The sequence below is a fragment of the Triticum aestivum genome, chromosome 5A, assembly GCF_018294505.1.
Source record: "Triticum aestivum cultivar Chinese Spring chromosome 5A, IWGSC CS RefSeq v2.1, whole genome shotgun sequence".
Taxonomy (NCBI): domain Eukaryota; kingdom Viridiplantae; phylum Streptophyta; class Magnoliopsida; order Poales; family Poaceae; genus Triticum; species Triticum aestivum.
This window is the reverse complement of record NC_057806.1, coordinates 7,849,486-7,921,574: the sequence shown is the minus strand read 5'-3', so window position 1 is coordinate 7,921,574 and position 72,089 is coordinate 7,849,486. Positions and strand designations below refer to the sequence as shown.

The 72,089-nt window shown below is 45.5% G+C and overlaps 2 protein-coding genes across 3 annotated transcripts; both read left to right on the top strand.

The window, feature by feature from the left end:
• Positions 1–26,808: 26,808 nt before the first annotated feature.
• On the top strand, positions 26,809–29,645 carry LOC123101979 (uncharacterized). Its single transcript, XM_044523229.1, has 4 exons — positions 26,809–27,073; positions 28,124–28,170; positions 28,287–28,431; positions 29,178–29,645. Exons 2-4 carry the CDS (start codon positions 28,133–28,135, stop codon positions 29,442–29,444), a joined length of 450 nt encoding a protein of 149 aa, XP_044379164.1. The 5' UTR covers positions 26,809–27,073; positions 28,124–28,132; the 3' UTR covers positions 29,445–29,645.
• Positions 29,646–38,674: 9,029 nt separating this feature from the next.
• On the top strand, positions 38,675–50,721 carry LOC123101978 (probable phosphoinositide phosphatase SAC9). Of its 2 annotated transcripts, none has more exons than XM_044523228.1 (12): positions 38,675–39,036; positions 39,221–41,218; positions 42,283–42,390; positions 42,640–42,810; positions 43,721–43,963; positions 44,075–44,524; positions 44,912–45,685; positions 46,001–46,198; positions 47,344–47,781; positions 47,859–48,092; positions 49,497–49,788; positions 50,298–50,721. In XM_044523228.1, the coding sequence occupies exons 2-11, from the start codon at positions 39,248–39,250 to the stop codon at positions 49,776–49,778; spliced, it is 4,869 nt and encodes a 1,622-aa protein (XP_044379163.1). In that variant the 5' UTR covers positions 38,675–39,036; positions 39,221–39,247; the 3' UTR covers positions 49,779–49,788; positions 50,298–50,721. The 2 variants fall into 2 exon arrangements, with proteins under 2 accessions (XP_044379163.1, XP_044379161.1); XM_044523226.1 differs by having other exon boundaries at positions 39,215–41,218.
• The last annotated feature ends 21,368 nt before the right edge of the window (positions 50,722–72,089 follow it).

Below are 72,089 nucleotides of genomic sequence, written 5' to 3'. Positions count from 1 at the left end.
TATAATGCTTTAACACTTTCACTTAGCCATAGGAGTTTGACAGTGGGGCTACTAGATAGTGTTGGGGAACGTAGCAGAAATTCAAAATTTTCCTACGTGTCACCAAGATCTATCTATGGAGAAACCAGCAACGAGGGGAAGGAGAGTGCATCTACATACCCTTGTAGATCGCTAAGCGGAAGCGTTCAAGTGAACGGGGTTGATGGAGTCGTACTCGTCGTGATCCAAATCACCGATGATCCTAGTGCCGAACGAACGGCACCTCCGTGTTCAACACACGTACAGCCCGGTGACATCTCCTACGCCTTGATCCAGCAAGGGGAGAAGGAGAGATTGGGGAAGACTCCATCCAGCAGCAGCACGACGGCGTGGTGGTGGTGGAGGAGCGCGGGACTCCAGCAGGGCTTCGCTAAGCACTACGAGAGACGAGGAGGGAGAGGGGTAGGACTGCGCCAACTGGGAGAGAATTCGTGTGTTGGGCAGCCCTCATACCTCAAGTATATATAGGGGAAGGGGAGGGGTTGCTCCCCCACCTAGGGTTCCCTCCCTAGGGGTGGCGGCAGCCCCTAGATCCCATCTGGTAGGCGGCCACAAGGGGGAGAGGGGGAGGCGCACCTAGGGTGGGCCTTAGAGCCCATATGCCCTAGGGTTTACCCCCTTCCCCTCTTGGAGGCGCCTTGGGCCTTGGTGGGAGGTGCCCCAGCCCACATAGGGGCTGGTCCCTTCCCACTATTCGCCCATGTAGGCCTCCGGGGCTGGTGGCCCCACCTGGTGGACCCCCGGACCCCTCTGGTGGTCCCGGTACACTATCGGTGATGCCCGGAACACTTCCGGTGGCCAAAACCATACTTCCTATATATCAATCTTTACCTCCGGACCATTCCGGAACTCCTCGTGACGTCCGGGATCTCATCCGGGAATCCGAACAACATTCGGTAACCGCGTACATACTTTCCCTATAACCCTAGCGTCATCGAACCTTAAGTGTGTAGACCCTACGGGTTCGGGAGACATGCAGACATGACCGAGATGACTCTCCGATCAATAACCAACAGCAGGATCTGGATACCCATGTTGTCTCCCACATGTTCCACGATGACCTCATCGGATGAACCACGATGTCAAGGACTTAATCAATCCCGTATACAATTCCCTTTGTCTAGCGGTACGATACTTGCCCGAGATTCGATCGTCGGTATCCCGATACCTTGTTCAAACTCATTACCGGCAAGTCTCTTTACTCGTTCCGTAACACATCATCCCGTGATCAACTCCTTGATCACATTGTGCACATTATGATGATGTCCTACCGAGTGGGCCCAGAGATACCTCTCCGTTTACACGGAGTGACAAATCCTAGTCTCGATTCGTGCCAACCCAACAGACACTTTCGGAGATACCTGTAGTGTACCTTTATAGCCACCCAGTTACGTTATGACGTTTGGCACACCCAAAGCACTCCTACGGTATCCGGGAGTTGCACAATCTCATGGTCTAAGGAAATGATACTTGACATTAGAAAAGCTTTAGCATACGAACTACATGATCTTGTGCTAGGCTTAGGATTGGGTCTTGTCCATCACATCATTCTCCTAATGATGTGATCCCGTTATCAATGACGTCCAATGTCCATGGTCAGGAAACTGTAACCATCTATTGATCAACGAGCTAGTCAACTAGAGGCTTACTAGGGACATGGTTTTGTCTATGTATCCACACATGTATCTGAGTTTCCTATCAATACAATTCTAGCATGGATAATAAACGATTATCATGAACAAGGAAATATAATAATAACCAATTTATTATTGCCTCTAGGGCATATTTCCAACAGTCTCCCACTTGCACTAGAGTCAATAATCCAGTTCACATCGCTATGTGATTAACACTCAAGGTCACATCCCCATGTGACTAACACCCAAAGAGTTCACTAGAGTCAATAATCTAGTTCACATTACCATGTGATTAACACTCGATGAGTTCTGGGTTTGATCATGTTATGCTTGTGAGAGATGTTATAGTCAATGGGTCTAAATCTTTCAGATCCGTGTGTGCTTTACAAATCTCTATGTCATCTCCCAGATGCAGCTACCACGTTCTATTTGGAGCTATTCCAAATAACTGTTCTACTATACGAATCCAGTTTACTACTCAGAATAATCTAGATTAGTGTCAAAGTTTGCATCGGTGTAACCCTTTACGACGAACTCTTTTACCACCTCCATAATCGAGAAAATTCCTTAGTCCACTAGTTACTAAGGATAACTTTGACCGCTGTCCTGTGATCCATTCTTGGATCACTCTTGTACCCCTTGACTGACTCATGGCAAGGCACACTTCAAGTGCGGTACACAACATAGCATACTGTAGAGCCTACGTCTAAAGCATAGGGGACGACCTTCGTCCTTTTTCTCTATTCTGCCGCGGTCAACTTTCGAGTCTTACTCAATGTTCACACCTTATAACACGGCCAAGAACTCCTTCTTTGCCGATCCATTTTGAACTCCTTAAAAATCTTGTCACGGTATGTATTCATTTGAAAGTACCATTAAGCGTTTTGATCTATCCTTATAGATCTTGATGCTCAATGTTCAAGTAGCTTAATCCAGGCTTTCCATTGAAAAACACTTTCCAAATAACCCTATATGCTTTCCAGAAATTCTACGCCATTTCTGGTCAACAACATATACTCATCAGAAATTCTATAGTGCTCCCACTCACTTCTTTGGAAATACTAGTTTCTCGTAAAGTTTGTATACACCAAAAACTTTGATCATCTCATCAAAGCATACATTCCAACTCCGAGATGCTTACCCCAGTCCTTAGAAGGATTGCTGGAGCTTTGCATACTTGTTAGCATCTTTCAGGATTGACAAAACCTTCCGGTTGTATCACATACAACCTTTCCTCAAGAAAATCGTCGAGGAAACAATGTTTTGACATCCTATCTGCAAGATTTCATAAATAATGCAATAATCGCTAATATAATTCCAACAGACTCTTAGCATCGCTATGAGTGAGAAAGTCTCATCGTAGTCAACTCCTTGAACTTGTCGGAAAACATCTTAACGACAAGCCGAGCTTTCTTAATGGTGATACTTACCATCATTGTTTGTCTTCCTTTTAAAATCCATCTGTACTCAACAGCCTTACGACCATCGAGCCGTTCTGCCGAAGTCTACACTTTTTTTTCGTACATGGATCCTCTCTCGGATTTTATGGCCTCGAGCCATTTATCGGAATCCGGGCCCACCATCGCTTCTCCATAGCTCGTAGGTTCATTGTTGTCTAGCAACATGACTTCCAAGACAGGATTACATACCACTCTGAAGTAGTACGCATCCTTGTCATCCCACGAGGTTTGGTAGTGACTTGATCTGAAGTTTCATGATCACTATCACAAGCTTCCACTTCAATTGGTGTAGGTGCCACAGGAACAACTTCATGTGCCCTGCCACACACTAGTTGAAGAGACGGTTCAATAACCTCATCAAGTCTCCACTATCCTCCCACTCAATTCTTTCAAGAGAAACTTTTCCTCGAGAAAGGACCCGATTCTAGAAACAATCCCTTATTGCTTTCGGATCTGAGACAGGAGGTATACCCAACTATTTTGGGTGTCCTATGAAGATGCATTTATCCGCTTTGGGTTTGAGCTTATCAGCCTGAAACTTTTTCACATAAGCGTCGCAGCCCCAAACTTTTAAGAAATGACAGCTTAGGTTTCTCTAAACCATAGTTCATACGGTGTCATCTCATCAGAATTACGTGGTGCCCTATTTAAAGTGAACGTGGTTGTCTCTAATTCCTAACCCATAAACTATCGTGGTAATTCGATAAGAGACATCATGGTATGCATCATATCCAATAGGGTGCAGTTATGATGTTCGCACACACCATCACACTACGGTGTTCCAGGCTGTATTAGTTGTGAAACAATTTCCACAATGTCTTAATTCTGTGCCAAACTCGTAATTCAGATATTCATCTCTATGATCATATCATAGATATTTTATCCTCTTGTCACGACGATCTTTCAACTTCTCCCTGAAATTACTTGAACCTTTCAATAATTTAGACTCGTGATTCATCAAGTAAATGTACTCAACATCTACTCAAATCATCTGTGAAGTAAGAACATAACGATATCCACTACACGCCTCAGCACTCATTGGACTACACACATCAAAATGTATTACTTCCAACAAGTTGCTTTCTAGTTCCATTTTACTGAAAACAAGGCTTTCAGTCATCTTGCCCATGTGGTATGATTTGCATGTCTCAAGTGATTCAAAATCAAGTGAGTCCAAACGGTCCATTTGCATGGAGTTTCTTCATGCATATACACCAATAGACATGGTTCGCATGTCTCAAATTTTTTTTCAAAAACGAGCGAGCCCAAAGATCCATCAACATGGAGCTTCTTCATGCGTTTTATACTGATATGACTTACGTGGCAGTGCCACAAGTAGGTGGTACTATCATTACTATCTTATATCTTTTGGCATGAACATGTGTATCACTACAATCGAGATTCAAAAAAAACATTCATTTTAGGTGCAAGACCATTGAAGGTATTATTCAAATAAACAGAGTAACCATTATTCTCCTTAAATGAATAATCGTATTGCGATAGACATAATCCAATCATGTCTATTCTCAACGCAAACACCAATCTCGATGGTAGAGGGAGCGTGCGATGTTTGATCAACCTTGGAAATACTTCCAACACATATCGTCATCTCACCTTTTAGCTAGTCTCCGTTTATTCCGTAGCCATTTGTTTCAAGTTACTAACACTTAGCAACCGAACCGGTATCTAATACCCTGGTGCTACTGTTGGGTTTCGTAGTAATTTCAAAAAAATTCCTACGCACACGCAAGATCATGGTGATGCATAGCAATGAGAGGGGGAGTATGATCTACATACCTAGTAGATCAACAACGGAAGCGTTTGGTTGATGTAGTCGTACGTCTCCATGATCCGACCGATCAAGCACCGAAACTACGGTACCTCCGAGTTCTAGCACAGGTTCAGCTCGATGACGATCCCCGGACTCCGATCCAGCAAAGTGTCGGGGAAGAGTTCCGTCAGCATGACAGCGTGGTGACGATCTTGACGTACTACTGCTGCAGGGCTTCGCCTAAGCACTGCTACAATATTATCGAGGACTATGGTGGCTGGGGGCGCCACACACGGCTAAGGAATAGATCACGTGGATCAACTTGTGTGTCTCTGGGGTGCCCCTGCCTCTGTATATAAAGGACTAAAGGGGGGAAGGCTGGCCGGCCAAGGAGGGCGCGCCAGGAGAGTCCTACTCCCTCTGGGAGTAGGATTCCCCCCCCCCAATCCTAGTTGGAATAGGATTCGCGGAGGGGGGAAAAGAGAGAGAGGGGCCGGCCCCCTCTCCTTGTCCTATTCGGACCAAGGGAGGGGAGGGGCGCGCGTCCCATGTAGGGCTGCCTCTTCTCTTTTCCACTAAGGCCCATCATGGCCCATTTAGCTCCCGGTGGGTTCCGGTAACCTCTCGGTACTCCAGTAAAATCCCGATTTCACCCGGAACACTTCCGGTATCCAAACATAGGCTTACAATATATCAATATTTATGTCTCAACCATTTCGAGATTCCTCGTCATGTCCGTGATCACATCCGGGACTCCGAACAAACTTCGGTACATCAAAATGTATAAACTCATAATATAACTGTCATCGTAACCTTAAGCGTGCGGACCCTACGGCTTCGAGAACAATGTAGACATGACCAAGACATGTCTCCGGTCAATAACCAATAGCGGGACCTGGATGCCCATATTGGCTCCTACATATTCTACGAAGATCTTTATCGGTCAGACCGCATAACAACATACGTTGTTCCCTTTGTCATCGGTATGTTACTTGCCCGAGATTCGATCATCGGTATTCCAATACCTAGTTCAATATCGTTACCGGCAAGTCTCTTTACTCGTTCTGTAATACATCGTCCCGCAACTAACTCATTAGTTGCAATGCTTGCAAGGCTTAAGTGATGTGCATTACCGAGAGGGCCCAAAGATACCTCTTCGACAATCGGAGTGACAAATCCTAATCTCGAAATACGCCAACCCAACATGTACCTTTGGAGACACCTGTAGAGCTCCTTTATAATCACCCAGTTACGTTGTGACGTTTGGTAGCACACAAAGTGTTCCTCCGGCAAACGGGAGTTGCATAATCTCATAGTCATAGGAACATGTATAAGTCATGAAGAAAGCAATAGCAACATACTAAACGATCGGGTGCTAAGCTAATGGAATGGGTTATGTCAATCAGATCATTCACTTAATGATGTGATCCCGTTAATCAAATTACAACTCATTGTCCATGGTTTAGGAAACATAACCATCTTTGATTAACGAGCTAGTCAAGTAGAGGCATACTAGTGACACTTTGTTTGTCTATGTATTCACACATGTATTATGTTTCCGGTTAATACAATTCTAGCATGAATAATAAACATTTATCATGATATAGGGAAATAAATAATAACTTTATTATTGCCTCTAGGGCATATTTCCTTCAGTCTCCCACTTGCACTAGAGTCAATAATCTAGATTACACAGAAATGATTCTAACACCCATGGAGCCTTGGTGCTGATCATGTTTTGCTCGTGGAAGAGGCTTAGTCAACGGGTCTGCAACATTCAGATTTGTATGTATCTTGCAAATCTCTATGTCTCCCACCTGGACTAGATCCCGGATGGAATTGAAGCGTCTTTTGATGTGCTTGGTTCTCTTGTGAAATCTGGATTCCTTTGCCAAGGCAATTGCACCAGTATTGTCACAAAAGATTTTCATTGGACCCGATGCACTAGGTATGACACCTAGATCGGATATGAACTCCTTCATCCAGACTCCTTCATTTGCTGCTTCCGAAGCAGCTATATACTCTGCTTCACATGTAGATCCCGCTACAACTCTTTGTTTAGAACTGCACCAACTGACAGCTCCACCGTTTAATGTAAACACGTATCCGGTTTGTGATTTAGAATCGTCCGGATCAGTGTCAAAGCTTGCATCAACGTAACCTATTACGATGAGCTCTTTGTCACCTCCATATACGAGAAACATATCCTTAGTCCTTTTCAGGTACTTCAGGATGTTCTTGACCGCTGTCCAGTGATCCACTCCTGGATTACTTTGGTACCTCCCTGCTAGACTTATAGCAAGGCACACATCAGGTCTGGTACACAGCATTGCATACATGATAGAGCCTATGGCTGAAGCATAGGGAACATCTTTCATATTCTCTCTATCTTCTACAGTGGTCGGGCATTGAGTCTTACTCAACTTCACACCTTGTAACATAGGCAAGAACCCTTTCTTTGCTTGATCCATTTTGAACTTCTTCAAAACTTTGTCAAGGTATGTGCTTTGTGAAAGTCCAATTAAGCGTCTTGATCTATCTCTATAGATCTTAATGCCTAATATGTAAGCAGCTTCACCGAGGTCTTTCATTGAAAAACTCTTATTCAAGTATCCCTTTATGCTATCCAGAAATTCTATATCATTCCCAATTAGTAATATGTCATCTACATATAATATCAGAAATGCTATAGAGCTCCCACTCACTTTCTTGTAAATATAGGCTTCTCCAAAAGTCTGTATAAAACCAAATGCTTTGATCACACTATCAAAGCGTTTATTCCAACTCCGAGAGGCTTGCACCAGTCCATAAATGGATCGCTGGAGCTTGCACACTTTGTTAGCTCCCTTTGGATCGATAAAACCTACTGGTTGCATCATATACAACTCTTCTTCCAGAAATCCATTCAGGAATGCAGTTTTGACATCCATCTGCCAAATTTCATAATCATAAAATGCGGCAATTGCTAACATGATTCGGACAGACTTAAGCATCGCTACGGGTGAGAAGGTCTCATCGTAGTCAATCCCTTGAACTTGCCGAAAACCTTTTGCGACAAGTCGAGCTTTGTAGACAGTAATATTACCGTCAGCGTCAGTCTTCTTCTTGAAGATCCATTTATTCTCAATTGCTTGCCGATCATCGGGCAAGTCAACCAAAGTCCATACTTTGTTCTCATACATGGATCCCATCTCAGATTTCATGGCCTCAAGCCATTTTGCGGAATCTGGGCTCACCATCGCTTCTTCATAGTTCGTAGGTTCATCATGATCTAGTAGCATGACTTCCAGAACGGGATTACCGTACCACTCTGGCGCGGATCTTACTCTGGTTGATCTACGAGGTTCAGTAGTATCTTGTTCTGAAGTTTCATGATCATCATCATTAGCTTCCTCACTAACTGGTGTAGGTGTCACAGAAACAGTTTTCTGTGATGTACTACTTTCCGATAAGGGAGCAGGTACAGTTACCTCGTCAAGTTCTACTTTCCTCCCACTCACTTCTTTCGAGAGAAACTCCTTCTCCAGAAAGTTTCCAAATTTAGCAACAAAAGTCTTGCCTTCGGATCTGTGATAGAAGGTGTATCCAATAGTCTCCTTTGGATATCCTATGAAGACACATTTCTCCGATTTGGGTTCGAGCTTATCAGGTTGAAGCTTTTTCACATAAGCATCGCAGCTCCAAACTTTCAGAAACGACAACTTTGGTTTCTTGCCAAACCACAGTTCATAAGGTGTCGTCTCAACGGATTTTGATGGTGCCCTATTTAACGTGAATGCGGTCGTCTCTAGAGCGTATCCCCAAAACGGTAGCGGTAAATCAGTAAGAGACATCATAGAGTACGATTACAACGTTCGGACACACCATTGCGCTGTGGTGTTCCGAGTGGCGTGAGTTGCGAAACTATTCCACAATTTTTCAAATGTACACCAAACTCGTAACTCAAATATTCTCCTCCACGATCAGATCGTAGAAACTTTATTTTCTTGTTACGATGATTTTCAACTTCACTCTGAAATTCTTTAAACTTTTCAAACTTTTCAGACTTATGTTTCATTAAGTAGATATACCCATATCTGCTTAAATCATCTGTGAAGGTGAGAAAATAACGATATCCGCCACGAGCCTCAATATTCATCGGACCACATACATCAGTATGTATGATTTCCAACAAATCTGTTGCTCTCTCCATAGTACCGGAGAACGGCGTTTTAGTCATCTTACCCATGAGGCACGGTTCGCAAGTACCAATTGATTCATAATCAAGTGGTTCCAAAAGTCCATCACTATGGAGTTTCTTCATGCGCTTTACACCGATATGACCTAAACGGCAGTGCCACAAATAAGTTGCACTATCATTATCAACTCTGCATCTTTTGGCTTCAACATTATGAATATGTGTGTTACTACTATCGATATTCAATAAGAATAGACCACTCTTCAAGGGTGCATGACCATAAAAGATATTACTCATATAAATAGAACAACTATTATTCTCTGATTTAAATGAATAACCGTCTTGCATCAAACAAGATCTAGATATGATGTTCATGCTTAACGCTGGCACCAAATAACAATTATTTAGGTCTAATATTAATCTCGAAGGTAGATGTAGAGGTAGCGTGCCAACTGCGATCACATCAACTTTGGAACCGTTTCCCACGCGCATCGTCACCTCGTCCTTAGCCAATCTTCACTTAATCCATAGTCCCTGTTTCGAGTTGCAAATATTAGCAACAGAACCAATATCAAATATCCAGGTGCTACTGTGAGCATTAGTAAGGTACACATCAATAACATGTATATCCCATATACCTTTGTTCACCTTGCCGTCCTTCTTTTCCGCCAAATACTTGGGGCAGTTCCGCTTCCAGTGACCAGTCTGCTTGCAATAGAAGCACTCAGTTTCAGGCTTAGGTCCAGGTTTGGGTTTCTTCTCTTGAGTAGCAACTTGCTTGCCGTTCTTTTTCAAGTTCCCCTTCTTCTTCCCTTTGCCCTTTTTCTTGAAACTAGTGGTCTTGTTGACCATCAACACTTGATGCTCCTTCTTGATTTCTACCTCCGCAGCTTTCAGCATTGCGAAGAGCTCGGGAATAGTCTTATTCATCCCTTGCATATTATAGTTCATCACGAAGCTCTTGTAGCTTGGTGGCAGTGATTGGAGAATTCTGTCAATGACGCAATCATCTGGAAGATTAACTCCTAATTGAATCAAGTGATTATTATACCCAGACATTTTGAGTATATGCTCACTAACAGAACTATTCTCCTCCATCTTGCAGCTATAGAACTTATTGGAGACTTCATATCTCTCAATATGGGCATTTGCTTGAAATATTAACTTCAACTCCTGGAACATCTCATATGCTCCATGACGTTCAAAACGTCGTTGAAGTCCCGATTCTAAGCCATAAAGCATGGCACACTGAACTATTGAGTAGTCATCAGCTTTGCTCTGCCAGACGTTCATAACGTCCGGCGTTGCTCCTGCAGCAGACCTAGCACCCAGCAGTGCTTCCAGGACGTAATTCTTCTGTGCAGCAATGAGGACAATCCTCAAGTTACGGACCTAGTCCGTGTAATTGCTACCATCATCTTTCAACTTTGCTTTCTCAAGGAACGCATTAAAATTCAACGGAACAACAGCATGAGCCATCTATCTACAATCAAACATAAACAAGCAAGATACTAATCAGGTACTAAGTTTCATGATAAATTTAAGTTTAGTTAATTTACTTAAAGAACTCCCACTTAGATAGACATCCCTCTAATCCTCTAAGTGATTACGTGATCCAAATCAACTAAACCATGTCCGATCATCACGTGAGATGGAGTAGTTTCATTGGTGAACATCTTTATGTTGATCATATCTACCATATGATTCACGCTCGACCTTTCGGTCTCCGTGTTCCGAGGCCATATCTGTATATGCTTGGCTCGTCAAGTTTAACCTGAGTATTCCGCGTGTGCAACTGTTTTACACCCGTTGTATTTGAACGTAGAGCCTATCACACCCGATCATCACGTGGTGTCTCAGCACGAAGAACTTTCGCAATGGTGCATACTCAGGGAGAACACTTCTTGATAATTTAGTGAGAGATCATCTTATAATGCTACTGTCAATCAAAGCAAGATAAGATGCATAAAATATAAACATCACATGCAATCAATATAAGTGATATGATATGGCCATCATCATCTTGTGCTTGTGATCTCCATCTCCGAAGCACCGTCGTGATCACCATCGTCACCGGCACGACACCTTGATCTCCATCGTAGCATCGTTGTCGTCTTGCCAAGCTTGTGCTTCCACGACTATCGCTACCGTTTAGTGATAAAGTAAAGCATTACATCGCGATTGCATTGCATACAATAAAACGACAACCATATGGCTCCTGCCAGTTGCCGATAACTCGGTTACAAAACATGATCATCTCATACAATAAAAATCAGCATCATGTCTTGACCATATCACATCACAACATGCCCTGCAAAAACAAGTTAGACGTCCTCTACTTTGTTGTTGCAAGTTTTACGTGGCTGCTACGGGCTTAAGCAAGAACTAATCTTACCTACGCATCAAAACCACAACGATAGTTTGTCAAGTTGGTGATGTTTTAACCTTCGCAAGGACCGGGCGTAGCCACACTCGATTCAACTAAAGTTGGAGAAACTGTCACCCGCAAGCCACCTCTGTGCAAAGCACGTCGGGAGAACCGGTCTCGCGTAAGCGTACGCGTAATGTCGGTCCGGGCCGCTTCATCCAACAATACCGCCGAACCAAAGTATGACATGCTGGTAAGCAGTATGACTTATATCGCCCACAACTCACTTGTGTTCTACTCGTGCATATAACATCAACATATAAAACCTAGGCTCGGATGCCACTGTTGGGTTTCGTAGTAATTTCAAAAAAATTCCTACGCACACGCAAGATCATGGTGATGCATAGCAACGAGAGGGGGAGTATGATCTACATACCTAGTAGATCGACAACGGAAGCGTTTGGTTGATGTAGTCGTACGTCTCCACGATCCGACCGATCAAGCACCGAAACTACGGCACCTCCGAGTTCTAGCACACGTTCAGCTCGATGACGATCCCCGGACTCCGATCCAGCAAAGTGTCGGGGAAGAGTTCCATCAGCACGACGGTGTGGTGACGATCTTGACGAACTACTGCTGCAGGGCTTCGCCTAAGCACCGCTACAATATTATCGAGGACTATGGTGGCTGGGGGCGCCGCACACGGCTAAGGAATAGATCACGTGGATCAACTTGTGTGTCTCTGGGGTGCCCCTGCCTCTGTATATAAAGGACTAAAGGGGGGAAGGCTGGCCGGCCAAGGAGGGCGTGCCAGGAGAGTCCTACTCCCTCTAGGAGTAGGATTCCCCCCCCCCCCCAATCCTAGTTGGAATAGGATTCGCGGAGGGGGGAAAAGAGAGAGAGGGGCCGGCCCCCTCTCCTTGTCCTATTCGGACCAAGGGAGGGGAGGGGCGCGCGGCCCATGTAGGGCTGCCTCTTCTCTTTTCCACTAAGGCCCATCATGGCCCATTTAGCTCCCGGTGGGTTCCGCTAACCTCCCAGTACTCCGGTAAAATCCCGATTTCACCCGGAACACTTCCGGTATCCAAACATAGGCTTCCAATATATAATTCTTTATGTCTCGACCATTTCGAGACTCCTCGTCATGTCCGTGATCACATCCGGGACTCCAAACAAACTTCGGTACATCAAAATGTATAAACTCATAATATAACTGTCATCGTAACCTTAAGCGTGCGGACCCTATGGGTTCGAGAACAATGTAGACATGACCGAGACATGTCTCCGGTCAATAACCAATAGCGGGAACTGGATGCCCATATTGGCTCCTACATATTCTACGAAGATCTTTATCGGTCAGACCGCATAACAACATACGTTGTTCCCTTTGTCATCGGTATGTTACTTGCCCAATATTCGATCGTCGATATTCCAATACCTAGTTCAATCTCGTTACCGGCAAGTCTCTTTACTCGTTCTGTAATACATCGTCCCGCAACTAACTCATTAGTTGCAATGCTTGCAAGGCTTAAGTGATGTGCATTACTGAGAGGGCCCAGAGATACCTCTCCGACAATCAGAGTGACAAATCCTAATCTCGAAATACGCCAACCCAACATGTACCTTTGGAGACACCTGTAGAGCTCCTTTATAATCACCCAGTTACGTTGTGACGTTTGGTAGCACACAAAGTGTTCCTCCGGCAAACGGGAGTTGCATAATCTCATAGTCATAGGAACATGTATAAGTCATGAAGAAAGCAATAGCAACATACTAAACGATCGGGTGCTAAGCTAATGGAATGGGTCATGTCAATCAGATCATTTCACTTAATGATGTGATCCTGTTAATCAAATAACAACTCATTGTTCATGGTTTAGGAAACATAACCATCTTTGATTAACGAGCTAGTCAAGTAGAGGCATACTAGTGACACTTTGTTTGTCTATGTATTCACACATGTATTATGTTTCCGGTTAATACAATTCTAGCATGAATAATAAACATTTATCATGATATAAAGAAATAAATAATAACTTTATTATTGCCTCTAGGGCATATTTCCTTCAGCTACTAGGAGTACTAGTAAAGTACACATTATAATGCATATCCAATATACTTCTGTCGACCTTGCCAGCCTTCTCATCTACCAAGTATCTAGGGTGGTTCTGCTTCAGTGACTGTTCCCCTTATTACAGAAGCACTTAGTCTCGGGCTTGGGTTCAACTTTGGGTTTCTTCACTAGAGCAGCAACTAAATTGCCGTTTCATGAAGTATCCCTTTTTACCCTTGCCCTTCTTGAAACTAGTGGTTTCACCAACCATCAACAATTGATGCTCCTTCTTGATTTCTACTTTTGTGGTGTCAAACATCGCGAATATCTCAAGGATCATCATATATGTCCCTGATATATTATAGTTCATCACGAAGCTCTAGCAGCTTGGTGGTAATGACTTCGGAGAAACATCACTATCTCATCTGGAAGATCAACTCCCACTCGATTCAAATGATTGTTGTACTCAGACAATCTGAGCACAAGCTCAACAATTGAGCTTTTCTCCCTTAGTTTGTGGGCTAAGAAAATCATCGGAGGTCTTATACCTCTTGACGTGGGCACGAGCCTGAAATCCCAATTTCAGCCCTCGAAACATCTCATATGTTTCGCGACGTTTCAAAACGTCTTCGGTGCCTCAACTCTAAACCGTTTTAACTGAACTATCACGTAGTTATCAAAATGTGTATGTCAGATGTTCGCAACATCCACAGACGATGTTCGAGGTTCAGCACACTGAGCGGTGCATTAAGGACATAAGCCTTCTATGAAGCAATGAGGACAATCCTCAGTTCACGGACCTAGTCCGCATAATTGCTACTATCAACTTTCAACTAAATTTTCTCTAGGAACATATCTAAACAGTAGAACTGAAGTGCGAGCTACGACATAATTTGCGAAGACCTTTTGACTATGTTCAGGATAATTAAGTTCATCTTATGAACTCCCACTCAGATAGACATCCCTCTAGTCATCTAAGTGATACATGATCTGAATCAACTAGGCCGTGTCCGATCATCACATGAGACGGACTAGTCATCATCGGTGAACATCTCATGTTGATCGCATCTTCTATACGACTCATGTTCGACCTTTCGGTCCTCCGTGTTCCGAGGCCATGTCTGTACATGCTAGGCTCGTCAAGTTAACCTAAGTGTTTCGCATGTGTTCCGAGGCCATGTCTGTACATGCTAGGCTTGTCAACACCCGTTGTATTCGAACATAAGAATCTATCACACCCGATCATCACGTGGTGCTTCGAAACGACAAACTTTCGCAACGGTGCACAGTTAGGGAGAACACTTCTCTTGAAATTTTAGTGAGGGATCATCTTATTTACTACCGTCGTTCTAAGCAAATAAGATGTATAAACATGATAAACATCACATGCAATCAAATAGTGACATGATATGGCCAATATCATATTGCTCCTTTTGATCTCCATCTTCGGGGCTCCATGATCATCATTGTCACCGGCATGACACCATGATCTCCATCATTGTGTCTTCTTGAAGTTGTCTCGTCATCTATTACTTCTACTACTATGCCTAATGCTTTAGCAATAAAGTAAAGTAATTACATGACGTTTATGTTGACACGCAGGTCATAAATAAATTAAGACAACTCCTATGGCTCCTGCCGGTTGTCATACTCATCGACATGCAAGTCGTGATTCCTATTACAAGAACATGATCATCTCATACATCACATATATCATTCATCACATTCTTCTTGTCCATATCACATCACATAGCATACCCTGCAAAAACAAGTTAGACATCCTCTAATTGTTGTTTGCATGTTTTACGTGGCTGCTATGGGTTTCTAGCAAGAACGTTTCTTACCTACGCAAAAACCACAACGTGATATGCCAATTGCTATTTACCCTTCATAAGGACCCTTTTCATCGAATCCGATCCGACTAAAGTGGGAGAGACAGACACCCGCTAGCCACCTTATGCAACTAGTGCATGTCAGTCGGTGGAACCAGTCTCACGTAAGAGTACGTGTAAGGTCGGTCCGGGCCGCTTCATCCCACAATGCCGCCGAATCAAGATTGGACTAGTAACGGTAAGCATATTGAACAAAATCAACGCCCACAACTACTTTGTGTTCTACTCGTGCATAGAAACTACGCATAGACCTAGCTCATGATGCCACTGTTGGGGAACGTAGCAGAAATTCAAAATTTTTCTACGTGTCACCAAGATCTATCTATGGAGAAACCAGCAACGAGGGGAAGGAGAGTGCATCTACATACCCTTGTAGATCGCTAAGCGGAAGCGTTCAAGTGAACGGGGTTGATGGAGTCGTACTCGTCGTGATCCAAATCACCGATGATCCTAGTGCCGAACGGACGGCACCTCCGTGTTCAACACACGTACAACCCGGTGACGTCTCCTACGCCTTGATCCAGCAAGGGGAGAAGGAGAGGTTGGGGAAGACTCCATCCAGCAGCAGCACGACGGCATGGTGGTGGTGGAGGAGCGCGGGACTCCAGCAGGGCTTCGCTAAGCACTACGAGAGACGAGGAGGGAGAGGGGTAGGACTGCGCCAACTGGGAGAGAATTCGTGTGTTGGGCAACCCTCATACCTCAAGTATATATAGGGGAAGGGGAGGGGCTGCGCCCCCACCTAGGGTTCCCTCCCTAGGGGTGGCGGCAGCCCCTAGATCCCATCTGGGAGGCGGCCACAAGAGGGAGAGGGGGAGGCGCACCTAGGGTGGGCCTTAGGGCCCATCTGCCCTAGGGTTTACCCCCTTCCCCTCTTGGAGGCACCTTGGGCCTTGGTGGGAGGCGCCCCAGCCCACATAGGGGCTGGTCCCTTCCCACTATTCGCCCATGTAGGCCTCCGGGGCTGGTGGCCCCACCTGGTGGACCCCCGGCCCCTTCCGGTGGTCCCGGTACACTATCGGTGATGCCCGGAACACTTCCGGTGGCCAAAACCATACTTCCTATATATCAATCTTTACCTCCAGACCATTCCGGAACTCCTCGTGACGTCCGGGATCTCATCCGGGAATCTGAACAACATTCGGTAACCGCGTACATACTTTCCCTATAACCCTAGCGTCATCAAACCTTAAGTGTGTAGACCCTACGGGTTCGGGAGACATGCAGACATGACCGAGATGACTCTCCGATCAATAACCAACAGTAGGATCTGGATACCCATGTTGGCTCCCACATGTTCCACGATGATCTCATCGGATGAACCACGATGTCAAGGACTTAATCAATCCCGTATACAATTCCCTTTGTCTAGCGGTACGATACTTGCCCGAGATTCGATCGTCGGTATCCCGATACCTTGTTCAATCTTGTTACCGGCAAGTCTCTTTACTCGTTCCGTAACACATCATCCCGTGATCAACTCCTTGATCACATTGTGCACATTATGATGATGTCCTACCGAGTGGGCCCAGAGATACCTCTTCGTTTACACGGAGTGACAAATCCCAGTCTCGATTCGTGCCAACCCATCAGACACTTTCGGAGATACCTGTAGTGTACCTTTATAGCCACCCAGTTACGTTGTGACGTTTGGCACACCCAAAGCACTCCTACGGTATCCGGGAGTTGCACAATCTCATGGTCTAAGGAAATGATACTTGACATTAGAAAAGCTTTAGCATACGAACTACATGATCTTGTGCTAGGCTTAGGATTGGGTCTTGTCCATCACACCATTCTCCTAATGATGTGATCCCGTTATCAACGACGTCCAATGTCCATGGTCAGGAAACCGTAACCATCTATTGATCAACGAGCTAGTCAACTAGAGGCTTACTAGGGACATGGTGTTGTCTATGTATCCACACATGTATCTGAGTTTCCTATCAATACAATTCTAGCATGGATAATAACGATTATCATGAACAAGGAAATATAATAATAACCAATTTATTATTGCCTTTAGGGCATATTTCCAACAGATAGCCCCTGGTGGCTCCGCACTCTCCCGATCCCGGGGTCCGTACATGCCTGGCCGGAAGACGGCCCTCCGTTAAGGCGGAGCAATTCTAACATTCCAACAGGTCATCGAGTGGTTAACCAGTCTCACGCTATATCATGACAGTCAGTTTTCGGCTTTCTCTACTGAGGTGCTCGTCCGGATGAACCAGGGCACAATCGCAGTAGTTCTCCTGGTGCTACCTTAGCCGGTAAAGTGGAACGTAAGGCACCAAAACACAGGAGCCGGGCAAACCCAACATTTGACCAAAGACAATGATTCGGAGCTGATGCATATAGGGCCAAACTCGCGACGCCGAACACTCCCTAAGGTATTCCATCTTTGTGGTATAAACCGGGCCTAAATAATGGCCTTTGTAAGAAGCCCCTTGTGTCCAGGTACGTGCATTGTTCTGGCGTGGCCACATGCCAAGACGTCAGCATCCTTCTCAACGGTGGATATATATCAACAAGAGACAGTAAAAAAGGTTTACGCAGGGTCTTAATCTAAAAAGAATCCTTGGGGTGGATCCCTGCTGCACGTCTGCGCCTGTGTCTCCGTTGTGCCGTATCCTGGACGGGTGTAGCACGATGATCGTCTGTAAAAGAGAGGAATTTAGGTGAAAAATTTGTCGTGCAAAAAGGATAGTTTTTAAAGAAACCATGTATAATTCAAGATGAGAAGAAATCGCCACTTGTCTGCGCGCGTTGAGCCCCTTGTATTGACAAATAGGGGTGTGACCATTTATTCGATATAAATAGCGGCGCCGGACTTGATTAGTTGTGTCTGAGGTCTTGACGACCTATTGGATGCTTTCGCTAGTCCGGGCGCCTTTAGTGTGCGACTGCCAAGTCAACCGCACTCTCTTCGGCGCGCAGAGATCGCTTGATATTTCCTTTCACTGAAATGATGCCACGTGGACCGGGCATCTTGAGTGTGAGGGAGGCGTAGTGTGGTATTGCATTAAAGCGAGCGAAAGCTTCGCGTCCGAGCAGTGCTTGATAGCCACTTTGGAACGGAGCGATGTGGAAGGTTAAATGCTCGCGACGGAAGTTATCGGGGGAGCCGAATATAACTTGTAGTAGGAGGGAGCCCATACAACGAGCCCCTGGGCCCGACGTTACTCCTTTAATGGTAGTATTGCTATGGCAAATTTTTGTTGGGTCTAACCCCATCTCACGGATTGTATCCTGATATATTAGGTTTAGACTGCTGCCACCGTCCATCAAGACTCGTGTGAAGTGATATCCACCAATTACTGGGTCTAATACCAGGGCAGCCCATCCTGCGTGTCGGATACTTGCTGAGTAATCACGATGGTCGAAAGTGATCAATTGAGACGACCAGTGGCAGGACTTCGCGGTGACAGGCACTTGGGTATATTTTCCTGGGAGTGCCGCGTTGTTTTTTCCCTTGATCACGTGTAACACGTTTACTGTTTTGACTTCTGGTGGAATTTTTTTTGTTCCCCAGTGTCTTTCTTGGGAGGCTCGTCCTCGTCTTCACTTGGTGTATCCTCCCCCTTGTGTACGGCGTTGAGCTTGCCGGGCTGCTTGAAGACCCAACATTCTCTGTGGGTATGATTAGCCGGTTTACCAGGGGTACTATGGATCTGACATACTTGGTCCAGAATTTTGTTGAGGCTGGACAATTCATCCCTGGTGCCTTTAGAGGGCGGCTTTTGCTGACCTGGCCGAGAGCTTTTGAATCCGGCGTTTACTGTCGTGCCCTTCATGTTGTCTTCTTTATTCCGGTGTTTGTTATTGTTGTTGCGCCGTGATTTCCCGTTTCCATCTCTAACTTCAGATGTACTGGGGTCGCTGGTGCTGCATCTGGCTAGCCAGCTGTCCTCACCCGCGCAAAAGCGAGTCATGAGGCTTGTTAATGCGGCCATCGTTCTCGGCTTATTTTGGCCGAGGTGTCTGGCGAGCCATTCATCACGGACGCTATGCTTAAAAGCTGCCAAGGCTTCGGCGTCTGGACAGTCGACAATCTGGTTCTTTTTAGTAAGAAACCTGTTCCAAAGCTTTCGGGCTGACTCTCCGGGCTGTTGAGTTATATGACTCAAATCGTCCGCATCCGGAGGTCGGACACAAGTCCCTTGAAAATTTGCCCGAAAGGCGTCTTCGAGCTCTTCCCAACTTCCAATGGAGCTTTCGGGGAGGCCTTTAAGCCAGTGACAAGCTGGCCCTTTGAGCTTGAGGGGTAAGTACTTGATGGCGTGGAGATCATCTCCTCGAGCCATATAGATATGAAGGATGTAGTCCTCAATCCAGACCCCAGGGTCTGTTGTTCCGTCGTATGCCTCTATGTTTACGGGTTTGAATCCCTCTGGAAATTCATGGTCCAGCACCTCATCGGTGAAATATAGGGGGTGTGCGGCACCCCTGTAGCTGGGTGTACCGCGTTGTTCGGATGTTTGTTGTGTTGCATTGTATGCTGGGGCACGCTTGCATGGTCCATAGATGGATCTTGTTGCGCCGTCCTTTGGGTGCGAGCCCTCGCATGGGTCACATGTTGTATTGTGAGTGGCGTTGTATGCCACTCTGTGTTGGTAGAGGGGTCGTCTATCCGGCTAGGTGGCTGCTTTGATATTTGGTTGTGGGGGGTCTGAGGCCTCCTCATCGAATTCAGGTAGCAGCTTCCGCTTTGGGTAGCTCTTGGAGGGGCGATTGTCGCCGTACCTCGCTGCTGTGTTGAGTATTTTACTCCATCTGATTTGGAGTGTGTCTTGCGCAGCCTTGAGCCTTTGCTTCTGCTTTTTAAGACTTCTCGCAGTGGCAATAAGCCTTTTACGGGCATTCTGCTGCTCCGGGTGCCTGTCCGGCGTTATATCGTCCGGACTATTATCCTTGATAGAATTTGTTTGTTCGGTTTGATTATCCGGATTGCCGTTGTCCGGCAGCGGTTCGCCCTACTCCAGCGCTGGGTCTGTGTGATCGTTATTTCTGTCGAGGCGGGATTTGGGGCGGTGCTTGCGTCGCCGCCTTGACTGCTTCTCGAGGGAACAAGCCTTCGGTGCGTCCTTCCGCTCCTCGTCATCATCTTTTGGTGCGTCCACCATGTATACATCATATGGTGAGGTGGGCGGTGGTTCTTCTTCGCCTCCCGCATCGTTGTCCATACCGTCGATGTTTTCAGAGTCGAAGTCGAGCATGTTGGTTAAATCGTCGACAGTGGCTACAAAGTGGGTGGTGGGTGGGCTTTGAATTTCTTCATCGTCCGTATCCCAACCTTGCTGACCGTAGTCCGGCCAGGGCTCTCCTGATAAAGAGAGAGACTTTAGTGTCTTCAGAATATCGCCGAAAGGCGAGTGCTGAAAGACGTCCGCGGCGGTAAACTCCATGATCGGCGCCCAATCGGATTCGATCGGCAGGGGCACGGAGGGTTCGGAGTCCGGGGAGGAGTCCGGCTCCTTGGAGTCACGAGTCTCGCGGAGTCTGTGTAACACCCCGGATGTAACTTTCCCAATTTGTACTCCAACTCTTGCCGTTTCCGGCGTTAAGTTATTTTATTTTCTCGGGTTCGGGTTTTTGTCTCCGTGTGTTGTTGTCATTGTCATGCATCTCATATCATGTCATCATGTGCATTGCATTTGCACACGTGTTTGTCTCATGCATTCGAGCATTTTCCCCGTTGTCCGTTTTGCATTCCAGCGCTTCGTTCTCCTCCGATGGTCATTTCTACCTTTCTTTCGTGTGTGGGGATTAAACATTTCCAGATTGGACCGAGACTTGCCAAGCGGCCTTGATTTACTACCGGTAGACCGCCTATCAAGTTTCGTATCATTTGGACTTCGTTTGATACTCCAACGGTTAACCGAGGGACCGAAAAGGCCTCGTGTGTGTTGCAGCCCAACACCCCTTCAATTTGGCCCAAAACCCACCTAAGCCTTCTCCATCATCTAGAGCGTTCGATCACGATCGCGTGGCTGAAAACCGCACCTCATTTGGACTCTCCTAGCTCCCTCTATGCCTATAAATAGGTCCTCCTCGAAAATCTCGCATCCCCCTCCCCGAAACCCTAAATATCGCCTCCGCGCCAGCCGGACATTGTCCGCACGGACCAGACGCGTCCGCGCTGCCACCGCCACCCAATCCTGTGCCGCCACGTGGCATCTCCGCCGCCAGCCGCCGCCGCGGCCCGGCGAGCCCGCAGCGGGCCCGCCCGGCCCATCGCCGCCTGCGCCTCCCCGCGCTCCCCGCCGCCCACGCGCCGCCCCGCCGCCTTCGCGCGCCGCCGTGCCATCTCGCCGGCGCCGCACCGGGCCACCGCAGCCACCGCCGACCCCGGCCGCCGCGCGTCGCCTCCGACCGGCCGCCGCCATCCCCGACCTCGTCTCCGGCCAGATCCGGTCGCGGGAGAGTCGGATCCGCCGCCGCCGACCCCGGCCGCCGCCGTCTTCATCGTCCCCGGCGAATCCACCGCCGCCTCGGTTCGTGCGCCGGGTCAAACCCTAGATCCGCGCGGGGTAAATTTCTTCTAAGTCCTCAGAATTGTAGATCCAAGTGCTCCAGTTCATAGCCTTGTAACTTTGCATCCGTAGCTCCGATTCATGCATATAGCATATCAAAATGTTCATCTCAGAGAGTACATCATTTCATTACATTGCATCATTTTCATTTGAGTTCATCTTGATGCCCGAAATGTTGTTAGAAGAGGGCTACTTGAGTTAATTGTCAGATCTGCTACTCCATTTAGAGTTTTGTCGTTTTGCCATGATTATTGTGTGCATGCTATGCCCTGATGTTTTACATATGTTTTGTTAAGGGTTTTGTCATCTTTCCAGAGGTGCAACCCATGTATTTTTGTGATGAGTATGGTGACTAGTGCAAGCTTGCAAAGTGAGGCACTCGGTAATTCTGTTTTCAGGGACTTAGCAATTCCACTAAGTCCTTGAGCTGTTTATCTCATATGGCCATATGTTCATGTTGTTTTGTAGTGATCCGTGCCTCTTTTGAGGATGATCAGTAAGGATGTTTTGTTAATCTTGTAGTGCTCTATCCATCCATGTCTTTGTTTGCAATTATGGAGCACCCTATCTTGAGTCAATCGAGCTCTACTTTTGCTACTTTGTGAATCTGGGCAGATTGTCAACTTATTTGCAATTTTGCCGATGATGTTGTAGTTGATCCGTGCATGCTATGCTATTGTTCTTGCCATGTCTAGCTTGAATTTTGTGTGTTCTTGATAGATGTATGCTTATCTTTTCATTACTTGCACCGTAGTGAGTGCATCGAGCTCGTAAACATGCCTACTTGAGTTATGTTTCAACATGTGCCAGTTTTCATTAAGTATGAAAACTGATTATGTTTTTGCTATGTTCACGTGCTTGTTAGTATATTTTCTGATCCCTTTTGGCTCAAGGTCACTAAGGGACTTTTGTTAAGCTATTTGAGTAGCTCCATGCCATGTTTTACTTTGCCATGTTCAGGTCCTGTAGCATGTAGTTTTGATGCTCCGAAGAGAGCTACCTGATCTGAAATTCCAGACAAGTGTTAATTTCACTAAGTCTGAAATTTGTTTGCCATATGCATTTTTGCCATGCTTGTTTGAACCTGTTAATGGATGAATTGGCCGTAGCTCAGTGCTAGACTTTTGTTAAGCATCTTGAATGCATCCCTGCCATGTATTTTTATGCCATGTTTGGGTGCTGTAGCATGTTCATCTCATTGCATTTAGATGGCTACTTGCTGTTAATCGCAGACCGGTGTCATTTTTGAATCGCTTGCCATTTCCAAACCGTAACTCCGATTCCGGTGTTCTTTATATCGTTTTCAAGCGATTTCATCTCATATTTCCAGAGGAATGCTTGGATTTCCAAGTTGAGGCCAGGTTCTTGCATTTCCTGTCATATCTTGCATTTTGCATCCCGCATAACATATCATCATTGCATCATATTATTTGAGTCTTGCACGTGGTTGATTGTGTCCTTGTTGCTTGTTTGTCTTGTTTGGGTAGAGCCGAGAGACGAGTTCGCTAACGAGGAGCCCGTTGAGTTTGCTTTCGAGGATCCAGTCAACTCTGACAACTGTGCAGGCAAGATGATCATACCCTCAAAATCACTACTATCTTTGATATGCTAGTTTGCTCGCTCTTTTGCTATGCCATTGCTATGATGCCTACCACTTGCTTTCAAGCCTCCCAAATTGCCATGTCAAACCTCTAACCCACCATGTCCTAGCAAACCGTTGATTGGCTATGTTACCGCTTTGCTCAGCCCCTCTTATAGCGTTGCTAGTTGCAGGTGAAGATCGGGGGTCGTTTCTTGTTGGAACATTTATTTACTTGTTGGGACATCATTATATTGCTATGTTATCTTAATGCATCTATATACTTGGTAAAGGGTGGAAGGCTCGGCCTCTCGCCTAGTGTTTTGTTCCACTCTTGCCGCCCTAGTTTCCGTCATATCGGTGTTATGTTCCCGGATTTTGCGTTCCTTACGCGGTTGGGTTATAATGGGAACCCCTTAATAGTTCGCCTTGATTAAAGCTTTTCCAGCAATGCCCAACCTTGGTCTTACCATTTGCCACCTAGCCTCTTTTTCCCTTGGGTTTCCGGAGCCCGAGGGTCATCTTATTTTAACCCCCCCCCCCCGGGCCAGTGCTCCTCTGAGTGTTGGTCCAAACTAGAGTCTTGTGCAGCGCCCCCTCGGGGAAACTCGAGGTTTGGTTTTAGTTGTATGGAGCGCTCATCTGAGTGTGCCCTGAGAAAGAGATATGTGCAGCTCCTATCGGGATTTGTCGGCACATTCGGGTGGTGTTGCTGGTCTTGTTTTAATCTGTCGAAGTGTCTTGAAGAACCGAGATACTGAGTCTGATCGAAACGTCTTGGGAGGAGGTCTATTCCTTCGTTGACCGTGAGAGCTTGTCATGGGCTAAGTTGGGACTCCCCTGCAGGGATTTGAACTTTCAAAAGCCGTGCCCGCGGTTATGGGCAGATGGGAATTTGTTAATGTCCGGTTGTAGATAACTTGAACCTTAATTTAATTAAAATGAATCAACTGAGTGTGTTACCGTGATGGCCTCTTCTCGGCGGAGTCCGGGAAGCGGACACGGTGTTGAAGTAATGTTTGCGCAGGTGGTTCTTTAGTTTCTCCCTCGCGCTTTGCCTCCTCTTCTCGCTCTCTTTTGCGAATAGGTTAGCCACCATATTTGCTAGTCGCTTGCTGCAGCTCCACCTATACTTTACCTTGCCTTACCTATAAGCTTAAATAGTCTTGATCGCGAGGGTGCGAGATTGCAGAGTCCCTGTGGCTCACAGATTACTATTACACCAGATGCAGGGCCTGATGATTCCGCTCCAAGAGACGTGTTTGAGCTCAAGTGGGAGTTCGACGAAGACTCTCAACGTTACTATGTTTCCTTTCCTGATGATCAGTAGTGGTGCCCAGTTGGGGGTGATCGGGACCATTGTCGCATGTTGGGTTCTCTTTTACTTTGGCGCCGTAGTCGGGCCATGAGTGTTTGGATGATGTAATGTTATTTATGTACTTGATTGACGTGGCGAGTGTAAGCCAACTATGTTATCTCCCCTTTATTATTTATATTACATGGGATGTTGTGAAGATTGCCTAACTTGCGACATATGCCTTCAATGCGATTATGCCTCTAAGTCGTGCCTCGACACGTGGGAGATATAGTCGCATCGAGGGCATGACAGTCTGGGGCTGGTGTTTGGCTCGATCGCCGTTGGAATTGCAGCCCCCGAGGCGGCGTCCAACCACCGATCCTCGATCGACGCAGTCGGCTCCGAATTAAGGGTCGAAGCCGATGCGGGTGCGGCCTCCAGGGCACTGTTCGGCGGCAGAGCTAGATCATGCTCGTCGTGACAGTGCGGCGCACTCGGCAGTGGCTCGAATCCGTCGAAGATCAAGTTCCCGCGGATGTCAGCCGTGTAGTTTAAACTTCCAAATCTGACCTGGCGGCCAGGGGCATAGCTTTCGATCTGCTCCAGATGGCCAAGTGAATTGGCCCGCAGTGTAAACCCACCGAAGAAAGAGATCTGTCCGGGGAGATAAGTTTCACCCTGGACCGCATCACTATTGATGATAGTAGGAGCCATCAAGCCTGACGGCGAGGACACAGAGGAACTCTCAATGAAAGCACCAATGTCGGTGTCAAAACCGGCGAATGTCGGGTAGGGGGTCCCGAACTGTGCGTCTAGGCCGGATGGTAACAGGAGGCAAGGGACACGAAGTTTTACCCAGGTTCGGGCCCTCTTGATGAAGGTAAAACCCTACGTCCTGCTTGATTAATATTGATGATATGGGTAGTACAAGAGTAGATCTACCGCGAGATCGGAGAGGCTAAACCCTAGAAGCTAGCCTATGGTATGATTGTTGTTTTGTATGTTGTCCTACGGACTAAAACCCTCCGGCTTATATAGACACCGGAGAGGGTTAGGGTTACACAAAGTCGGTTACAATGGTAGGAGATCTACATATCCGTATCGCCAAGCTTGCCTTCCACGCCAAGGAAAGTCCCTTCCGGACACGGGACGAAGTCTTCAATCTTGTATCTTCATACTCCAGGAGTCCGGCTGAAGGTATAGTCCGGCCATCCGGACACCCCCTAATCCAGGACTCCCTCACCTTGGCCGGCCCTATCATCTATAAGAGTATGCATCTTAATAATACGGAACTGAGAAACCGAACATAGCTAACCGGTTCATACGGTTTTTTTCATGCCATGTTATGAAAAATCCAAAATTTGCAAGTGCCTAGAGTATTTCATCTTCGATTTATAAAATTCAGATTTTAATGAATTTTCTTGGCATTTTATTTGAATTTATTGTTCATAGGGGGGGGGGCGTATGAGCTTGGGATCCGAGTTGGATTTTTGGTAATGGGACATAAACAATTTCTGAAAATGATCCTTTTCTTACTATTATAATCTTGTCCATCATACCTCATGGAACACACCGCGTGGGTAATCGTCGATCTGTCAATGGGGATTGGTGAAACCTTCCCCGCTTAGAGCGCCCGGTTTGAGCACGCAAAATTTAGACCACTTCAAGCAAGGTCAAGCCATGTCATCTATAAGAGAGTGTGTGTGTGTGTGTTAATGGTACGGAATCGAGAAACCGAACATAGCTAACCGGTTCATACATATATTTTTTTCATGCCCGGTATGGAAATCCAAAATAAAACATACTGTACGCCAGATTTACTAGATGAACAGATACAGCACTCGATCTTAGCCAAAACGGTATCAACACATTTTTTTAGACATGCTAGAAATGTATCAACACATTTTTTTTTTTCGAGGCAAAGAAATGTATCAACACATGACCCGGTTTATTCGGTTCAGAAAATAAACCAACACAGCCCAGCCTTCCAGTTCCTACTTTTGTTTTCTGTTCTGTGCGCGGCCCAGCGGCCCAGCTCCCCTCGCGAGCCCCCGACCGGCTCTCCCCTCACGAGCCCGGCCTCGCCGGCGGCGGCGCGCTCACTGGCCTGCCGTCGCTCCATCACCGCCTCGCCTCCAGCTTCGCCCCGCCATCAGGCGCCTGGCCTGCTCCCCTCCTCTGAAGTCCGCCCCCCTCGCCCGCCCCCGGCTCCCCGACGCCCAACGACCGCCGGCGCTCCCCACTCCCTGCCCCGCCCAGCAAAGCTACAGGTAATAAATCGACCGCCACCACCCCTGACCGGTGAATCGCTGACTGCTGTCGATGCGCTCAAGCATATCCCGGTTGGTATCGATGGCGCTTGCTAATTTGGCCTGTCTTCTGCGGATTGTGTGGAGTTTTTAGGGGCATTTCTCGACCTGCGGCTAATCTTTCAGGAACCACGAAATTTTGTTGCTGTTGTGCATTACATGAATGTGCAGTTCTAGGTGGATTACGGCTAGTCTTCAACAGCCACCAAGAAACAAGTCTTTGTCATGCACGCACGCACGCTTCCTGCTTGCAGTTATGCCGCATAGGTCACAGAGAAGCGAAACTGAAAACCAATTGTGCTGTTATATGCATAAAAGGCGTGGCGGTCATGCTGAGGCGAGTGCTCTCCGGTGCCTTCTCCTGCGAAGTCGTGCCCTGTGATGTGGGGCCAGGCGGCATGCTTTGCTCTTAGGCACAGCTCTCTACTTATGCCGTCGCAATTCGCTTGGTTTTGTTTCTGTGGTGTTTAAACCGGGAGCTCTGCTTGATAGCACCATGGTACTCTATCGTGTTATAAGAGTTATTGACTCTTGGCAGAGACCTACTCATCACATGGGAATTATTTCTCAAGGACCGAAAATCCACATTTAGAGAGTATAATCGGTATGAAGAATCTTAGCCATCAAGTAGGCAAACAGAGTTCAAAGTGTTGTTGCCTCAGGTTTTGAATTCCTGCCAACTCTGGTTCAGAGAGTATACCGAAACTTGACTTATTTACCTAAATGAACTGACAGAATTGACCGAATGTTCAGGCCTACTCATATATATGTATAACACCGTAACCAGTTCTGCAATTCATAGGCTAATTAATACTTCGTAATTTCTGTTGATCTTTTCCTTCTTTTTACTATGCTCAGTTCAGGCATCAATCTTTGGAGTCTTCTGGTATCATACACGTTCCTACCGCATATTATTCCCTCTTATGTTTCGAATAATTCCACTCGTAGGCACCTACCCGTTCACAAAAAACGCTGCATCGAAACCCTCCTCACTTTTCTCCTTTCCTGCAGGTGAACGCGATGCTGCGCAGCTTCCCCCAGGCCCGTCGGCTTCTCAAGTAAGCGAGCACGACGAGCTTCCCATAGCTGGCTCATCCTCTCTACAGTTCTCTTTGGCTTGTCAACCGATTGATTCTTGGTGATGTCTCTGTTCTTGTTGATTTGTGGGGTTCAGGAGGCTGGGTTTTGAGAAGGGGGACGCCTACTTCTTTAAGCAGATGGGCAAGGGCATGCTATGCACATACGCGCTTTTTGGCGCTGCGTGGTTCTGGAATGAGACATCGCCGCTTGGCTGGTGGACGCTCAAGCCACGGCCCAAGGTATGGCTGGTGGTGACCTTTAATTTATTTCTTGGATGGGGCAGACATGAATTGCTGAGGCCTTTTGTTTTGCTGTAAGATATGTGTTCAGTACAAATAAGTTCATCCTGCTGTATGTTCTGTTTCTGGAACTATGGTTCAGAGCTGCCAATAGATACTGTCCATATAGTGCATACTGTGACTTGAGACATTAATTGATCCAGCAGTGTCCATTCTATAATTTCGTTGTATGCGACGCTTGCATAATTGCAGCAGTATACATAGACTAAAACTGATTTGCATCCGTGAACTGCCATAACCGGTTGCTAATTAAAGCATAGGCAGCAGCATATTAGACGCTTGTATTATGCTTACGAGATGCAACTCAGACAACCTTTATATGGGGATTATATTTTGTCTGCAAATATTTCATATGTCTCGTTAGGATTTACTGAAATAGTTCACATTTTCGGTCGTCCAATATCATCAACTAATAAGCACTCCTTAAATGTCACGTTGAACACTGAAAACTTGAGACAATATGAAAAGGTGCTTAAGTCTATCGGGTTATATTATGCGACACCAAATGTGGCACGCTTGGCGCCATATGATTATCCATAGTGATCACTCAGAGGAGGTGAATCTCTATTCCGCAAGATTGTTCAAAACCGCACGGAGCGCTCTTTTTCGCCAATGCTAATCTTCCTTTAACCTGAGTGTTCAATTTATATACTGTTGCTCAAAGCTCTGTCGAAATCATTTGCCAGGAAGAGAAGGAGATGGCGCATCTGTATGAGCGCAGGGAGTTCCCGTACCCGGGCGACGAGGAGGCGGTGGAGGAGTTCATAAAGAGCGGGGGTGCCCTGGGCACGACGATCGGGCCCAAGGGGTTTGCCGACGCCAACATGGACTCGGACAACATGCAGAAGCAGCTGCAGTCCAAGAAGTTCGACCAGGAGGCGCGGAAGCTGTGGTTCCGTATGCGCAACGAGGTGGTGCAGGAGCTCCAGGAGAAGGGGTTCGACGTCGAATGAAGATTAGTTTTATTCCCATGAAAGAAATGGGGGAAGGCATCGGCTTGATTAAGTATTTTGCATTGATAAGAGTAGAAGAAACATTTTCCTGGGATAAAGTTAGATGTATCTTTTGTCTGGCCTTTTGGTTGATCTCACTTCTCCAGCAAAGCTACAGGGGAAGGGGGGAGAAAAGATGAGAGATTTCTGGAAGAACCTCAACCATCGATCCATTCCTCCTCACAGTATATACACCTTCCATTTACATTTTGACCCTTCACACTTCCCTGTTTTGCAACTCACACCCTACAACACTCCTGTAACTCACACCCTACAACACTCCCCCTCAAGATGGGGCGAAAACGTCTAAGAGCCCCATCTTGTCACACAATTTTGAGAATGATACAACACTCACACCCTTTGTTAATGCATCAGCAAGTTGATCCCCACTTTTAACAAAGCCTACTTCAAGTACTCCCTCATCAAGTTTCTCCTTAATAAAATGCCTATCAATTTCGATATGTTTTGTTCTATCATGGTGAACCGGATTGTTTATGATGTTAATTGCGGCCTGATTATCACAATGAAGTTTAAGTGGTCCTCCTTTGAACAACCGAAGTTCAATTAACAATAATCGAAGCCACAACAACTCACATAGGCCCGCAGCCATGGATCGCAATTCTGCTTCTGCTGTGGACCTGGCGACAACACTTTGCTTCTTACTCCTCCAACTGACTAAATTTCCTCCCACAAAGATGCAATAACCTGAAGTGGATCTCCTATCATCCAGGCACCCAGCCCAATCAGCGTCTGTGTATCCCTCAACTTCTAGATGACCATGATATGAAAGAAGAATTCCTTTTCCAGGACACCCTTTGAGGTATCTCAAAATTCTATTTACTGCATCTAGATGACTTGATCGAGGATCATGCATATATCTACTCACCAGACTAACTGCATATGCAATGTCTGGTCTAGTGTGGGATAGATAAATTAAACGCCCTACAAGTCTCTGATATCTCCCCCTATCAACAGGTTCTCCTGAATTTGCTGTAATACGAAGGTTCATTTCAATTGGTGTGGCAGCAGGTTTACTTTCAAGCATCCCAGTTTCAGTGAGAAGATCAAGCACATATTTTCTTTGAGAGAGATAGATACCTTCAGCCCCATAAGCTACTTCGATTCCCAAGAAGAAGTGAAGAAACCCGAGGTCTTTGACCTCAAATGACTTCGCCAACATCTTCTTCACATTCCTTATCTCCTCATCATCATTACCTGTAATCACAATGTCATCAACATATACCACCAATATGACAGTTTTGTTTTGGTGATGCTTAAAGAAAAGGCTGTGGTCGGCATTGCTCTGTTTAAAGCCCAAGGAGCAGACTTCTTTGCAAAATCTTCCAAACCAAGCCCTTGGTGACTGTTTAAGTCCATAAAGTGATTTCTTCAATCTGCACACTTTACCCTCTGTCTCAGGCCCATTAAACCCTGGTGGAATCTCCATATAAACTTCTTCCTGTAGATCTCCATGAAGGAATGCATTCTTCACATCTAGTTGGAACAACTTCCACTTGTTATTCGCTGCCACCGAGATTAAAGCTCTAATGGTGTTCATCTTTGCAACCGGGGCGAAGGTTTCATCATAGTCCAGCCCATACGTTTGGCTATAACCTTTCGCCACAAGTCTTGCCTTGTATCTCTCTACTTTGCCTTCTGGTGTATGTTTTATGGTGAACACCCATTTGCATCCTACTACCTTCTTGTTATTGGGAAGTGGTGTAACTACCCATGTATTATTCTTGTCGAGAGCAGCCATCTCCTCTAGCATAGCTGCCCTCCACTTTGGGTTTAATTTTGCCTCCTGCCAATCCCGTGGCAAAGGTTCTGCAGCATCCAGTGCTGCGATAAAAGACTTGTAAGAAGGACCGACAATATCATACGAGACATAGTTGGAGACCATATAAGGATCCAATTTAGAGGGCAATTTTCTGGCATTAGACCGTGGCTGCTTTCTGTGAGCTATCGGAACATCAAGGTCATGATATTGAGAAGAGATGTTACCACTGTCCGAGGAAGATCTGGTGTCATTAGTTTGACCTTGCGTATCATCCTGGTGGTCAGCCTCCTGCTCTTGCTCCCGGTGTTGTCCATAAGCCTCTGGTTCGGGTTCCAGCACTTGCATTTGCTCCTCTGTGGTACGTTGTCTTCGTGTATACACCTGAATCTCCCTTTCCTCATTTGGTCTTGGCCACCGGAGTGCTTCATTCGATGTATCATACGGCTCCCCCTGTCTTTGTTCTTGTCTTGTTTCTGCTGGAATTACCCCAATTATCATCTTTCCTGATGTTTCATCATCTTCTTCTTTCTCACAATTCACACTAGAAGTTTCATTAGTAAACAAATCAGGGAACACATCGGTTAAATCTGTTGGCTCACCATAAAATGGTTCTTGCTCTCTAAATACCACATCCATACTCACAAACATTCTCCTCTCAGATGGACACCAACATCTATAACCCTTCTGTGTACCGGAATAGCCTACAAATACACACTTTAATGCCTTTGGATCTAGTTTGCCAACCGATGGTCTATAATCCTTCACAAAACAAACACAACCAAAGACCTTAGGAGGAACTACATATTTTGTTTCACCTGTAAGACACTCCATTGGTGTTTTATAACCAAGTACCCTGGATGGCATTCTATTCATTAAGTAGGCAGCTGTCATTATGGCCTCACCCCACAAAAACTTAGGAACATTCATAGATGTCATTATGCAACGAGTGATTTCTAGAAGATGTCTATTCTTCCTCTCTGCCAAACCATTCTGCTCCGAAGTACCTGGACAAGTTGTCTGATGAATAATCCCAAAACTTGAAAAGTACTCATCAAATTCCTTGTTCACATACTCCGTGCCATTGTCAGTGCGAAATATTTTCATACATGCATTATATTGTGTTCTGATCATATTGTGGAAATCAACAAAGCATTCGAACACATCATTCTTGTTCCTCAACACATAAACCCAAGTGACTCTAGTACAACAGTCAATAAAGGTAACAAACGACCGATAACCATTTAAAGATGAAACACCACTAGGACCCCACACATCAGAATGTATAACTTGAAGTGGTGTGTCACTTCTATTATCAGATGATGTGTAAGAGCTACGTGTCTGTTTGCCATATTGACAAGCATCACATACTAGACACCCCTTGCTAACTTTCTTATAGAGATCAGGATAAAGTTGACCGAGAGTGACAAAAGACATATGTCCTAGCCTGCGGTGGTGGAGAAGAAATTCTTCAAGTGGTGAAAGAGGTATAGCAGCTGCTACTACCGCAGGAGACATATTATTATCCAGATAATACAACCCAGCATGCATGCTCCCTGTCCCAAGTCTTCTTCCAGTCCCAAGTTCCTGAAACAAGCACCATGATGGAAAGAAGATGGCAACACAATTTAGCTCTTTTGTAATGCAACTGATGGATAGTAAATTTATTGGGAATGAGGGAACATGCAAAACAGAGGACAAAGATATATCATTGCTGCACACAATTGTTCCTGATCCCATAATGGTTTGGGAGGAGCCATCAGCTAATTTAACGCTTTGCCTTTGTATCTCAGGAGTATAATCAATAAAGCTTTTGTAGGAGCCAGCCATATGTCTAGATGCACCTGAATCTAATAGCCATGGTGCATTGATGGATTTATATTTCATAGTGCGAGAGTTGTTACCACCGAAATTTGCAGAGGCCGTAGAGGCAGATGTGCAGGTGCTTCAGCGGTTGACTTGTCACCTAAATGTAGCTCCTTGAATTGACACCACTTCTCCCAATCCTCAGCAGTCATGTGAACGCTCATGGTTTGAGTGGTATTTTCAGAGATTAGAGATGTGTTCGCTCTACCAGTAGGGCGTGTTCCTCGCCCGCGGCCACCTCGTCCTTCAAACCCACGACCACGCCCTCTTCCCCGCCAGTCCTGCCCTCTTCCTCTACCTGCTCCCATTAATTCAGGGCATGAAGACCTCAAATGTCCTGGTTCACCACACTCAAAGCATTTCCTTTCCACTATGTTTGATACCGGCTTTTGATAATTTCCACCCTCTGTTGCATAGAGTGCTGATCGCCGATGCATGATGCCTTGTGTCACGGAACTGGCTGCCTCTAATTTCAACCTAGTTTCCTCACTGATGATAGCTGAGATTGCCTGCTCGAGTGTAGGCAGCTTTCCACTACCATAGAGTGCAGCCCTCCTGTTTTCAAACTTAGGATGAAGTCCATTTAGGAAGTCCCTTACACGTGTCCTTTCAGTCCATTTGTTAAATTTCTCAATACACTTGCCACACTCCATCTCAACTGGGTCAAAATAGTCAATGTCACTCCACAATCTCTTCAACTCAGACACATACTCCACAACTGATTTATCACCCTGACTCAACCCTTGCAACTCCCTCTGAATTCTACAAGCAAGCATCTCATTGCCGACTCCAGAATATGTGCCTTTCAGCAGCCGCTAAATTTCTGATGCTTCCTTAATCCTTTCCACTTGTTTAGCAATTTTAGGTGAAACTGAACTCAACAGCCATGCTCTCACTAATGCGTTGGTCATCTTCCACTTTTGACCTTCCTTAGAGTTCTCATCTGCTGGTTTTTCAATTGCCCCAAGAATATAGCCCTCTAGCCTTCTTGACACAAGAATAGTCTCCGCATGCTCTGCCCAACTTGCATAGGTTTCAGATCCTTCTAACTTCACCAGGGGCATCTGCAATGGATGGATATCTTCCTTGACCTCTGCCTCTAACTTCGAACTCTCTCCTTGCTTCCCAATAGTCTCAAACAGCAATCTGTACTTCTCGTCCATGGCTCTCAACACCGCTGCAAGCTCTCCTGCCGTGACACCTGTTGGAGCACCATCAGCCATCCTGGCACACCTCTCCTTGGTATATTGCTCTGTTCTTCTTTCCACTCACAGCAGAAACAACCCACAAACAGATTCAGATTCAGGCAACACACCCTTAATCTGTCACTTTGGATCCCCTCTGCCGCTGCTTCAGATTTCAAGCAGCCACACTTCCGCCTCCTGCTGCTACACCCAGCTCTCCCAGCCTGCAGCTCCTGCACGCGCCACAAAGAGGGGCCTCACTCCCAGGTCGCACCACCACTGGCTTCAACTCCGAGCGGCTGCGCCGCCCCACACTCCTGGCGGCAGCCTCCTCTTCTCCCCGCTCCAGTTCACCACCAGCAGCCGATTCAACACCGGCGAGGGTCAAACAGCGCCTCCACCTCCTGCTCTGACACCATTTTGTCTGGCCTTTTGGTTGATCTCACTTCTCCAGCAAAGCTACAGGGGAAGGGGGGAGAAAAGATAAGAGATTTCTGGAAGAACCTCAACCATCGATCCATTCCTCCTCACAGTATATACACCTTCCATTTACATTTTGACCCTTCACACTTCCCTGTTTTGCAACTCACACCCTACAACACTCCTGTAACTCACACCCTACAACAGTATCCAAGTTCAGTGCAAGCCCTTTTTTCTCGGTGGAGATTAAGTAAATCCTGTTGCATCCAGGCTTGTATTCCTTTCCTCTGTCTTTCTTTGGGATTAAATAAGTTGTTTTCCTTGATTAAACAATTAATCATGGATTAATCATATATATTGAGACGCCGGTTTAATAATTTAATTTGTACTTTGCCGATATATCGAGACAGCTGGAGTACTAGGTTCCTGGTGATTAAAGCATAGGCAGCAGCGTGTCATTAGATTAAATCAGATATGGGGTTCTCTAAGCATATGTGGAATGTCAGTTATCATGAGGCGCAGCGGAAGCATATGATAAAGATGAATGCATCCATCTTTTTTCTTTAAACTGTCTGCTGAGCTCATAATGCTTGCATCTGCCTAGTGTTCTGCTCAGTGCGTGTCAGCCTTTTATTTTATCCTCTTTTTTTTTTGGAAAATGACTCGGATCTATCTACTACTTCCTCCGTCCCACAATGTAAGGTCTCTTTTGGTTCATAGGATAGGAATATCATAGGAATAGGAAAATCATAGGAAGTGAAGTGATGTCACTTGATTAATAGGATAGGATTTTTTCCATTGAGTCTAGGCTAACTTTTTTTCCCTTTTGAAATGTGAAGAATTGATTCCTATCCTATATAGGAATAGGAATCCATTCCTACAAACCAAAGGGCTACATAGAAATTTTTCTTACAAAAATCGTATCCTCTGGAAATCTTACAAGATTTCTTCAAACCAAAGGAGGCCTAAGACCATTTTTAACATATCACCGAGTATTAATGTTCACAAGAAACACAAACCACCCCAAACATAATAAAAATTATAAAGTTCACCAGAAACACAAACCACCCTAAACATAATAAAAATTACATCAAACTTTTAAGGGCAAGTGTCGCACGGTTGATAAATGAGATTTGGACCAAGCACGGCACGACGACGCCAACATTATTTTTCTTCCACATCAATCCTTTTCATTCAGTTACGCTGCGTTGGGATTGACAATGGGAAGTGGTTAGGGGAACAGAGATAGTTTCGCTGGCAGATTTCTTAGTGACAAGGAGTGACCATTAAGTAACCAAGTGTGGGAGGTTGGGTCAGGAGGAGCAGAGCAGATCACATGACCAGTGTTCTTCAGTGCATCTTTGTTTCCACACGAAACACATTTCGCGCACATCCATGCTTGTCATCGGGATGTGCGTTTATTTATTTATTTATGATTTGATGATCCTCATTTATAGCTGAAACTAAAACTCCAAACTCATGAACTAAACGAGTAGCACATGACTCGGTTCGCTATTTTGACGAGCCAAGCCGAGCGGGGCTAGTCTTGCTTCTTATCATAAAGAGCTCTAGCGAGTCGAATCCAGCTGACTCAAATTCCAGGCCTATTGTCACTGGTTGTTGCTTGTTGCGACTGCCTTATTTTGATATTTGTTCACGCACACACACGTGACGGTGTACCCTCGGCGTCAGGGTAATATACCGCAACTCACGCCGAAGGAGACCCGACCGAAAGCGCGGTATGCAGGCAATCTGGTGGGCACTTTTGTAAACCCAAACCCCCACACGCCTAGGAGGGACCCCGTCTGGACGCGCGGCGGCTATGGGCTGCCCTAGTTTGACTTGATTGCCCCTAGGGCCTCGTGGCTCGCTGCCCTCCAAGAAAAATAATGAACGAAAAACGAGAAGAAAGATACAAGGGAGAGAGATAAAAAGTAGATGAACACGAAAAAGTAGTAGATTGATTTGTTCGATTGTGTGTTGTTCAATCGGTCGTCATCCCTTACATATATAAGAGGCTGCTGGACTTCCCGTGCAAGGAAAAAGCTTGGATTTACGTTCAAAACCCTAGTCAAATTCGGATTGTTTTGTCCGAACTTTTCAAAATTGTTGGGTCTAAAACTAGTTGCACCTTGCAGGTTGTTTTTGAGATGGTAATTGATCTCGGATGGAAACGAGCCCAAAAGTAATTTCGATCATTTCGACGAGACGAACAACTTTTATGTTGAACTTTTTTTTTGATTTAATGCTATCTTGAGGTGTATTTGGTTTGTTTTCTGAACTCTGCAGCAGAGAAATCAGAAATCCGGATGATTATCCCCGGAGTGTTCGACCATCTATTGCAGCCGCGCATTTTCGACTCTAACTTTTGCATGTGACCTTGAATTAAGATGATTTTTATATCAAAAACGACCGTTTCGATGAGAAGAAAACATAGATTTTTTTCTTTCATATGAGGCTGCCTTGGAGGCGTTATTGGTTGAACAGTACTCTAAGTGCTAAAATCTTATTACTTTGAGCACAGTTTCGGCCATTAATGACCCAAACATTTCCTCTTTTGGTTTATATGATAGGATTATCGTAGGAATAGGAATTTTGTAGGAAATGAGATCACATGTATCTCAAATCTTATGAGTAGGAATAGGAAACGAGATGTCACTTGGTTGACACCAAAGAAATTTTTCCATTGAGTCTAGGCTCATTTTTATTTTCCTATGAAATGTGGAGGATAGACACCAATCCTATGTAGGAATAGGAATCTATATTCCTATGAACCAAAGGATTCTAAACGAAAAAATCCTATAAGAATCCTATCCTCGAGAATTCCTATGAAATTCCTTCAAACCAAAGAAGGTCTAAAGTTTTTCATTTTGACGATACAGAACTTTCACATGTTGAAAACTTTTTCATTTGAGGTCCTCTTAATTAAAATTTTGTCCATGCCAAAATCTGATGTCAACAATATCCCCACCACCCACACAGACACACACTTTTTTCTGTTTTTATTTTGTTTTTCATTTCACTTTGCTCAATTGCTTTCGTTCGCATCGTGGCACGGGCTGGGGTAGGTGACTGTCCACGATCATCAGAAAAGGCCTACAAAGCCCAGCTGTCCTCTGTCGACTGGGCCGTTTGTTTAGTACTAACTACTTACTAGTAATTAACTATAGGAACGAGCGAGGGTTTGCAGCGTCGTCGTCGCCAGGAATTTTTTGGTCCCCTCGCCTCCGGCTGCCATCTTGACATCTAGAGATGGGGAACCTCGCATCTTTAGAATACTACGGTCTTCGTCATCGTCTAGTGATCATCGTATTTTGTCGTTCTTTTGGTGATGCCATGAAGTTAGAGAGTTTTCTGTCCTCGCAGATCCGATTTATTCGGATCTGATGAGTTTAGATTGGTGTGTCAAACTTTTTATGTTGGTTTGATTGTTTGTGAAGTTGAAGTGTTTCATCGACATCATGGTGAAGATTTTACGATCCGACGTCCTGCACTTCTAGAGGATCATTCTCTGCCCAAGCACGTTCACCGATCAAGGCTTCCCATCTTTTTGGATGGGCAACTCAAGGTGCTTTCAAAAACCATTATTGGTAATGTTTGTGTGGGTGAAAGAGTGACAACATTTGCAGTCTTTTTATCGAAGCCTTTGGAGTATTTTCTTCTAACAGAGATTGATGCAGTGAAGATGTTTTCAAGAGATTTCATTGTAATTCTTAGTCATAAGAGTTACTTTGTATTTTTTTGGATTTTAAATTCAAATCAGTGTACCTGTAATTGTAATGAGCATGAATAAAATTGCTGGTGTTTTTCTAAAAGAAAAAACTTACTAATTAACTCGGCTTGACCAAAGTGAGAAAGAATTAATACCTACTGTAACTCGCAGGCAGCGAGAGAGAGTAGTCGCCTATTCATACTCTCCTTGTCCTCTTCTTCCTTCCTTCCTTCCTTCCACCACTTCCTCCTTGAAGCTTCTCGTCCCCTCCCCTCCTCTCGCACCGCCGGAGGGAGGCGCCGGCCCCTCGCCCCGTCCGGCCGCCGGTAAGCAACCCCAGCCCCCCGTCCCGATCCGCCCCGGCGCCGCGCCTGGGCCGGCCAGATCGCGGGCGCGCCTCCCGACTCGGATCTGCCCGGTTCCTCGGCCTCGGTCGTCGCGGCTCGCCGGGCGTCTCCTTCGTCCCCGTCGGATTTGGCCGCCGGGCTCGCTCCGTGTGCGGGCTGGGCTGCGGGGAGAGGAGCTTCTCTTCTCGCCCTAGGCGTCGCCCGCGTGGCCTGCCGACTCTCCTGCTCGACAACGCCATCGCATAGGGTATTTTTTTTTTTGCCTGTCTCAATCCTATACCATGCGGTCTGTGAACTTCAGGAGCATATGTGCAGATCCACTGTGTATTCACTGTCTCAATGCCAGATTGATCGAATGTTGGCGCCATGCGATTTCGAGATCCACCACCGCGTCACCACCACTAACAGCAGTTTATTTTGTGCAGAAACAGATCTTGGGGGGTTGACCCGAGCCCTCCATGGTGCGCGGCAAGTCCGACCGGGGGGACACGTCGGTGGTGGTCGTCGTCTTAGAGACAAATGAGGTGTACATTGTGGTGAGCCTGTCGACAGCAGGCGACACACAGGTGATCTGCGTCGACCCCACCACGGGTGCGCTGCGCCACCAGGGGAAGCAGGGGGAGGACCTCTTTGATTCCGAGGCGGCTGCTCTGAAACACATCACCAACGGGTCGAGATTCTTATCCAAGAGTACCACATATGCTAAAGCCGTGCTGGGCTATGCCGTGTTAGGGAGTTGTGCTCTGCTTCTCGTTGCAACGCAGCTCAGTGCGACGGTCCCACGGCTACCTGGAGGCGGGTGTGTATATACCGTGGTGGAGAGTCAGTGGGTAAAGATTCAGCTGCAGAATCCTCAGCCCCAGGGAAGTGGGGAGCTGAAGAATATCAAGGATTTGGCTGATCTTGACATTGATGGCAAGTACTACTTTTGTGAAACGAGGGATATCACTAGGCCGTTTCCAAGTCGGATGGCTATTCAGGAACCAGATGAGGAATTCGTGTGGAATGCGTGGTTGTCAAGGCCTTTCAAGGACATTGGTTTGCCGGGGCATTGTGTCATTCTTTTGCAGGGCTTTGCAGAGTGTCGCAATTTTGGAGCTACAGGGCAGCAAGGTGGGCTAGTTGCTCTCATTGCACGCCGTAGTCGGTTACATCCTGGAACCCGCTATTTGGCTCGTGGGCTGAATGCATGTTCTGGCACCGGCAATGAGGTGGAGTGCGAGCAAATTGTTTGGGCCCCTCAAAAAGGTGGGCAAGTAATACCTTTTAACTCGTATATCTGGCGGCGTGGGACTATACCAATATGGTGGGGTGCAGAAATAAAGAATGCTGTGTCAGTTGAGGCTGAGATTTATGTTGCTGATGATCCTTACAATGGGACCTTGCAATACTACCAACGGCTGGGTCGAAGATACGGTAGTAAATCATCTGAAGTCAATGCTACGAGTAAGAAGAAACCTGGAATGGTTCCCATTGTGTGTGTTAACTTGCTAAGATATGCTGAAGGAAAACCTGAGACAATTCTAGTTGAACATTTCAAAGAATCTCTGAAGTACCTGAAGTCTACTGGCAAGCTTGGAAACACCTGGATTCAGTTGATAAATTATGACTGGCATGCCACTGTGAAGTTAAAAGGGCAACAACAGACAGTTGAGGGCCTCTGGAGGCACCTTAAAGCACCAACAATGGCCATTGGCTTCAGTGAAGGGAAATACTACAGTGTAAAACAGCAGCTTAACGAATGCAAGGGATCAATTATCTGCAATGATGATGGTGGGTTCTGTATGGATAATATTCAGAATGGTGTGGTACGTTTTAATTGTGCAGACTCTCTTGATCGCACCAATGCTGCTAGCTATTTTGGGGCGCTTCAAGTTTTTGTTGAACAGTGTAGTCAACTTGGTATTTCCCTTGATATAGATGCTATGTTTGGCTTATCGGCAAGCAGAAATTCTGAGTATAACGGTCGGAGTGCTCGTTCTTTGCCCCCTGGATGGGAGGAACGCTTTGACTCTGTAACAGGTAAATCATTTTATATCGATCATAATACACGTACTACCTCATGGGAGCATCCATGCCAGGAAGCTCCACATAAGCGCTGGAAGAGATTTGATATGACATTTGAGCAGTTCAAGAGCTCAACAATGCTTGCCCCAGTGAACCACCTTGCTGAAATTTTTCTTTTGGCTGGTGATATACATGCCACGTTGTACACTGGCTCAAAAGCTATGCACAGCGAGATTCTAAACATATTCAAGGAGGAGACTGGAAAGTTCAGTAAATTCTCTGCTGCTCAGAATGTCAAGATTACACTGCAAAGAAGGTTCCACAATTATATGAATGATAGCTCTCGTCAAAAACAGTTTGAGATGTTTCTTGGATTGAGGCTATATAAGCATCTCCCATCCATCCCAATTTTCCCTCTCAAAGTAGGTAAACTTATTCATTATCAGCATCTTATTTACAAAGTTCACTTTACCAATCTTTATTTCAGTTATGTGTAGGATAGCCGGTTAGTCAATTCTCTGCATGAACTATCCAAACATGCTATTCTAACTTAACTAGAACTTCTAGAATACATTATCAGTTTCCGCAATTAGATCGAAACAATTTGCTAGTTAAAATGCAGATTTCCCTGAGTTTTAGTTGACTTAGAATTTCCCTGCACTGTTGTTTGAGAAAAGAATTCCATGCACTGTAATGATCAGATTTAGCGACATGCCAATTGATAATTTATTTCTACTCCCTCCGTTTTAAAATACTTTAAGTTCTTTGTCCTAAGTTAAATCTCTTTAAGTTTGACTAAGTCCATAGAAAAACATACCAACATCTACGACATCCAAGTAGTTTCATTAGATTCAACATAAATATATTTCCATACTATATATAGTTGATGTTGTAGATGTTCATGTTGATATATTTTCTATAGATTTGGCCAAACTTAAAGATGTTTGACTTAGGACAAACCTAGAACTTCAAGTATTTTGTAACGGCGGAAGTACTTCTCATTTACACCACTAACCAGCAGTGCATTTCCCTTCAACGCACCCTACTCTTATTTTGCAACTGAAGGGAAATCCACTGCTGGTTAGGGTGAAAATAAGATGTACTTCCTCCGTTCCAAAATAGCAAGGTTCGCCAGAGTTAGAGAAAACTAGAAACTCATTCATAGGGAAGAAATCGTTGATCTTAAACTATATCTAGAATTTAAATGCTAGTAATTGTTAAGTTTTTTACTAGTCTATAACTCAAGAGCCAAGACAGCTGTCTAAGAAGAATTTTTATTCATTGACTTAATACTGTTGAAGTGTATATGTGAATTGCCTAGTCCTTTCCATCAGTTCGGACTTCTGGTTGCGTTGGCTAGTGCATGAAGCTTAACTTGGTATCGGAGCCTAAGGTCTTGAGTTCAAGTACTATCGAGGCCATCTGTTACTTTTCTTAATTTTGACTTTCATCTTTGTGTTGAACATGCTTGATGTTGATAATTCAGGTACTATCAAGACCATCTGGATGCATGTTGAAACCAGTTCCTTGTATCACTCCAATGGCTGATGGTGGTTCCAGTCTTCTCAGCTTCAAAAAGAAGGATATTGTTTGGGTATGTTGCTTATTTATATAGTTCCTTTTGAGTAATATATCCTGATAGTGACCTGATTTATTTGAATTGGGGGATAGCTATGGTGTATTAAATACTTCGTCCCTAACAAATCCCACCACTCACATGGAATATGACTAGTTGATGTCTCGAAGAGTCTGAAACTCTGAATTGTGTGATATAAAAACATGTGGAGTACTTAGTCACATCTCAGTGTTTCCTATAACATTCTAAGGTCTCTTGATCATGCAGGTATGCCAGCAAGGTGCAGACTATGTTGAGCTTTTTATATACCTTGGAGAACCTTGTCATGTTTCTCAGCTTCTTCTTACTGTTTCCCATGGGGTTGAAGATTCTTCATATCCAGCTACTGTAGATGTCAGAGTTGGCTCCAGCATAGATTCCCTTAAGCTTGTTGTTGAGGTTTGTCTTCATCTTGCTGTTATATTCTTAATATTTTATTTTATGCCAGGTAGGCTCATTAATTTCGCTTTTCATAGCAAGATGGCTCACTTTTAGGTTTAGGCTTGATGAACTGACATGTGTACAGTGTCAAGACTGGGTGAACTGGGAACACAATAAAAAATGCAGTCCTTGCTAACATTGAGCCTCATCAGATGCGCCACTCAAGTTTTTGGTTTATGCCAACATGCTATGTTGCAATCCAAGGCCTAATCTGCTGTGTAAAAGAGATAATCTTGTGATTTACTTTCCTTTTTCTGTTGCATAAATTAATTGTATTTAATTTAGAAATGTAAATATAGGTATCATACGAACTGGTACGACCTGATAATTACATACTTTGGACTCTCCGATAGTAGCAAGGTCCAATCAGAAGCACAATTGGGACGGACAAACACAAAGTCAAGCCCAGCTAATCTGAGCATGGCTTTGATTTTGGCTAGCATCTATTGCGTAGATCCTGTAATTTCCAAAAACTACTCTATTTCTGTACCTATTATAGGTTAATCTGTGCGCATGAGCCCATGCTCAACGCTCGTGATACTTTTTTATCTTCATCAGTTTACTTGCTACTCTGACCTTTCAGTATGTGATATTTATTTCTGTATGAATTCCAATTAAAGCACGTGGATGCGTTGAACTATTCTTAATGTTTGAGGAACTCTTTGTTTTAAGGCAGTTTTTTGTTTTATACTATCTGAATCAGGGTAAGGCGATCTGATACTATACGGTGCTTATTTGCTGCATGCTAGCTCTTTGCAGTTTACATCTTTTGATCAAACGATTACATTTGTTCCCTGCTGCTGCTTATCTTTTTGCAAATCATGTGTAGCCAGCTAATGTGTAACTAACTGCAAGTTCACTTGTTTAGGGCGCTTGCATACCCCAGTGCTCGAATGGGACAAATTTGTTGATCCCTCTCACTGGAAGAATTCATCCAGAGGACTTGGCTGTTACAGGCAATAGTGCTCGACCGGACGTTCAAGAGAGCACTTATCTTCCGTTGTTATACGACTTCGAAGAGCTGGAAGGAGAAGTGAACTTTCTAAATCGGGTTGTCGCATTATCTTTTCATCCTTCCCCCATGGCGAGAACAGCCATCACACTTGGTGAGGTAAAAGTTGACAACCATCTGGATGTTGATGTATTAAGAAGCAGCTCTTAACAATTGAACTATTTCGCCTCTGTATATTTATTTTATTAGATGAGTAATCTTCTGAAACAGATTGAAGTACTTGGTGTTTCTCTTCCATGGGTGGATATGTTAACCAATAGCAAAGGTGTTGCTCAAGCTTTGGAGCTCCTCCATGAAAAAGCATATACTCCCTGCGATCTAGCTTTGAAGAATATTGCAGATTCTTCCTCTCCTGGTAATGATGTTCACGGTAGTGAGAGGAGTTATACTAGAAGTTCACCATCAGTTCAACCTGGTGGTTCAGGAAATTTTGTGGATTTTCTCACGGGTGATATTGACGTACCAAACCAATCAAAAATCACTGGAAATACATCTTTTGGTAATGAGGATCAGACAAACTTCTTTGATGATGAATTTGACGTCAACCCTTTTGCCACTGCATCAGAAGAGCCTGTTCCTGAAGTCAATAACCATGTTGAAGATTGTGGCAGTACACAGTTTTATCTTGAGTTTTTGGAGTCACTTTCTCAAAATAATAAGGTATTCCTTACAAAATTCATTGTTGTTCTTTTCCTATCCTCTAGTTCATTGATAGATTTTCCTTAAACTGGTGTTGAGCTAATTTTATTTACAAGTAATATCTGAAATTGGTACTCATCCAACGGTGGTTTATTTAGAAGGTTATAGCATCTAGAAATGACTTGACTGAAACTGAGAAAAGGCCCTGCCAACTTATGATTATGAGGTCATTATATGTACATTATATATTGGACCTGGCACTGCTTAGTTGCCATGCTTTATATACTCATCCTGTTCTCATTAATGATTACCTATTTCTAACCAAGAAAAAAAACTATTTTATGAACAGATTTGTTTATAAGTTTAAATGAGGATCTTAGAGATGTAAACTCTTATTCATCTTTTCAGGGAAAGAGCCTTAACTTTGAACAAATGATGAAGCTTGAAATAAAACGTCTTTATCTTGATCTTTCTGCTGCCGAAAGGGACCGGGCATTGTTATCGATTGGTGTAATTCCTGCCACGGTAGATCCAAATCGTTCAGTTGATTACTCTTACCTGTTGAAGTTATCCAGCCTTACTGATAAGCTAGCATTGCTGGGGCATTCTGTCTTCGAGGATCGTGCTAATGCTTCAATAGGGCTTGAAAAGGTCAATAGCCATGCTGTAGACTTTTGGAATATCAGTGAAAATGGTGAATCATGCTCTGGTGGGGCATGTGAAGTCCGTGCTGTATCTTCGTTACAAGCTTCAGCTACTAGTGGAAATACATCACTATTCGTGGAGTGTTCCCAGTGCGAAAGGACAGCTTGCAAGGCTTGCTGTGCTGGGAAAGGGGCCTTCCTTTTGCTTGGCAACACTTACAGAGATCTGAAGATATATGGTGGGAATCAAGGCGGTGGCTATTCAGCCCTCGCAGATAGTTCTGTGTGCAAATCATGCTGCAATGAGATGATCAAACAAGCACTGTATGTCGATTATGTCAGGGTTCTTCATAGTATGAGAAGAAAAGGTCGTGCGGAGAAAGCAGCACTGAAAGCAGTGAATCAGGTCTGCCAACTTGAGCCCAATAGAATATCGGATTCAGTACATAGTGTTCAATCTGGTCTGAGACAATTGAAGCAGCTCCTTGATGATGAAGAGTCTCTTGCAGAATTTCCACATGCAAGCTTTTTACATACGGTATTCCTCGACATTGTTCTATTAACTTCTACCCTTTACTGTCTGCTCTGGTGCTGCCACTTTGTACCTATATAACTCTGCTGCATCTGCAATACTGTTGCACATGGACCGTGGAAAGACACTAGACACTCAAATGCACTACCCTTGAGCCTAACATTATCTTTTCAAAATAAATCTTTTCTTTTTGTCAGAAGCTATATCGTATTGTCCCTGCTCTGTATTGCTTTGCCAGAAGCTGTATCGTATTGTCCCTGCTCTGTATTGCTTTGCCACAGGGTATTGCTTTGATTCTGCCGTGTTGTTTTATTTTTCCAGGTAGAAACTGCTGATGACTCTGCTCCACTGTTTTCATTGCTGGCACCACTTGGTAGTGGAGTGCACAAGTCCTACTGGAAAGCTCCACAAGGCAACACATCTGTGGAGTTCCCGATTGTTCTTGGCGGTATATCAGATGTTTCAGGAGTTGCAATAATTGTCAGTTCCTGTGGTTACTCAACATCTGATTGCCCAATTGTAAGATGTACTTCCAATCTTGGTTCTTTTTTCTGGGATCCATGGTTTGTCTACATTAGTATAAAAATTATGTTAGCGAGATTGTTATAAATGGGAACTCCTAGATATACAATTTTCTTGGTAAATTTAACAAAAAGGGCATTTAAAACGAAGTCACCGAAATCATTGTTGTCTTCAGTGAAGAAGTCCTATATAGCTTAATCAAATGCATTACCTTTCAGAGCAAGAGAAGGAAAACATTTTCCAGCTTTATTCATGAGCGAGCTCCATGTTGATGCAAGAGAAATAATGCAATAGTATTCTCTTCCTCTCCTGAATTTCATTATACCAAAACATATATAGCAGTTGCCTTAAGATACTTCACGCTTAGCTTGGTTATTTCATGCATTATGAATCCAAGAAATAGGCAAAGGAGAAACACACAAATTGGAAAAAAAATCCCAATGTTGCAGAGTGGATGCACAAATTCTATTTTCGTAGCTAAAGTGCTCAGTTTGGGCATTGCAACTAATAGTTGATTTTTTATGGAATGTACTTGAAGTACTTTACATCATTTAAGCTCGGAGATGTCTGCATCACTTGACCCTTTGACATATCTGTGTACCTTGATAGTAGGGAGCTGTTATTGAACTGATTATTGCTTCTTGTTTCTTGCTTCTATACTTCTAAACAAAGTATAAAAACTCTTCATTTGCAGTAAATTGCTAATTTTACTGTCAGTTCTTTGTAACTTGGTATTTTGGTTGTTGAGTATGTTCCGTGCTTACTTCATAATTGCTCTTTAAGCACTTCAACGTTTGACAACACCATAATTTGCTCTTATGCTCTTACTATCAGTTCTTTGTAACAACAGTCGCAATCTCTGCAAATTTGTTTTCATGGCTGTGTGGACACCACCATAATTTTATGACAATGACATGTTTTTTTGTAGAACTAACACTGATGCAAATTATCTAGTTTGTTGACGATATCCTGGTCTGAAATTAACAAAGTGTCCTAGTGCTGTAGACATCTTTTTCATGTGGCAGAGTTAGCTACCTATGTAAACAAGAGTATTTGAACTAGCCAACTGGCTAATTTCATTTCCCCTGTTTCATATAGCGCAATATTGACCTCATATGCTGATAATTGTGCTGCCTGTGCAGGTGGAGATATGGGCTAGTAATAAAATACAGCGAGACGACCGCACATTCATAGGAAAGTGGGACGTGCAAAGTATGATAGTGTCATCTCCACAGCTTTATGGACCAGAAAATTCGGGTAGCTTGGATGAGGCACCAAGACACTTTAAACTACACTTCCCAAATCCTATCCGCTGTCGCATAATTTCAATAAAAATGACACTTCCCCAAATTGGTTCTAGCTCAAGCAAGTTTAATGAAGACTTTAGTGATCTTTTATCATTGGATGAAAGCTCATTTATTGATTCCAAGGCAAACAATTCACATAACTCATTTATCCATGCAAAAAGGATTGTTGTTTTCGGTAGCTCTTTGCCCAAGGAGATGGGTCCTGACACATCTGTGGCAATAATGAGGATGAGAAGTTACGTAGATGGATCACCATCGTTTGGCAGATTTAGGGTAAACCCTGTCTTTTACTGAGCACTTTTCAGCTCTATTTCGAACTATGGCTAAGATTTTCCCCTTCTATTTTTCAGATTCCGGTTGAGGCTGAGAGGTTGAGAGACCACGATCTTGTTCTTGAGCAATATCTCTTGCCTAATTCGCCTGGAATAGCTGGATTTCGCCTTGATTCCTTTGGTGTTATAAGACCTCGAGTAACCCATTCACCTCTGCCATCAGAGTTAGATATGAAGGAGTGTTCATTGATACGTATGGAAGATAGACACCTAAATCCTGCAATTCTTCATATACAAGTCACAGTTGTTAAGGTAATAAGGCACTGGCTATGTGGTCAAGCTCACTTGATTTAGCGACTAAAATTGACACTTATCTGGTTCTTTTCCTCTCTTTGTATTTTTGTCTTTGAACCATGGGAACTTTCATGCTTGTGTAATTTATCACTTCCTATTCTGTCTTTACAGCATTCTCATCGTTCTTGGAAACTTTTTTGGGGGTGAAAAGGTTAAGGAAGTCAAATTTTGATGTTGTTAAAAATTGAATTCGAGATTTAATTAGGGTCATTTAGGATTGTAGAATTTTCATAGCACTGCAATTCATATGAGTCTTTCATACAAATGTCTTTTGGATCAATGTAATGGTGCTACCAAATTCCTATGGATTTGTTTCCTATGCCTTAATTCCACAGGAACTTTGACACCACTCCAACCTCTTTTATACACACTAGGTTGCCTAGGATCGAGGTCATTTACCTGTGTTCTGCCATGCGACTATCATCTAATTTTCCCGTGTTTTGCAATCCTTTGCACTTGGATTCCTGCCCCGAATTCCTGTGTTTTTCATTCCTGCAATCCAAAGAAAGGTAACACTAGCAACTGGAGCTTGGCCAGTTCCAGTTTCTCAGCCAATAACCTCATGTTCCTTGGAACCCTGATATAGCTATCCCCTGATTGAACATAATATCATAGTAGTAAGTTATATGGGCATTGCATGTGAGAGCTCAGTTAATCAAAGTATGACCAAAGATTGAAAATTTTGAGGCACATGCATGAAGTATAAGATGCAGGTTTAATTCTCCCAGTCCATTCAATCAAAACAGCTCAGGTAAAATACATCAAGCACGTTACCCATGAGGTGTCTCTTGTACTGCAATTTTTATTAGAAAATAATGAGGACATCTAGTGCTGCATCTGCAAAGTAAATGAGATTTATGAAGGTACATCCATAACCTTGAACACAAAGTAAAAATTCTGTTCGAAAAAAGCTGGGAGTGTAGAACAATGTAGAAGTGTGTTCTCTGAGGTTTGTGCATAACATCTAAGCCCAATCATAGAACCTTATGGACATTACACATGGTAGAATCGGATGTAGTGAAGAGAAAATCCAATGGCCTGCACAAGTCGGGTTTGCCACCTCTGCACCATCGGATCGGCTTAATCCAACTGCCGATATACAAAGTTTTTCGTATGCTATATAGAGGTGTAGATATAGATATATTTTGGTTTGACTGGGAAACATAATATCGTAGCTGTCAGCTCGTCTATGTGCTGCTGCTCTTTTCAAGTTTGTTCCTAAAAGTAACCAGTTTTTGCGGCATGAAATTGTTCCTTGAGGGTTTGAGAAGCCTGTGGCTGAACTCTCTAGATAGATATATAGTTTTCTCTTTGCCAATTTTGTATGTTGTGTGCATTCAATACATACGTTTTTTTCTGCAGGAGTCTGGCAAGCTGGTTGTAGAGGAATACCGTCTGCCGGAAGTTAAAGCAAATACACCACTGTATTTTGATTTTTCGGATTTGCAGCAAGATGCCCGTTGTGTTATCTTTAGATTACTTGGAGATGTCACTGCCTTTGTTGATGATATTGCTGAGATTGATGGGTTAAGCTTGCGGAATCTTCCTCTGGCTTCTGGATTGTCTTTGTCAAATAAGATCAAGCTGTACTACTACGCTGATACCTATGAGATGGGAAAGATCGGCAGTCTCTCGGCAGTATGATATATACAAGGTGTGAGTATATGACAACCTGGCATTTTAATTGTTATATATTATAAGCAGTCATTTGTTCGAAGCCTATTTTTGGTAACTTGCACCAAATTTAAGTACTGTACTGTACCGGTTTCTACTGTCTTGTTTAGCTGACATGGGCGTTTAGAGTTTTTTAGCCAGAACAGATTGAAAATGAGAACAATGCAAGTATGGGCTGCCTCTTCTTCAACCATCCACCCTCTTTATTCCTCTTTGCTTCCCCCCCCCCCCCCCCCCATTTCCTCTACTGTCTAACTCTATCTACTTCCATTGTACACAAATTAACCAAGTAGGAACAATTTTATTTTGTTGAATCTGCTCTATTACTTTTATTGTAGGAACATTTTTATTTTGTTGGTGCATGATGCACACACAAATTCAGCAGGTCATATTTTTGTGTCGAATGCTTGCATTCTTCAGTCTAGTGCATGTTCTTTCTTCTTGTGCATAATGAATACTTTTTCTAATGTTTCATTTGCCTATTTATAGGTTGTACATGCCATCATGAAGTGATTCACGGTTGGTACATATTGGTGTTGTAAACTAGTATTATTCCTTTGTGTCGGTGTGGTAGGCGGCGATAACTACAGCAGTGCAGTGCAGCACAGCACGATACCACAACCAAAACACACAAGAACTTGAGAACGTTCTGTTTGTGCGATACAAGTTGAGGACCCTGGGGATATTAACTATAGTATTTCTTTATTTTTTCTTGTTTGTAGAATGTCGGTAAATCGAAGATCCATTTGCTTTTGTAGGATGTTTGAAAATTCAATCTGATTGCCACACTTTTGATGCTGCCAGTTACAGTTTGTGGATGCGTGTATGGAATCTGTAAAGGATCAAGTGCTGAATTTTGTACGAGGTCTTCTTTACTGACAAATATTTTGAGCACTGATTTTTTTCAGTTACAGGTTCACTTGTATGTTGCACTTAATTTGAACAACATCTTAGGCTAAGAGGTGGGCCAATATTTCAGCGTCACATTGGCGGTATTCAATTTATAGTATTATAATGTTTTTCTGCTATGCCCATAAGTTATCTTTGAAGTTGGAGCAAATAAATGTCTTGAATCCCTTTCACATGTGAACATTCAAAACTTTAATATTTTTGTTTGCTCTAGTAAAAGCAAAGGTCAAATGAAAATCTACTTAGCATAGCCAGGCCGGATTCCCTGGTTTTACAATGATGAACCTATTGGGAAGATGGTGGCGGTCGTCCTGGTTTCCTCTCCTTGTCCTCATCGCCGTCTACCTTCAGCATCACAATGTAGGCCTAAAAATGATGGAAGATCCGTCTGATTTCTTGGTTTTTGAGAGCTTCCAGATGGTTCTCATGCCCATGAATACTTGGGGATCCAAGCGAACGAAGATGATAAGGCATGGTATTTGGGTGAAAACTAAGCCAAACCATCGCTAGTGGCATGGGAGGAAGTATATGTAGTACATGCGGGGTTAAGGTTTGTATTGTCTTTTGTAACTTGGTTGTATGGTAGATAGGCGACTGATGACTCTATGAAAGGTAAGATGAATAAATAGAGCTACTGATGGTGAATGGTACTCCCTCCGCCCTGAATCACTTGTCATGCAAATGGATGTATCTAGAATTAAATATACATTTAAATACATTCATTTATGTGACAAGTAATTTGGGACGGAGGGAGCACCTACTTACGCTAGCTTAGGAATAAGGTGCAGGGGACTCTTCAAGAGAAACATGTATCCTTCACCTTATATCTAGAGTTGTAGTTCTTGTAGAGGATAATAACAGCTGGCAATAGAGGAGTAATTATGAGTTTGTGATGTGGCGCGTGTCTATATTAATCAATCGTGTGTTTGACTAAAACTTTGAGTTGAGTGAACTGCATGAACCACCGCTTTTAGGATCGTGTAAAACCACACATTCCAGTATAATGATCAACACACGCCCAAAATCTCATATTTGATGGCATACCTAACAGACATGGCCCACACGTCAGGCGCCATGTGGTATTGATCTCCTTCGATTACATCAGGTGTTGTAAACTATTATTCATGGGATAACTACAACAATGAAGTGCACCATGATACCCCAACCAGAACCCACAAGAACTTGAGAACATTCTCTAGTTTGTGCGATACTAGTTGAGAACCCTAGGGATATTAACTATAGGATATCTACAATTTATTTATTTATTGTTTGTAGAATGTCGGTAAATCAAAGATCGATTTGCGTTTGTAGGATGTTTGAAAATTCAATGCGATTGCCGCACTTCAATTAGATGCCGCCAGTTACAATTCGTCAATGCATGTATGGAATCTGTATAGGATCAAGTGATCAATTTTGTATGAGGTTTTGCTTACCAATAACAAATTTTTTGAGTACTGAATTGTTTCTATTGCAAGTTTACTTGTACGTCGAACTTTGTCGTGATTGTGTCAATTTGTCTGTAACTTGAACATCTGAGGCTGAGAGGTGGGCAAATATATCACCGATACATTGATAGTAGCTAACTCTAGTGTAAACTGATTTTTTCCACTATATATGGCTGAGGATAATTTGCATCGGTGTTTCTTAAAGAAATCTTAGAAAGTTGGATCAAATAACTCATATCGAATCCCATTCATATGTGAAAATATGAAACAACATAATAGATTTGTTTGCTGTAATAAAACCTACGAGATTAAATGGAAAATATTTTTAGTATACATAAGCAAAATTGTTTGGCTCCCCAATGGGATTGACAAGGCAATGAGCTGCGAAGTCATGGCAGATTTGTTGACTGGGAATAGAACAAATGGGGAAGATCGTGATTTCTCATTTTCATTTCCTTCTCCTTGTCCACCTCATCATCGTCAGAATCAGCTAATCCCATGCTTTCCTCTGAGCACGATGTGCTCCCGCCCATCCCCGTCATCATTGTCTGAATTAGCCAATCCCCTGTTTTCCTCCGAGCACAGCGTGCTCCCATCGAGAGATGGTTCCTGTGGGTTTTGGGGTTTGGAGTGCGGGCTCGCCCTCGATGGTAGCCGGGGATTGGCTGATTCAGATGGCATCACTACCTACGGCTAAAGAAGGATGGAAGTGCATAGTTTTTAAGAGCTGCCATCACGTTCTGTTTTTGAGAGAAACAGTCTTTCAATACTTTAGAACTTCCAGATGCCTCTTATACGACCTCGGATCATGATGATTTTTATACCAGAGGGGACCCACCAGGCGCATATGGGCGCGGCCGGGCCCATGTGGCTTGTGAGGCCCCTGGCTGGCCTCCGAGGCCCATTGAGGGAGTCCTGGATTAGGGGGTGTCCGGATGGCCGGACTATACCTTCAGCCGGACTTCAGGACTATGAAGATACAAGATTGAAGACTTCGTCCCGTGTCCGGAAGGGACTTTCCTTGGCGTGGAAGGCAAGCTTGGCGATACAGATATTCAGATCTCCTACCATTGTAACCGACTCTATGTAACCCTAACCCTATCCAGTGTCTATATAAACCGGAGGGTTTTAGTCTGTAGGCCAACATATACATCAATAATCATACCATAGGCTAGCTTCTAGGGTTTAGCCTCTCTGATCTCGTGGTAGATCTACTCTTGTACTACCCATATCATCAATATTAATCAAGCAGGACGTAGGGTTTTACCTCCATCGAGAGGGCCCGAACCTGGGTAAAACTTCGTGTCCCTGCCTCCTGTTACCATCCGGCCTAGACGCACAGTTCGGGACCCCCTACCCGAGATCCGCCGGTTTTGACACCGACATTGGTGCTTTCATTGAGAGTTCCTCTGTGTCGTCGCCGTCAGGCCCGATGGCTCCTACGATCTTCAACAGCGATGCAGTCCAGGGTGAGACCTTCCTCCCCGGACAGATCTTCGTCTTCGGCGGCTTCGCACTGCGGGCCAATTCACTTGGCCATCTGGAGCAGATCGAAAGCTACGCCCCTGGCCGTCAGGTCAGATTCGGAAGTTTTAACTACACGGCTGACATCCGCGGGGACTTGATCTTCGACGGATTCGAGCCACTGCCGAGCGCGCCGCACTGTCCCGACGAGCATGATCTAGCTCTGCCGCCGAACAGTGCCCTGGAGGCCGCACCCGCATCGGCTCCGGTCCCTAATCCGGAGCCAACTGCGCCGATCGAGGATGGGCGGTTGGACGCTACCTCGGGGGCTGCGATCCCAACGGCGATTGAGCCGAACACCAGCCCCGCACTCCGCGAGACTCATGACTCCAAGGAGCCGGACTCCTTTCCGGACTCCGAACCCTCCGCGCCCCGGCCTATCGAATCCGATTGGGCGCCGATCATGGAGTTCACTGCCGCGGACATATTTCAGATCTCGCCTTTTGGCGATATTCTAAAGCCACTGAAGTCTCTCTCTTTATTAGGAGAGCCCTGGCCGGACTACGGCCAGCGAGGTTGGGATTCGGACGATGAAGAAATTCAAAGCCCACCCACCACCCACTTTGTAGCCACTGTCGACGACTTAACCGACATGCTCGACTTCGACTACGAAGACATCGACGGTATGGACGCCGATGAAGGAGATAATGAAGAACCAGCGCCTACTAGGCCCTGGAAAGCCACCTCGTCGTATGACATATACATGGTGGACACCCCAAAAGAGGGAGATGGCGATGGAACAGCGGAGGATGACCCCTCCAAGAAACAGCCTAAGCGCCAACGTCAGCGGCGCCGCTCAAAATCCCGCCAAAACAAACACGGTGATTCCAGCACGGGAGATAATAACACTCCGGAAAGCGCCAAAGAAAACCCCCTCCAGCAAGATTTAGCACAGGAGGATGGAGAAACCAGCCCTCATGAGAGAGCGGCAGACAGAGAGGTCGAGGACGATAATTATATGCCTCCCTCCGAAGACGAGGCAAGCCTCGACGACGACGAATTCGTCGTGCCAGAGGATCCCGTCGAGCAAGAGCGTTTTCAACGCAGGCTTATGGCCACGGCAAGAAGCCTCAAGAAAAAACAGCAACAGCTCAGAGCTGATCAAGATTTGCTAGTTGACAGATGGACTGAAGTCCTTGCGGCCGAAGAGCATAAACTCGAACGCCCCTCCAAGAGCTACCCAAAGCGCAGGTTGCTACCCCAATTAGAGGAGGAAGCACTCGATGCGGCCGACCGGCCACCTCGTGGCCGCGACAGAGAGGCCTCTCGGCCCTCCACTCAAGCCGCACCCCGTACCAAGGCACGGGACTATGCGCCGGACTTACGAGATATGTTGGAGGACAAGGCTAAACAAACAAGATCGATCTACGGATCGCGTGGGCGCCCCACGGCTCGAGACGGCATCCGTCACGCCGGCCACAAATTCGGCAGGGCCGAACACAGTAGACAAGGCTCACTGGAGCTACGTCATGATATAGCCCAGTACAGAGGCGCCGCACACCCACTCTGCTTCACAGACGAAATAATGGATCATCAAATCCCCGAGGGTTTCAAACCCGTAAACATCGAATCATATGATGGCACAACAGATCCTGCGGTATGGATTGAGGATTATCTCCTTCATATCCATATGGCCCGCGGCGACGATTTCCACGCCATCAAATACCTCCCACTCAAGCTTAAAGGACCAGCTCGGCATTGGCTTAACAGCTTGCCAACAGGATCAATCAGTTGTTGGGAGGACCTGGAAGCCGCATTCCTCGACAATTTCCAGGGCACTTATGTGCGACCCCCAGACGCCGATGACCTAAGCCACGTAATTCAGCAGCCAGATGAATCGGCCAGGCAATTCTGGACACGGTTCTTAACAAAGAAAAATCAAATAGTCGACTGTCCGGACGCTGAGGCCCTAGCAGCCTTCAAGCACAATATCCGTGACGAGTGGCTAGCCCGGCACCTTGGACAGGAAAAGCCGAAATCTATGGCAGCACTCACGACACTCATGACCCGCTTTTGCGCGGGAGAAGACAGCTGGCTTGCTCGTAGCAACAATATAACCAAAAACCCTGGTAATTCGGACACCAGGGACAGTGGTGGCAGGTCGCGTCGAACCAAGCAGAAGCGCCGCATTAACGGCGACAATGCTGAGGATACGGCAGTTAATGCCGGATTCAGAGGCTCTAAATCCGGTCAGCGGAAGAAGCCATTCAAAAGGAATCCTAGGGGCCCGTCCAGTTTGGACCGAATACTCGACCGCTTATGCCAGATACATGGCACCCCCGAAAAGCCGGCCAATCACACCAACAGGGATTGTTGGGTGTTCAAGCAGGCAGGCAAGCTAAACGCCGAAAACGAAGACAAGGGGCTGCATAGCGATGACGACGAGGAGCCCCGGCCGCCGAACAACAGGGGACAGAAGGGTTTTCCCCCACAAGTGCGGACGGTGAACATGATATACGCAACCCACATCCCCAAGAGGGAGCGGAAGCGCGCGTTAAGGGACGTATACGCGATAGAGCCAGTCGCCCCAAAGTTCAACCCATGGTCCTCCTGCCCGATCACCTTTGATCGAAGGGACCACCCCACTAGCACCCGTCACGGCGGCTTCGCCGCATTGGTTCTAGACCCAATTATTGACGGATTTCATCTCACTAGAGTCCTTATGGACGGCGGCAGCAGCCTGAACCTGCTTTACCAGGATACAGTGCGGAAAATGGGCATAGATCCCTCGAGGATTAAGCCCACCAAAACGACCTTTAAAGGCGTAATACCAGGTGTAGAGGCCAACTGTACAGGCTCAGTCACACTTGAAGTGGTCTTCGGATCTCCGGATAATTTCCGAAGCGAGGAGTTAATCTTCGACATAGTCCCGTTTCGCAGTGGTTATCACGCACTGCTCGGGCGAACCGCATTCGCTAAGTTCAATGCGGTACCGCATTACGCATACCTTAAGCTCAAGATGCCAGGCCCTCGAGGAGTAATTACGGTCAATGGAAACACCGAACGCTCCCTCCGAACGGAGGAGCACACGGCGGCCCTTGCGGCGGAAGTTCAAAGCAGCCTCTTTAGGCAGTTCTCCAGTCCGGCCACTAAACGACCGGACACCGTCAAGCGCGCCCGGAGTAACCTACAACAAGACCGCCTGGCACGATCCGAGCAGGCGTAGCAATGCGGCCCCAACCCCAACCCTCGCAAAAAGGCGACGCCAGTACTTCGCGTACATAACTACGCTCTAGAGATACCATGGGCACAGGGGGAGGGGCACCACCACGGCACGCCCGAAACACGGCTTAAACCGCACCAGGGGCTGCCGATTTTTTAAATTTTCTCTTACTTTCAGGACTCCACTCTTCGGAAGGCCTGTTCGGCAGTTCAGTTGCCGCACAAACAATGCAAGAACCAGGGAAGCAGCCAAGCCACGCCGCATTACGGAACTCCCAGGTGGTCTCTATCACGAGCAGTATACCTGTTTCGCACATTATTCCGCAGCTTGCCCCTGGAGCGGACATGTTACATAGTCCAACCTTTTGCTTATCGCATTATTTGTATCATTCTGCTTTGATCGCAGCTCTTTTTAATAAACAATGCATAGCTTTTGTCTATTTTTGCATTACTTTTTTATATATTTATATATGTTCCTTAACGACATGTTGCACCCGTACACTTTGGTACGGCCAAAATACGCCAGGGGCTTCCGTACCCCTCAACATGGTGTGAGAAGTCCGAACACTTAACAAGTACGGCACCCCGAACTTATAGCATTATATGCATCGGCTCCGAATCATGTCTTGGGTCAATAGTTGGGTTTGCCCGGCTCCTATGTTTTGGTGCCTTACGTTCCGCTATATCGGCTAAGGTAGCACTAGGAGAACCACTACGATTATGCCCCGGTTGAGCTGGGTCGAGCACCTCAGTGGAGAAAGCTAAAACTGACCGTCATGATGAGGCGAGAGCTGGTCGCTGTTCGAGAGGTTTTTTCGAGTCCCTAAAGACTTATGCCGCTTAGGGCGAGGAGCCGGCTCTGTCCGGCCAAGGCGTGGATAGCGCCCCGAAATCGGTCTTCCGAATACTAGGGGCTTCGCCGAAATTTAAAATTATAGAATTCTATGGCTAAGTGAGAGTGTTCACGCATTATAGTCCGATTGCCTTGTTCGTTGGGCTGAGCGCCTCCCTCGAAGGACCCAAACATGGGAAAAAGAGCCCTCAGGTTTATCCCCGAACACCCCAGCACTAGCGGCACGGGGGCAAAAGCCGATGACTCGCCATCTCTCGGAATTGATAAACAGCCGCACAGAAGGTAATATTTTAAATTCTAACAGCATTGCTTAAGCGCATATGAACAAGTTTTCAGCGCACAGGATAAAACAAGCGAGTTTTACTCAAAAACTACATCCATAGAACATTCCTCCGCCACAAGGCGGGCACCCTTCAGAACATCCTTATAATAATTTTCGGGCTTGCGATGCTCTTTCCCCAGCGGTGGCCCGTCCTTCACAAGCTTCTCAGCATCCAGCTTGCCCCAGTGCACCTTCGCACGGGCAAGGGCCCTACGGGCACCTTCAATGCAGACGGAGCGCTTGATGACTTCGAGCCTCGGATAGGCCTCCACCAGCCGCCGCACCAGCCCGAAATAGCTCCCTGGCTGAGCCTCTCCAGGTCATAGCCGAACTATGAGGCCCTTCATGGCCTGTTCGGCCGCCTTGTGGAGCTCGACCAGTTGCTTCAACTGGTCGCTCAGGGGCACGGGATGTCCGGCCTCAGCGTACTGAGACCAGAACACCTTCTCCGTCGAGCTGCCCTCCTCGGCTCGATAGAATGCGGCGGCCTCAGATACACTCCGGGGAAGATCTGCGAACGTGCCTGGAGAACTCCGGATTCGGGTAAGTAACAAATAACTCACGCTAATGTGTTTACTTTGCATAAAGAATGCCTTACCCGCCGCTATCTTCTTCACCTCATCCAACTCCTTGAGGGTCTTCTGGGATTCGGCCTTGGCGGACTTGGCACTTTCAGTAGCCGCCGCGAGCTCAGACGCTCGCGTCCTTGAGTCACGCTCCAAACTCTCATGTTTTTTCATGAGAGCCTAGAGCTCTTGCCGCACCTTGCCAACCTCGGCCTCATACTTTTCTCGCTCAACGCGCTCCGCGGCCGACCTATTCTTGGCCTCGAGTAGCGCTTGCTTCAGGGTCGCCACCTCAGACGTGGCCCCTACAATAGCCACGATAATCCTGTCATTTTTTGTAATTGCACCTTTTTATATATACATATATTTAATTTAAACAAGGTATTTCTTACCTTCATTGTCCTCGAGCTGCTTCTTGGCACGTCTGAGCTCTTGCTCGAACCGCTCGAGGTTCTGCTTTAGCACGTCCACTTCCGCAGTCAGTGCGGCGGACGCCAGCAGGGAAGCCTGCACACGCATATTGACTTTTTTTAGACTCCTGTGATTTTTTTATTTTGATCCTCTATTCGGCTTTTCTTTCTGAACGCCAAATAGAGCATCAGGGGTTACTGTCTATGCGGTAATGTTATTTACACATTCTTTACTTACCTCAAAGCCTGTTAAAAGGCTTGTACAAGCTTGAGTCAGTCCGCTCTTGACGGACTGAACCTTCTGGATCACCGCACTCATAATAGTGCGGTGCCCCTCGTCGATGGAGGCGCCTTGGAGCGCCTCCAACATATTGTCCGGTGCCTCCGGTTGGACGGAGGTCGCCGCCGCGGTGGGTTTGCTCCTCTTGGAAGGAGGTTCCCCGCCGGACTCTGGAACCTTTGAAGGTTCCGGAGCGGTGTCCGGCCTAGGGACGGACTTGGAGCCCTGGGGGGTTTCGTCCCCTTTACTCCTGGAGTCCGGGAGGTCGCCTTGCGGCGCCTCCAGGACCACCTCCTCCCAGATTGGACCCTGTTGGGACAACACTTCGGTGTCGTCCGTAGGGCGGGGGGAGGAAGCCGTCGGCAGCGAGTTCACGTCCGACGAGTCCAGTGAGCCGCTCGACGACGCGTCAAGCCGGTCTTTGGGTGGGCTGCATAAACATATTCGACATAAGGGAAAGTTGTGCAATAAACGAATACTATGAAATCACTTCGGTATCCGGATACTTACGATTTCGCCATGGGCTTGGCCCTGGGCGGCCACTCCTCTTCACCATCATCGCCGTGGGTGGAGTAGTCCGGAGGAGGCATTCTCCCCTTCTTGGACCCTTCGGCCTCCCCAGTTGGGGCGGTCTTCCTTTTCTTCCCTTCCCCCGCTGGAGGGGGAGGGGTCTCTTCTTCCTCCTCCTCATCTTCATGGGAGGAGTGCGTCTTGGATTCGTCGGATGATGAATCCGACACCTCCGGGCGTCGGGCACTCTTTCGAGTCCCCGTGGCCTTCTTCTTGGCCTTCTTCTCCGGCACCACATAGGGTGCCGAAACCAGCAGCTTCGCCAATTGAGCGTCCGCTGGGCCTTCGGGCAAAGGAGCCGGACAGTTGATCTGTCCGGACGTCACCTGCCAGTCCTATCAAAGGAAAGGGAGCTTAGATCCCGCATGGAGTCAAACTATGAAACACTGATACCTTGTAAAAAAGGAAAAAGACAGCTTACCGCAAGAGCGTGACGCTGTGCACTGAACCCGCGATCCTCAGTAGCGGATGTGGGAGCCATGGCGTCCTTGAAAAGCACCTTCCAGGCATCTTCGTACGTCGTGTCGAACTCCCACAGGTTGAAAGCCCGTTGTTGACACGGGAGGATCAAGCGGATGAGCATAACCTAGACTACATTGACAAGTTTAAGCTTCCTGTCCACCAGGGTTTTGATGCATGTTTGGAGTCCGGTTAGCTCTCCTTTTTTACCCCACGACAGGCCCGTCTCTTTCCAGGACGTGAGCCGCGTTGGGGGTCCGGACCGGAACTCAGGGGGTGTGACCCATTCGGCGTCGTGCGGTTCGGTGATGTAAAACCACCCTGATTGCCACCCCTTCAGGGTCTCCACAAAGGAGCCCTCGAGCCATAGGACGTTGGCCATCTTGCCCACCATGGCTCCTCCGCACTCCGCCTGGTTGCTGCGCACCACCTTTGGCTTGACGTTGAAGGTCTTGAGCCATAGGCCGAAATGGGGGCGGATGCGGAGGAAAGCCTCGCACACAACGATAAACGCCGAGATGTTGAGGACAAAATTCGGGGCCAGATCGTGGAAATCCAGGCCATAGTAGAACATGAGCCCCCGGACAAATGGATGCAGAGGGAAGCCCAGTCCGCGGAGGAAATGGGGGAGGAATACCACCTGCTCATGGGGCCTGGGAGTGGGGATGAGCTGCCCCATTTCGGGAAGCCGGTGCACGATGTCGCTAGCCAGATATCCGGCCTTCCTCAACTTTTTGATGTGTCCCTCCATGACGGAGGAGACCATCCACTTGCCTCCCGCTCCGGACATGGCTGGAGAAGGTTGAGGTGAGGAGTGCGGACTTGGGCGCTGGAGCTCGAGTGCGCAAGAATGGATAGGCGAAGGAGGAAGAGGGCGTAGGTGAAAAGGTGGATCCTTATCCCCTTATATGTGTGGACGCAACTACATGTCCCCACCAGCCTGGTAAAACTCGCTTATCTCCCAAGCGCCGTAATCAAAGGCGCTGTTGGGTTACCCACGCCCGTATTGATGAGAATCCCTGAATAAGGGGACACGACCTCTGCTTTAACAAGACGTGCCAAGGAAACCGCCTCGCATAACGCGCTGAGATGGGACAGTAAAACGGTTTGAATAAAAGCTTGGCCATGGTGTGATGTCACACTACGGAATACGTCAGCGAATTAGATTTGTGTAAATGTTATTCTCTCTATGGCAATATGTGGAAAACTTATTTTGCAGAGCCGGACACTACTTTTGTGTTCAAAAATCTTCTATGAAGTACTTAGAGGAGGAACCCGCCTTGCAATGCCGAAGACAATTTGCGCGCCGGACTCGTCGTCATTGAAGCCTGGTTCAGGGGCTACTGAGGGAGTCCTGGATTAGGGGTGTCCGGATGGCCGGACTATACCTTCAGCCAGACTCCAGGACTATGAAGATACAAGATTGAAGACTTCGTCCCGTGTTCGGAAGGGACTTTCCTTGGCATGGAAGGCAAGCTTGGCGATATGGATATTTAGATCTCCTACCATTGTAACCGACTCTATGTAACCCTAACCCTATCCGGTGTCTATATAAACCGGAGGGTTTTAGTCCGTAGGACAACATACACATCAACAATCATACCATAGGCTAGCTTCTAGGGTTTAGCCTCTCTGATCTCGTGGTAGATCTACTCTTGTACTACCCATATCATCAATATTAATCAAGCAGGACGTAGGGTTTTACCTCCATCGAGAGGGCCCGAACCTGGGTAAAACTTCGTGTCCCTTGCCTCCTGTTACCATCCGGCCTAGACGCACAGTTCGGGACCCCCTACCCGAGATCCGCTAGTTTTGACACCGACACCCATCTTCTCCTATATGAAGCCATTTTCCCTAGAAAAAATGAAGAGAGAAATTTCAGGAGAAGCACCGCCGTCTTGAGGCGTAACCTGGGCAGGAGCACTTTGCTCTCCGGTGGAGCAATTTCGCTGGGGAAAATTTCCTCCGTGGGGAGGAAATTGAAGCCATCGACTTCACCAACGATACTCTCATTATGGGAGGACCAGTCTTCATCAACATCTTCACCAGTATCATCTCATCTCAAACCCTAGTTCATCTCTTGTATTCAGTCTTTGTCTCAAAACCTCAGATTGATACCCGTGGGTTGCTAGTAATGTTGATTACATCTTGTAGTTGATACTAGTTGGTTTATTTGATGAAAGATTATATGTTCAAATCTTTAATGTTATTCAACACCTCTTCGATCTTGACCATGAATATGGTTTGTGACTAGTTACTTTTGTTCTTGAGGACATGGGAGAAGTCTAGTTATAAGTAATCATTTGATATTTGTTTGATATTTTGATGATATGTATGTTGTTGCTTCTCTGAATGGTGTCATGTGAACGTCGACTACATGACACTTCACCATCTTTAGGCCCAAGGGAAGGCATTTTGGAGTAGTAATTAGATGATGGATTGCTAGAGTGACAGAAACTTAAACCCTAGTTTATGTGCTAGTCCTTAAGGGGCTGATTTGGATCCATATGTTTCATTCTATGATTAGATTTATCTAATCCTTCTTTCGTAGTTGCGGATGCTTGCGAGAGAGGATAATCATAAGTGGGAGGCTTGTTCAAATAGGACAACACACAAGCACTGATCCACCCACATATCATATTATCATAGTAGCGAACGTGAATCAAACAAACATGATTAAAGTGACAAGACGAGATTCTATGTGCCTCAGGAATGCTTTGCTTACTATAAGAGAATGTTCCGGCCTATCCTTTGCCATAAGAAGGATTGGGCTATCTTGTTGCACCTATTATTACTTTTGCTACTTGTTACGAATTACCTTGCTACCAAACTATCTGTTACCGATAATTTCAGTGCCTGCAAACAATAACTTGCTGAAAACCACTTGTCATTTTCTTCTGTTTCTTGTTGGATTCGACACCCTTACTTATCGAAAGGACTACTATTGATCGACTATACTTGTGGGCATTGTTGAGGAAATCGTTAACTGGTAACTGCTCGGTTGGCTGGCGAGTAGGGGATGAAAGGAAATATGCCCTAGAGGCAATAATAAAGTTATTATTTATTTCCTTATATCATGATAAATGTTTACTATTCATGCTAGAATTGTATTAACCGGAAACATAATACATGTGTGAATACATAGACAAACAGAGTGTCACTAGTATGCCTCTACTTGACTAGCTCGTTAATCAAAGATGGTTATGTTTCCGAACCATAAACAAAGAGTTGTTATTTGATTAACGGGATCACATCATTAGTTGAATGATCTGATTGACATGACCCATTCCATTAGTTTAGCACCCGATCGTTTAGTTTGTTGCTATTGCTTTCTTCATGACTTATACATGTTCCTATGACTATGAGATTATGCAACTCCCGTTTGCCGGAGGAACACTTTGTGTGCTACCAAATATCACAACGTAACTGGGTGATTATAAAGGTGCTCTACAGCTGTCTCCAAAGGTACATGTTGGGTTGGCGTATTTCGAGATTAGGATTTGTCACTCCGATTGTCGAAGAGGTATCTCTGGGCCCTCTCGGTAATACACATCACATAAGCCTTGAAAGCATTGCAACTAATGAGTTAGTTGTGAGATGATGTATTATGGAACGAGTAAAGAGACTTGCCGGTAACGAGATTGAACTAGGTATTGAGATACCGACGATCGAATCTCGGGCAAGTAACATACCGCTGACAAAGGGAACAACGTATGTTGTTATGCGGTCTGACCGATAAAGATCTTCATAGCATATGTAGGAACCAATATGAGCATCCAGGTTCTGCTATTGGTTATTGACCGCAGACGTGTCTCAGTCATGTCTACATTGTTCTCGAACCGTAGGGTCCGCACGCTTAACGTTGCGATGACGGTTTAATTATGAGTTTATGTATTTTGATGTACCGAAGGTTGTTCGGAGTCCCGGATGTGATCATGGACATGACGAGGAGTCTCGAAATGGTCGAGACATAAAGATTGATATATTGGAAGTCTATATTTGGATATCGGAATCGTTCCGGGTGAAATCGGGATTTTACCGGAGTACCGGGGGGTTACCGGAACCCCCCCGGGGGTTATTGGGCCTACATGGGCCCTAAAGGGAGAAGATGAAAGGAGGCAAGAGGTGGCCGCGCACCCCTCCCCTCCCTAGTCCGAATAGGACAAGGAGAGAGGGGCCGCGCCCCCCCTTTCCTTTCCCTCTTCCTTCTCTTCCCCCCCCCTTCTCCTTCTCCAACTAGGAAAGAAGGGAGTCCTACTCCCGGTGGGAGTAGGACTCCCCCTTGGCGCGCCCCTCCTTGGCCGGCCGCCCCCTCCCCTTGGCTCCTTTATATACGGGGGCAGGGGGCACCCTAGAACACACAAAGTTGATCTTCGTGATCGTTCCTTAGCCGTGTGCGGTGCCCCCCTCCACGATATTACACCTCGGTCATATTGTAGTGGTGCTTAGGCGAAGCCCTGCGACGGTTGAACATCAAGATCGTCACCACGCCGTCGTGCTGACAGAACTCCTCCCCGAAGCTTTGCTGGATCGGAGCCCGGGGAGCGTCATCGAGCTGAACGTGTGCCAAGAACTCGGAGGTGCCGGAGTAACGGTGCTTGGATCGGTTGGACCGGGAAGACGTACGACTACTTCCTCTACGTTGCGTCAACACTTCCGCTTCGGTCTACGAGGGTACGTAGACAACACTCTCCCCTCTCGTTGCTACGCATCACCATGATCTTGCGTGTGCGTAGGAATTTTTTTAAAATTATTACGTTCCCCAACAGTGGTATCAGAGCCTAGGTTATATGGTTTGATGTTATATGCACGAGTAGAACACAAGTGAGTTGTGGGCGATATAAGTCATACTGCTTACCAGCATGTCATACTTTGGTTCGGCGGTATTGTTGGATGAAGCGGCCCGGACCGACATTACGCGTACGCTTACGCGAGACTGGTTCTACCGCCGTGCTTTGCACACAGGTGGCTGGCGGGTGTCAGTTTCTCCAACTTTAGTTGAACCGAGTGTGGCTACGCCCGGTCCTTGCGAAGGTTAAAACAGCACCAACTTGACAAACTATCGTTGTGGTTTTGATGCGTAGGTAAGATTGGTTCTTGCTTAAGCCCGTAGCAGCCACGTAAAACTTGCAACAACAAAGTAGAGGACGTCTAACTTGTTTTTGCAGGGCATGTTGTGATGTGATATGGTCAAGACATGATGCTAAATTTTATTGTATGAGATGATCATGTTTTGTAACCGAGTTATCGGCAACTGGCAGGAGCCATATGGTTGTCGCTTTATTGTATGCAATGCAATCACGCTGTAATGCTTTACTTTATCACTAAGCGGTAGCGATAGTCGTGGAAGCATAAGATTGGCGAGACGACAACGATGCTACGATGGAGATCAAGGTGTCGCGCCGGTGACGATGGTGATCATGACGGTGCTTCGGAGATGGAGATCACAAGCACAAAATGATGATGGCCATATCATATCACTTATATTGATTGCATGTGATGTTTATCTTTTATGCATCTTATCTTGCTTTGATTGACGGTAGCATTATAAGATGATCTCTCACTAAATTTCAAGATAAAAGTGTTCTCCCTGAGTATGCACCGTTGCCAAAGTTTGTCGTGCGCAGACACCACGTGATGATCGGGTGTGATAAGCTCTACGTCCATCTACAACGGGTGCAAGCCAGTTTTGCACACGCAGAATACTCAGGTTAAACTTGACGAGCCTAGCATATGCAGATATGGCCTCGGAACACTGAGACCGAAAGGTCGAGCGTGAATCATATAGTAGATATGATCAACATATTGAAGTTCACCATTGAAAACTACTCCATTTCACGTGATGATCGGTTATGGTTTAGTTGATTTGGATCACGTGATTGAAGGAAATATGCCCTAGAGGCAATAATAAAGTTATTATTTATTTCCTTATAATCATGATAAATGTTTATTATTCATGCTAGAATTGTATTTACCGGAAACATAATACATGTGTGAATACATAGACAAACAAAGTGTCACTAGTATGCCTCTACTTGACTAGCTCGTTAATCAAAGATGGTTATGTTTCCTAACCATGAACAATGAGTTGTTATTTGATTAACGAGGTCACATCATTAGTAGAATGATCTGATTGACATGACCCATTCCATTAGCTTAGCACCCGATCGTTTAGTATATTGCTATTGCTTTCTTCATGACTTATACATGTTCCTATGACTATGAGATTATGCAACTCCCGTTTACCGGAGGAACACTTTGGGTACTACCAAACGTCACAACATAACTGGGTGATTATAAAGGAGTACTACAGGTGTCTCCAATGGTCGATGTTGGGTTGGCGTATTTCAAGATTAGGATTTGTCACTCCGATTGTCGGAGAGGTATCTCTGGGCCCTCTCGGTAATACACATCACATAAGCCTTGCAAGCATTACAACTAATATGTTAGTTGTGAGATGATGTATTACGGAACGAGTAAAGAGACTTGCCAGTAACGAGATTGAACTAGGTATTGGATACCGACGATCGAATCTCGGGCAAGTAACATACCGATGACAAAGGGAACAACGTATGTTGTTATGCGGTCTGACCGATAAAGATCTTCGTAGAATATGTAGGAGCCAATATGGGCATCCAGGTCCCGCTATTGGTTATTGACCGGAGACGTGTCTCGGTCATGTCTACATTGTTCTCGAACCCGTAGGGTCCGCACGCTTAAGGTTACGATGACAGTTATATTATGAGTTTATGCATTTTGATGTACCGAAGGTTGTTCGGAGTCCCGTATGTGATCACGGACATGACGAGGAGTCTCGAAATGGTCGAGATGTAAAGATTGATATATTGGAAGCCTATATTTGGATATCGGAAGTGTTCCGGGTGAAATCGGGATTTTACCGGAATACCGGGAGGGTTACCGGAAACCCCCGGGAGCTATTTGGGCCATAGTGGGCCTTAGTGGAAAAGAGAAGGGGCTGCCCTAGTTGGGCTGCGCCCCCCCCCCTTCCCCTAGTCCTATTAGGACTAGGAGAGGTGGCCGGCCCCCTCCTCCTCTTTTCCCCTCCGAGGAATCCTAGTTGGACTAGGATTGGAGGGGGAATCCTACTCCCAGAGGGAGTAGGACTCTCCTGCGCCTTCCCCCCTTGGCCGGCTAGCCTCCCCTCCTCTCCTCCTTTATATACGGAGGCAGGGGCACCTCTAAACACACAAGTTGACACAAGTTGATCCACGTGATCGATTCCTTAGCCGTGTGCGGTGCCCCCTGCCACCATATTCCTCGATAATACTGTAGCGGAGTTTAGGCGAAGCCCTGCTGCTGTAGTTCATCAAGATCGTCACCACGCCGTCGTGCTGACGAAACTCTTCCCCGACACTTTGCTGGATCGGAGTCCGGGGATCGTCCTCGAGCTGAACGTGTGCTCGAACTCGGAGGTGCCGTAGTTTCGGTGCTTGATCGGTTGGATCGAGAAGACGTACGACTACTTCCTCTACGTCGTGTCATCGCTTCCGCAGTCGGTCTGCGTTGGGTACGTAGACAATACTCTCCCCTTGTTGCTATGCATCACATGATCTTGCGTGTGCGTAGGAATTTTTTTGAAATTACTACGAAACCCAACAGTGGCATCCGAGCCTAGGTTATTGATGTTGATGTTATATGCACGAGTAGAACACAAGTGAGTTGTGGACGATACAAGTCATACTGCCTACCAGCATGTCATATTTTGGTTCGGCGGTATTGTTGGACGAGACGACCCAGACCAACCTTACGCGTACGCTTACGCGAGACCGGTTCCCTCGACGTGCTTTGCACAGAGATGGCTTGCGGGCGACTGTCTCTCCAACTTTAGTTGAACCAAGTATGGCTACGCCCGGTCCTTGCGAAGGTTAAAACGGAGTCTATTTGACAAACTATCATTGTGGTTTTGATGCGTAGGTGAGATTGGTTCTTACTTAAGCCCGTAGCAGCCACGTAAAACAAGCAACAACAAAGTAGAGGACGTCTAACTTGTTTTTGCAGGGCATGTTGTGATGTGATATGGTCAAAGCATGATGCTGAATTTTATTGTATGAGATGATCATGTTTTGTAATCGAGTTATCGGCAACTGGCAGGAGCCATATGGTTGTCGCTTTATTGTATGCAATGCAATCGCGATGTAATGCTTTACTTTATTACTAAATGGTAGTGATAGTCGTGGAAGCATAAGATTGGCAAGACGACAACGATGCTACGATGGAGATCAAGGTGTCGCGCCGGTGATGATGGTGATCATGACGGTGCTTCGGAGATGGAGATCACAAGCACAAGATGATGATGACCATATCATATCACTTATATTGATTGCATGTGATGTTTATCTTTTTATGCATCTTATCTTGCTTTGATTGACGGTAGCATTATAAGATGATCTCTCACTAAATTATCAAGAAGTGTTCTCCCTGAGTATGCACCGTTGCCAAAGTTCGTCGTGCCCAGACACCACGTGATGATCGGGTGTGATAAGCTCTACGTCCATCTACAACGGGTGCAAGCCAGTTTTGCACACGCAGAATACTCAGGTTAAACTTGACGAGCCTAGCATATGCAGATATGGCCTCGGAACACGGAGACCGAAAGGTCGAGCGTGAATCATATAGTAGATATGATCAACATAACGATGTTCACCATTGAAAACTACTCCATCTCACGTGATGATCGGTCATGGTTTAGTTGATTTGGATCACGTAATCACTTAGAGGATTAGAGGGATGTCTATCTAAGTGGGAGTTCTTAAATAATATGATTAATTGAACTTAAATTTATCATGAACTTAGTACCTGATAGTATCTTGCTTGTTTATGTTGATTGTAGATAGATGGCTCGTGCTGTTGTTCCGTTGAATTTTAATGCGTTCCTTGAGAAAGCAAAGTTGAAAGATGATGGTAGCAATTACACGGACTGGGTCCATAACTTGAGGATTATCCTCATTGCTGCACAGAAAAATTACGTCCTGGAAGCACCGCTGGGTGCCAAGCCTGCTGCTGGAGCAACACCAGATGTTATGAACGTCTGGCAGAGCAAAGCTGATGACTACTCGATAGTTCAGTGTGCCATGCTTTACGGCTTAGAATCGGGACTTCAACGACGTTTTGAACGTCATGGAGCATATGAGATGTTCCAGGAGTTGAAGTTAATATTTCAAGCAAATGCCCGAATTGAGAGATATGAAGTCTCCAATAAGTTCTATAGCTGCAAGATGGAGGAGAACAGTTCTGTCAGTGAGCATATACTCAAAATGTCTGGGTATAATAATCACTTGATTCAATTGGGAGTTAATCTTCCGAATGATTGCGTCATTGACAGAATTCTCCAATCACTGCCACCAAGCTACAAGAGCTTCGTGATGAACTATAATATGCAAGGGATGAACAAGACTATTCCCGAGCTCTTCGTAATGCTGAAAGCTGCGGAGGTAGAAATCAAGAAGGAGCATCAAGTGTTGATGGTTAACAAGACCACTAGTTTCAAGAAAAAGAGCAAAGGGAAGAAAAAGGGGAACTTCAAGAAGAACGGCAAGCAAGTTGCTGCTCAAGAGAAGAAACCCAAGTCTGGACCTAAGCCTGAAACTGAGTGCTTCTACTGCAAGCAGACTGGTCACTGGAAGCGGAACTGCCCCAAGTATTTGGCGGATAAGAAGGATGGCAAGGTGAACAAAGGTATATGTGATATACATGTTATTGATGTGTACCTTACTAGAGCTCGCAGTAGCACCTGGGTATTTGATACTGGTTCTGTTGCTAATATTTGCAACTCGAAACAGGGACTACGGAATAAGCGGGCACTGGCAAAGGACGAGGTGACGATGCGCGTGGGAAACGGTTCCAAAGTCGATGTAATCGCAGTCGGCACGCTACCTCTACATCTACCTTCGGGATTAATATTAGACCTAAATAATTGTTATTTGGTGCCAGCGTTGAGCATGAACATTATATCTGGATCTTGTTTAATGCGAGACGGTTATTCATTTAAATCAGAGAATAATGGTTGTTCTATTTATATGAGTAATATCTTTTATGGTCATGCACCCTTGAAGAGTGGTCTATTCTTATTGAATCTCGATAGTAGTAATACACATATTCATAATGTTGAAGCCAAAAGATGCAGAGTTGATAATGAAAGTGCAACTTATTTGTGGCACTGCCATTTAGGTCATATCGGTATAAAGCGCATGAAGAAACTCCATGCTGATGGACTTTTGGAACCACTTGATTATGAATCACTTGGTACTTGCGAACCGTGCCTCATGGGCAAGATGACTAAAACACCATTCTCCGGTACTATGGAGAGAGCAACAGATTTGTTGGAAATCATACATACCGATGTATGTGGCCCGATGAATATTGAGGCTCGTGGCGGATATCGTTATTTTCTCACCTTCACAGATGATTTAAGCAGATATGGGTATATCTACTTAATGAAACATAAGTCTGAAACATTTGAAAAGTTCAAAGAATTTCAGAGTGAAGTTGAAAATCATCGTAACAAGAAAATAAAGTTTCTACGATCTGATCGTGGAGGAGAATATTTGAGTTACGAGTTTGGTGAACATTTGAAAAAGTTTGGTGAATATTTGAGGAGAATAAAGTTTCTACATTTGAAACAATGCGGAATAGTTTCGCAGCTCACGCCACCCGGAACACCACAACGTAATGGTGTGTTCGAACGTCGTAATCGTACTTTACTAGATATGGTGCGATCTATGATGTCTCTTACTGATTTACCGCTATCTTTTTGGGGATATGATTTAGAGACGGCCGCATTCACGTTAAATAGGGCACCATCAAAATCCATTGAGACGACGCCTTATGAACTGTGGTTTGGCAAGAAACCAAAGTTGTCGTTTCTTAAAGTTTGGGGCTGCGATGCTTATGTGAAAAAAGCTTCAACCTGATAAGCTCGAACCCAAATCGGAGAAATGTGTCTTCATAGGATACCCAAAGGAAACTGTTGGGTACACCTTCTATCACAGATCCGAAGGCAAGACATTCGTTGCTAAGAATGGATCATTTCTAGAGAAGGAGTTTCTCTCGAAAGAAGTGAGTGGGAGGAAAGTAGAACTTGACGAGGTAACTGTACCCGCTCCCTTACTGGAAAGTAGTTCATCACAGAAAACTGTTTCAGTGATACCTACACCAGTTAGTAAGGAAGCCAATGATAATGGTCATGAAACTTCAGATCAAGATACTGCTGAACCACGTAGATCAACCAGAGTAAGATCCGCACCAGAGTGGTACGGTAATCCTGTTCTGGAGGTCATGCTACTAGATCATGATGAACCTACGAACTATGAAGAAGCGATGGTGAGCCCAGATTCCGCAAAGTGGCTTGAAGCCATGAAATCTGAGATGGGATCCATGTATGAGAACAAAGTACGGGCTTTGGTTGACTTGCCCGATGATCGGCAAGCAATTGAGAATAAATGGATCTTTAAGAAGAAGACTGACGCTGATGGTAATGTTACTGTCTACAAAGCTCGACTTGTCGCAAAAGGTTTTCGGCAAGTTCAAGGGATTGACTACGATGAGACCTTCTCACCCGTAGCGATGCTTAAGTCCGTACGAATCATGTTAGCTATTGCCGCATTTTATGATTATGAAATTTGGCAAATGGATGTCAAAACTGCATTCCTGAATGGATTTCTGGAAGAAGAGTTGTATATGATGCAACCAAAAGGTTTTGTCGATCCAAAGGGAGCTAACAAAGTGTGCAAGCTCCAGCGATCCATTTATGGACTGGTGCAA

Bases quoted from the DNA above. Each gene is read 5' to 3' on its own strand.
- LOC123101979 (XM_044523229.1), top strand. From the start codon at position 28,133: ATGCTGCGCAGCTTCCCCCAGGCCCGTCGGCTTCTCAA. The intron at 28,171-28,286 runs GTAAGCGAGCAC...TGTGGGGTTCAG, and splicing joins CAGGCCCGTCGGCTTCTCAA to GAGGCTGGGTTTTGAGAAGG. The intron at 28,432-29,177 runs GTATGGCTGGTG...ATCATTTGCCAG, and splicing joins CGCTCAAGCCACGGCCCAAG to GAAGAGAAGGAGATGGCGCA.
- LOC123101978 (XM_044523228.1), top strand. From the start codon at position 39,248: ATGGTGCGCGGCAAGTCCGACCGGGGGGACACGTCGGTGGTGGTCGTC. The intron at 41,219-42,282 runs GTAGGTAAACTT...TTGATAATTCAG, and splicing joins TCCCAATTTTCCCTCTCAAA to GTACTATCAAGACCATCTGG. The intron at 46,199-47,343 runs GTAAGATGTACT...CTGCCTGTGCAG, and splicing joins CAACATCTGATTGCCCAATT to GTGGAGATATGGGCTAGTAA.